Source organism: Archocentrus centrarchus, chromosome 4 (assembly GCF_007364275.1).
Source record: "Archocentrus centrarchus isolate MPI-CPG fArcCen1 chromosome 4, fArcCen1, whole genome shotgun sequence".
In the NCBI taxonomy this organism is placed as follows: Eukaryota; Metazoa; Chordata; class Actinopteri; order Cichliformes; family Cichlidae; genus Archocentrus; species Archocentrus centrarchus.
The window spans coordinates 5,568,155-5,633,066 of NC_044349.1; the positions used below are offsets into that span (position 1 = coordinate 5,568,155).

The 64,912-nt window shown below is 39.6% G+C and overlaps 2 protein-coding genes and 1 pseudogene across 2 annotated transcripts in view; all 3 read left to right on the top strand.

Moving 5' to 3' along the window:
* LOC115778490 (histidine-rich glycoprotein-like) overlaps positions 1-1,907 on the top strand; it is a 5,627-nt gene extending 3,720 nt beyond the window's left edge. The window contains exon 7 of the mRNA XM_030726533.1: positions 1,098-1,907. Within this exon, the coding sequence (XP_030582393.1) occupies positions 1,098-1,793 (696 nt within the window). The 3' untranslated portion in view covers positions 1,794-1,907. The remainder of the gene's footprint in view (positions 1-1,097) is intronic.
* Positions 1,908-12,886: 10,979 nt separating this feature from the next.
* On the top strand, positions 12,887-21,668 carry LOC115778822 (fetuin-B-like; annotated as a pseudogene).
* A 20,353-nt stretch (positions 21,669-42,021) lies between these two features.
* rgs4 (regulator of G protein signaling 4) lies at positions 42,022-48,041 on the top strand. The gene is made up of 5 exons (XM_030727122.1): positions 42,022-42,172; positions 42,510-42,617; positions 44,034-44,098; positions 45,911-46,074; positions 46,455-48,041. The coding sequence occupies exons 1-5, from the start codon at positions 42,129-42,131 to the stop codon at positions 46,698-46,700; spliced, it is 627 nt and encodes a 208-aa protein (XP_030582982.1). The 5' UTR covers positions 42,022-42,128; the 3' UTR covers positions 46,701-48,041.
* The last annotated feature ends 16,871 nt before the right edge of the window (positions 48,042-64,912 follow it).

A 64,912-nucleotide genomic window follows, 5' to 3' on the forward strand; every position in this document is an offset into this window, starting at 1 on the left:
ACTTGGATTAAGCTATTAGTTCACTGTTAAATCTAATGAGACAAGAACATTGTTTGAATCAATGTTTGATTCAATGTTCTCAAAAACTCTCTAAATGATGACATCAGTTGTTCCATTCTGTCTGAAATCTCACACATGCAATTGTTCCTGAAATTATGATACAGGAATTTTTCCACATTTAAATTGCAGGGAAAATGAAGCAGTCGCACAAAGTTACTTGACGTTGAAATGTAGAGTTCAGCTTTCATCAGGGAGTCACGATGGGTTCAAATCATAGAATGCAATCCATCGTCTGCAATATAGACCAGTGTGACGTCATCCACAGTATGTGGGTAATATATGTCATATTTTTCTTTGCAACAACATTAGCATTTGTACTGCTGCCATGTTGTTGGTTGCCAGAAGTGGCCATTTTTTGATCAGTGGGTGGATTGCTCATTCATTAGCTAGCAATAATAATATTTTTTAGCAAGTTGCAGCCATAGACTTCATGGGTGTAACATGCAGGCACAGCTTCTTGCTAATTATGGCTAGGTTTTATGGCCATGTTGTTGATCAGATAATTCCATCAGAAGTACTCCAAGGGGCTTTAACACCATAAACAGAGTTGAGATGGGGAGTTCAGTGACTGGAATTAGCAGAAATAAAGCTTATCAGACAGTAGCCTGTGCTGACAATCAAAGCAGCCACAACTCTAATTTTAAATTCTAACAATATCCAAATGGATTAGTTAGAAAAAAAAATTCACACCCTGTGGGGAAAATTTTTTTTTATTAATTACTGAATTATTTTAAACATGAAATTCTATGGAGACTGACTGACTTATGGAACCATCCTCATGGGGTCATTAGTTGCAGTTTTTGGCACTTCTGTGTTGACCTCATTTTTAAAGCCTGAAGGATGCCACTTGGTTCAAATAGCTTTTGCAGTTTTAAGCATGGTTAAGAAAGCTTCATTTTTTTAGGTAACCATAAAACAAATTTCATCCCATCTGAAGCTGAAGGCAGCACCAGCTCACACTTTGTATGCAGTTATCCACGTGGCCACTAGAGGTTGCTTAACTGTAATATGTTGCACACTCTTTATCTCTTCTCCAGGCTGCTCAAAGAGAGAAAAAGCACCACCTGCTGGGCGGAGAGACTGACCACAGCCACAATGACACGCACTCACTTGGCCATGACCAAGACCACACACACGCTGCAGATCAAACACACACACATGACCATGCACATGACCACACCAAGAGTCACTCTCATCATGGAAACAACCAAAACCACACTGATGAACATGATCATCACCACACACACGACCATGACACAGGCAGTGCCCACAGGCACGCTCACGACCACTCCCACGACCATGGTGTGAACCATGATCACGTGCATGCTCATCACGCCAAGGCTCACAACCACACTGGTGACTCTCCCAACCACCACCACGACTACAAGCATGCTGATGGTGTGCACACCCATGAGCATGACCACGAGCTGGCTCTGGACCACGACCACAAGCACCGTCACCTGCATGAGCACGAGCACCACCACCATCACCACCAGCATAAACATGAGACCACACACCACGATAAGCCACGGGGCATAGTAAAGATGCTGCCCGCCCTGGGCCAGCCCGTGACCCTGCCTGCCTTCCCTGATGTTCCTACTGGTGGCCATGAGGTTGGAGAGGAGGATTCCTTGACAGACTCAGTCTCACCCCAGTGTCCTGCCCCAGAGGCAGGGCATCAGCTGGTGGAGAAACTCTTTGCTGAAGACCCCATGTTCAAGCCAGCTGCATAAGGTGGCCAGTTAAACTGATTTAAAAAATCTATACAATGAAGCAAATGTAACAAAGAATGAAAAACTATATTTAATTTGATACATTTGTAATAAAAACATTTATAGTTTATATAACACACCAGAACTTCACTTCTTTTAGCTATTCTCACTTTTTCCTGTCATTTTTGTGTGTGTACAGTCAAAAGTGTACATTTATTTATTTATATATATATATATATATATATATATATATATATATATATATATATATATATATATATATATATATATATATATATTTTATATATATATATTAGGGGTGGGACTCGATTAAAAAAATTAATCGAATTAATTACAAGCTTTGTAATTAATTAATCGAAATTAATCGCATTTTAATCGCATTTCAATATTTGACATGAGAAATATTAATTTAAGTTTAGTTGATGAATGAATCAATATACATAAGCTTAAACTTCAAAATGTTGTTTATTTTACCACCAGTCTACTACACAGACCAATGAAGGGTGGAAGTGCTCCTGTGATAAGCAAACATCTGAAATTAAAGTTAAGCATCATAACTGGATAGTTTTATTCAACATTAATGTCTCACTTGTTATAGTTGGAAATTAATCATTAGCTCAGCTGTATTCCTTGATGCTGAAATGTGTTATGCTTGTTTTAACAGCTTATTTTGAATTAAAGACTTAAAATTAAACCACAAAAAGGAGAAAAAGTTCGTTCTCCGTTTAACCAGCTGCTTTTACACAGCTGTGCTTCGCACTCACGGTTGGTAGGGGACATGAGCTACGCAGAGGTGACGGCAGCTGATATGAAGGCTAGCCGCTCACTTCCGGCCTTTGTGGTGTTCGTGGGCTGCGAAAGACGTGGGCCGGGTCCTTCGCAGGATGCGGCCCCTAATTTGGACATTGTGCGTCGATATAATCTGTATGCCGGGAACTCGCGCACTGAGAAACGTTCCACGGTGCAAAGTGCGATTAAAATGCGTTAAAATTTTTAACGCGTTAATTTCCCCGTAATTAATTAATCGAAATTAACGCGTTAAAGTCCCACCCCTAATATATATATAATATATTATATATATATAATATATTATATATATTATATATATATATTATATATTTTATATATATATATAATACATGACAACTGCCTCTTGGTCTCAACCTGACTACCCAGGGTTGAGACCAGGAAGCAGAGTTGCAGTCTTACACGCCTCTGCAGCTTCCCTCCTCCTGACGTCCTCCCAAAACCCCATCCCCATAGAGACAGTGCTTGCTCCCACACACTAAGAAATAAAGGGACAAGAATGGAGGTACGAAAAGGTATGAAGGCTTTGTCGCTCCAGCTATACCCTAGTGGAGTACAACATTCTACCTCTGAACCTAGGAACAATTTTGTACCTTATTGTCTGTACCTTTAACCCCTTAACTGGCAGCAAATAAAATCACCTGAAACAACTACATAACACCCTCTGGTTATTATTGGCTCTGAACAACACATTTCATAGCCTATTAATCGGCTGCGTCTGGTCCGCGGGCCGAATGAAGTGCATTTATATGGCAGGCTAGACCCGCCCATTTTGACTGACACCTCATTCGGCCAATCATGTTAAGAAATGGGTTTCCCAGAGCCAATAATACTCAGAGGGCGTCACGTAGCTTTGTCAGGTGATTTGGTGCAGCCAGTTACATGATTGGCCCAATGACGTGTCAATAAAAATGGGAGGGTCTAGCCTGCCATATAAAAGGGACTACAAACGGCCCGTCACCGGGCCCTTGCCAGTTAAGGGGCTACAAGAACATTTCTGTACCTCTAGTGACAAATATATGCCTTTATGTACAGCTACAAAACCACCCATTAAAAAGGTACAAATTATGTACCTGATGAGGTACAGCTGGAGCGACATGGCAAATTGTACCTTTAAGAGACAAAAACAAACTCTTACATTCACAAAAATATTCTTTATTAATCAAAATGTATTCATTTAAAATCAGTTCATTCAGTGTAAAACATCAATACTGAAATGTGAAGTGTATTTTATTAATACAGTGTTCTAAAACATTTGTCTTTAACTTAAAAACTAATCAATATAGAACTGAATAGAAGACAGAAGAATGCACTGCTGAAAACAAAGTGCATACTGAAGGCTGTTATAAAGGCTTCAACAAGACCCATGCAGTGGCACACATCTACTGTTTCTGCTTTCACCACACTGGGCCCGGCACTGGTCATTGCCGTCTTCCACTTGTTATCCATCAGTTGAATGGCTGGATAGGGTGTAGCAGCATCCTTCTATATAAATTACAAAATAAATAAATAACCAAACAGCAAAAGATATTGTACCAATTAATTTATCTAAGAGAATTTAAAGACCTTAGTGTTAAGTTACAAGTTTAAAATATTAAGTAAAACAACTTTAAATATATTAAATGGTGAGCAAAATATCAATATAGTAAAAATAATTCCTTACTCTAGTCATTTTTCCTTTCCTCTTTACTTATTTGAACAAGATAAGATAGTGTTTATTTGTTACATGCGCAGTTATACACAGTACAATGCACAGTGAAATGTATTTTGTACCTGCAACCATATATACACACACATATAAATAAGAAGAATAAAAATAAAAATAAGTAATTCACACTATACACTATATACTATACACTACACTTTTACATGGAACTATAGAATATTATATTATTTACATAGTGCAATAATAGTCCAGTTAGGGCTCAGAGTTGAGCAGACGGATGGCTTGTGGGTAAAAACTCTTCTTCAACCTTTCAGTCTTAGTCCTCAGGCAGCGGTAACACCGGCCTGATGGGAGCAGGGAGAAGAGAAAGTGTCCGGGGTGGCTGGGCTGTTTTAGCATCTTCATGGCCCTCAGCCTGCCCTGCTTGGTGTAAATGTCCTGCAGGATGGGGAGGGTGGTTCTGATGGGCCATGAAGTCCTGCTTGGTGCAGTTTCCCATCCAGGTGGTGATGCTCCCACACATGATGCTCTTGATGGTGCAGATGTAAAAGTTCCTGAGCACCTTGAGTGGGAGCTTGAAGTCTCTCAGCCGCCTGAGGAGGTAGAGACGCTGTCTGGCCTTCTTCACAGTGATGTTTATGTGATGAGTCCAGGACAGGTCCCGTGAGATGGTCACTGCCAGGTATTTGAAAGTGTCCACTCTTTCCACCTCAGCACCACTGATGACAAGTGGATGGTAGTCCCTCTGCTGCTTCCTGCTGAAGTCCACGATCAGTTCCTTTGTTTTGCTGACGTTGAGCAGAATGTGGTTCTCCCGGCACCAGTTCTCCAGGCGGGAGACCTCTCTCCTGTAGGCTGTCTCTTCATTGTGGGAGATTAGTCCCACAACAGCAGTGTTGTCAGCAAACTTGATGATGACATTGGACTGACGTGGCCACGCAGTCATGGGTGTACAGTGAGTACAGCAGAGGGCTGAGCACACAGCCTTGGGGTGATCCAGTGTTGAGGGTGAGGGAGGATGAGGTGAGGTGACCCACTCGTACCACCTGTGGTCTGCTGGTCAGGAAGCTGTGAACCCACCTGCACAGGGATGGGCCCAGGCCCAGGTCCAGCAGCTTAGAGACCAGCCTGGAGGGAACTATGGTGTTGAATGCTGAGCTGTAATCTGCAAACAGCACTCTCACATAGTTCCCCTTACCGGTGTCTATGTGCGAAATGGTCTTATGGAGGAGGAAGGTTATGGCGTCATCTGTGGATCTGTCTGGCTGGTATGCAAACTGTAATGGGTCGAGGGTGGTGGGCACTGAGGAGGTGATGAATGTCTTGATGAGTCTCTCAAAGCATTTCATCACCACAGAGGTGAGCGCTATGGGCCTGAAGTCATTGGGGCTGCTGGGGTGTGGTTTCTTTGGGACTATGATGGACTTTTTAAAGCAGGTGGGAATCACACACAGTTTCAGTGAGAGGTTGAATATCAGTGTAAACACAGGTGCCAGCTGGTCAGCGCAGGTCTTAAGGACACGTCCACTAATACCGTCTGGTCCAGCTGCTTTCCTGGTGTTTACACGTCTAAACGCCCTCCTCACGTCACGCTCCGTCACAGTGAGTGTCTCCGCCCCTTCGGCCGGGAGCGCAGCGGGCTGTCGGCTTCCCGACTCGAAGCGCGCAAAGAAGTTGTTGAGTTCATCAGTCAGAGAAGCATCGGCACTCACCGGGGGTGTGTGTGGTGCTTTGTAGTCCGTGATGGTGCGTAGTCCCTGCCACAGTCCCCTGGAGTCAGACTGTTGTAGTTGCTGTTCCAGTCTGCGGCCGTAGCGATGTTTAGCCTCTTTCACCGCTCTGCGGACGTTGTATGATGCAACCTTGTAGTCCTCCATGCTCCCAGAGGCGAGGCCGGAGTTGTAGGCAGCGGTGCGGGACCTCAGAGCGTCGCGGACAGATTTATCCACCCACGGCTTCTGGTTGGGAAAAGTCCTGATGGTCCTCCTAAGTGAAGTGTCATCAACAACTTTCCCAATAAATCCCACAACAGTTTCCGTAAACTCCTCGATGTCTCCGCCCGCGCTGCTGCGAAACATGTCCCAGTCGGTTGAATCCAACGCACCCTGCAGAGCGGCCTCTGTTTGATCAGACCACCGTGTCACTTCTCTCACAGCAGGGGGTTCCTGCCTGAGCCTTTGTTTGTATTTCGGCATGAGAAGGACAGAGGTGTGATCGGACATCCCAAAAGGCGGAAGAGGCTTTGCTTTGTAGCCCTCTTTGAATGGAGAGTAGCAGTGGTCTAGGGTCCTCTCTCCTCTGGTAGGGCAGTCTATGTGTTGAGTAAACTCCGGTATCACCTTTTTCAAGTTTGCACTGTTAAAGTCCCCGGCTACGATGAGAGCCGCATCACGCTGGTTAGCCTGATAGATGGAAATAGCCTCATGTAGCTCTTATTACAGTTCAGATGCCTACCTCTCCCAAAGTGATGTAGTGCAAAAGGATGAGTCCAGACCTTAAGTTGTACCTCAAATGCAAATAAATAAATCACAGATTACAGAGTGTAACTACAGCAGATCTACTTTCACATTTATTAGCATGATGACTGTGATTACCTGGTTGACCTTCAGCCAGGGCATCCTTTCTTGCATCATTGTACTGTTTTCCAAGCACAGACTTTGTCAGCACACACTGTGCAAGCTCAAGTACATTTGGCAAGACACTGGCAAAGCCTTCTTTGAAATGATGACAGAAAGTGGATGTTGATGGGTGAATTCTGCCAACCTCATCAATACACTGTAGAACACCCAAACACATTATCAATTATTATTGTTAAAGGCAACTAGTAATTCAAAATTTTAACCGAAATAACAAAAGCTTGAAATGGAGCTTCTAGTTCAAGTAAATTTAGCTGAGTTTTTAAAATTTTTTTTTTTTAGGATAGACGGTGTAGCTGAGCTGAAGGGAGTTTTAGGGGAGAGTGCACAGCAAATACGAGCCCCCCAAAAAGTACTTGAACACAAGACAGTGAAAATACTTATCTCTTGTGATAGTACTTCACTAAAATATTAATATTCTGAAATTGCAGAGAAGATGGGTAACGTCCTGTACACATAACATGCTAGGTACTGTTAGCATGTCTTAACATTTTTGTCTTAAAATTTAAATTAATGGAGATTGATTTAGACCATGAACATAAATAGGTCAGATTACTTACCCTTGAATCTTCTTGCCTCTTCTTCATTAATTTTAATTCCAGCTTCAGATATTTTTTGAATAAGTTCTTCAGTGGACAGGCTGTGTAAAACTGGACAGTGCGCCATTTTACATTTCCGGTGCCTTTTCTGTCATCTGGGAGGAGGAAACGCTGCACCCAACACTGACTCCTACTGGTACAATTTTGTACCATTTGCTCTGAGCAGTGATTTTGTACCTCTTAAAGGGGACATATCATGCTTTTAAATCCTTCCTTTTCATATGCAAATCATTCACTTGTGGTCTATATAAAGTAGAACTGCAATGCGGGAGACAGCAGCAGGTGTCAGAAACTCTTGAATGAGGTAAAACAGTCTGTCAGAACGTTGCCATGATCAGAGCCGGCCGGAGTCATAGGCAACATATGTTGCTGTCTAGGCCCCCTGACCACCAGGGGGCCCCCAAGCTCACATACATTTGTAATGAAACTTTTTTTTTTTTTTTTTTTAAACATGCTAGTGCACTGGTAACATTTGTTTATGCACTGGTAGCATTTACCTGTGCACTGGTAACATTTATCTGTGCACTGGTAACAATTATCTGTGCATTGGTAACATTTATCTGTGCACAGGTAAAGTTTGTGTGCACTGGTAACATTTATCTGTGCACTGGTAACTATGCAGTGGTAACAATTATATATACACTGGTAACATTTATCTATGCATTGGTAACATTTATCTGTGCACTGGTAAAAATTATCTGTGCACTGGTAACATTTATCTGTGCACAGGTAACGTTTATTTGTGCACTGGTAACATTTATCTGTGCACTGGTAACATTTGTCTATGCATTGGTAACAATTATCTATGCACTGGTAACATTTACCTGTGCACTGGTAACATTTATCTATGCACTGGTAACATTTATCTATGCACTGGTAACATTTATCTGTGCACTGGTAACAATTATCTGTGCACTGGTAACTATGCACTGGTAACAATTATATATACACTGGTAACATTTATCTATGCATTGGTAACATTTATCTGTGCACTGGTAAGAATTATCTGAGCACTGGTAACATTTATCTGTGCACAGGTAACGTTTATTTGTGCACTGGTAACATTTATCTGTGCACTGGTAACATTTGTCTATGCATTGGTAACAATTATCTATGCACTGGTAACATTTATCTATGCACTGGTAACATTTATCTATGCACTGGTAACAATTATCTATGCACTGGTAACATTTATCTATGCACTGGTAACATTTATCTATGCATTGGTAACATTTATCTGTGCATTGTAACATTTATCTGTGCACTGGTAACATTTATCTGTGCATTGTAACATTTATCTGTGCACAGGTAATGTTTATTTGTGCACTGGTAACATTTATCTGTGCACTGGTAACTATGCATTGGTAACAATTATCTATGCACTGGTAACATTTATCTATGCACTGGTACCATTTGACTATGCATTGGTAACAATTATCTATGCACTGGTAACATTTATCTATGCACTGGTAACATTTATCTATGCACTGGTAACAATTATCTATGCACTGGTAACATTTATCTATGCACTGTTAACATTTATCTATGCACTGGTAACATTTATCTGTGCACTGGTAACATTTATCTGTGCATTGTAACATTTATCTGTGCACAGGTAACGTGTATTTGTGCACTGGTAACATTTATCTGTGCACTGGTAACTATGCACTGGTAACAATTATCTATGCACTGGTAACATTTATCTGTGCATTGTAACATTTATCTGTGCACAGGTAACGTGTATTTGTGCACTGGTAACATTTATCTGTGCACTGGTAACTATGCATTGGTAACAATTATCTATGCACTGGTAACATTTATCTGTGCACTGGTAACATTTATCTGTGCACAGGTAACATTTATCTGTGCATTGGTAACGTTTATGTGTGCACTGGTAACAATTATCTGTGCATTGGTAACTATGCACTGATAACAATTATATATGCATTGGTAACAATTATCTATGCATTGTAACATTTATCTGTGCACAGGTAACGTGTATTTGTGCACTGGTAACATTTATCTGTGCACTGGTAACTATGCATTGGTAACAATTATCTATGCACTGGTAACATTTATCTGTGCACTGGTAACATTTATCTGTGCACAGGTAACATTTATCTGTGCATTGGTAACGTTTATGTGTGCACTGGTAACAATTATCTGTGCATTGGTAACTATGCACTGATAACAATTATATATGCATTGGTAACAATTATCTATGCATTGGTAACTATGCACAGGCAACATTTATATATGCATTGGTAACATTTATCTGTGCTTAAGTCAGTTTGCCCACATCTTATGATTATAAAATATATACATATGTAAATTATACATGCAATAATATAGGTGTACACAACACTATTTTTCCAAGGAACATTTGAAAAAGAAGAAAGTAAAGGATCAAATAGCATATTTTTATTTTTCCGATATGTGTTCCCCCCAATAGTAAAGTCATTCCTACGCCCCTGATTGTGAGTTTGTATCAGTTAAAGATAGGGCTGCAACGATTCATCGATTAACTCGGTTAAATCGATTCAAAAAAATTATCGACACAAATTTTACTGTGTCGATGCTTCGTTTAAACTCTGCAGTGCTCAGCTGTCTCGGTGTAAGTGGCGCTCCTCACTAGCATTAGCAGCATTAGTGCGCCGTCATCTTTTTGTGGGTTTATTGGTGGCTGGTAAACCAACATAGAACTGCATTACTGCCACCTACTGGACTGGAGTGTGAATCACTCACGTACACACACACACACATTCTAAAAAGCTCTCCGTCACTGTGATGGATTTCCTTTAACAGAGTGGATCATCGCTAGAGTTGCCATCTGTCTGTAAAATACAGAACCCTGTATGTTACAGGACTCTGTGGAATACGGCTCCGTAACATGCAGGGTTCCGTACTTTACGGGATGGGTGGCAACTGTCGCTGATGTGCATTTCCACGCCTCCACTGCTCTCTGTGTGTCTGTGTGTGTTGTGCTCGCTGAGAATTTCAGCTGTTATTTTTGTCTTTACTTAAGCTGTAGCTACCAGAACTGGTTTGCTAGCGAGCGCGGGCCATTAGCACTAGCGATGGTTCGGTACCGGAAGGCCCGCCCCCCAGGACCGAGGGGCTCCTTCAAAATATTTTTTATACTTTAATCCCTTATTAGTGACTAAATATAGACCTGCAGTAGAAACGTATTTTCGAGAATGCTTGTGAATACAAAGCATTACAACATTACTCACACATGCGCCATGGCTCCCGCAGCCACTAGTTTTTCAAAATGCTCATAGCAGGCAGCGGTTTTAACTGCGCAAGCGCAAAGAGGCGAAGCTGAGACGGTGAGCTCAAGTAGTGAAAAAGGAAACGTTTTTCCAGCGTCCAAAACAGCAGCTTTTTCTTTTAGTAACCACCATTAAATCTGTGAAACAGCTGGAGGTCCTTCATCAAGCACCTGATCAGCAAGTGTTAAGGTGAAGAAAAGAGAACTTTGTAGCTGCTCCATTCACCGCTGTTTGTTCACATGGCGAGAAACTGCAGTACGGAAGTTAAAATATGCAGATAAACTGGTAATAAAAAAAGTATTTCTTATCCGATTACTCGATTAATCGATGGAATAATGGATAGAATACTCGATTACTAAAATAATGCAGCCCTAGTTAAAGATGACAATACCAAGGTTAGTTGTGCACTCTGTGCTGGCAACAAGGTGCTATCTAGCTTCAAAAACACTACGTCAAATGTGAAGAAACATTTGGAGTCGCAGCACGGCGGAGTCACACTTAGAGAGCAAGTCCCACCAGGTTGTGCGAAGCAGAGCTGCGGCTAATGCAGGAGGCCCCCCACCATCCAAACAACAAAAGCTGAACTTCAGTACAAAACCAGTAAGTGGGGAGAGCTCAAGAAGTTGGTTGGACAGTATGTAGCAGAGGAAATGCTGCCCTTAAACACGGTTTCTATGTGCGTTTATGTGTAATGTCTTTGCTTATACTAGTAAATATAGTGCAGTCAACATGATTTATGAAGGGTTTATATATAAAATGAAATTACTTACCAATCCAGTGCTTTTTGGCCACTTAAAATATCTTTATAGAACTGTGATGTTATATTTGTTGTGATTTCTGCAGCCTTCATAGCCAGAATTCTGTTTAAAAAGACATTTTTTTATGTCAATGACAGTTTTTACCTTGATTAAAAACAAATATATAAAAGTCACTTTGCTAAAAACTGATTGCAGTTTCTACCTTGCGATAGAAATGCTTTCTCGCTCAAAAGGACTTGATATCATTCATGAGAGATATGTTTGATACATGTTTCACAGATTATAGGTTGACAAGTAATTTATAGCCATTTAAATACAGGCAATCATTTTCTGGCAAATGCCTGAAATCACTTTTTGGCAGACCCGCAGCTGCTGAATGTAACTAATATGTAACTTGTAATCTAACTTAGTTACTTCTAAAATTAAGTAATTAGTAAAATAACAGTTACTTTTTAAAGGAGTAATCAGTAATCAGATTACTTCTTCAAGGTAACTATGTAATCACTGTTCCTTTTCAGAGGAGCCACAGTACCCAAAGTCGTACACTGTGAGGATGTAAAACTATTGATGAGATGATCTACCTCACTGGGAGCAGAGTTTAGGTAGTTGCTCTGCACTGTGTTGGCACATGGCACTGAAGAGCATAATGATGAAGGAATTAGATCCTTAAACTTAGTTACAGCACTTTCAGAAAGACTTCTACCGTAATAAAACTTATTCCCCACTGCTGTGTAATCCATTAAAGTAAATGTATTAAAAAAAATGACCAGAAGGGAGGGGGATTTCAGGGAATACTGTTAAGTCTTCAATTTCTATGCCATATGTCAGGACAAGATCCAGAGTATGATTAAAGTGGTGGGTGGGCTCATTTACATTTTGAGAGTAGTGATGGGAAGTTTGGCTCTCTTTCGGCTCCCAAATGGCTCTTAACAAATATTGTCTTATTCTTGATTAACCTCACTGGTAAGAGTGGATCATGTGACTTTCAACCCACGCACCCATTGATCTCAATGAAGAAAAGTGCAGGGCTCATTATTGCTCAACGAATAAGCTCCATTGTGCAAATCTGGACAGTATCTGATTGGTTGGTTGTTAGAGGAGCATTATTTTCTGAAGAGGTTAGGGTCAGTGGTTATATTTACCTTTTAGGGGGTGCTGATTTTAAAAGAGTGTATGTATGTGTGTGTGTGTGTGTGTGTGTGAGGGGGGGGGGGGGGGGGGGGTCCACTTACCGAAAGTCAGTGTGCAAACAGTAAACAGTATATAAATTGTGGCCTCTTTTTGTCTTCACATCTCTTCTAGAAGCCCGTGTGTGAGATGGTGTGTGAGAGAGAGAGTCATCCGAGGCCTTTATCATGGAGGTCTGTGTGCTGTTATCACTGCTGCTGGTGTTAGGGTGTGTGACCATCAATGGTGTGCCATTGGTTAATTATCCATTCCCATGTAAACAAAGACCGTTGAGGCCTCGTCGCTTTGAGCCAGCCTCATGTGAAGATCCATCAACGAAGTTAGCTGCTGATTTGGCTCTTACCAAGATCAATCAGAATCGGAAGGAGGGCTACATCTTCGGCACCGCATTTCCAATGCCCACATAAAGAAAACTGTAAGCCACGCCGCTGAGCGTGAAGGAATATTATTACGTCATAGACCAGTGCTATTTAGGGTGAAATTCCTTTCTAGCAAAGTAACAGGCCAGTTCAGGACATTGCTGTTCTGTTTGATTATTAGAATGCTTTTAGTCTACAGTACAATCTAGAAATCTAAAGTTTGACTGAAATTTGAATTTTGCAGTCTGGAGACAATGCAGCAGCAATTGCTGTGCAATTACATATAAAAAGTGAAATTTAATTGAAAATGATTAGTGTGTGTGTGTGTGTGTGAGAGAGTTCCGCATGAGCCACATGAGCCTTGGGGTCCCTCCACATGAGCTGGAGGAGGTAGCTGGGGAGAGGGAAGCCTGGGCTTCTCTGCTTAGGCTCCGGCCCCGGATAAGCGGAAGAGAATGGATGGATGGATGGATAGTTGTGTGAGCGATCAGGGGATATTATGGATCACTGGAAGTTAAACCAGTGACCACTGATGATAAATTCCATTAGGGTTCTATTGACAGTAAATACTGATTGATAAAATGTATGTGTTTAGGGATGGCACAGTGCATTCTTCTACCTGACTCTGGATGTTGTGGAGACCAACTGTAGTGTTTTCAGCAAGAAGGACTGGAAGAGCTGTGAGATTCATCCCACTGAAAACATCCCGGTCAGAAAACACAAACTGCACGTGCTCACACTCATACTGTTCTGCTCAAGGGTTTCTTAGTCAAAGTACGTAGTACCTTTAATACAATGAGCATTTTATTTTCTTGTTCCACAAACAGTAGTTCATAAGTTAGAAGAAGGGGAAACTGGAGACCTTTGGTATCATAAACAGCTGTCGTGTTATCGAGGTTGGCGGGGATGAAGTTGTCAAATGTCTAGAGAGTTTTCAAAAAATGTCTTATGTGCTTGTACACTATATGAGCAGTACACTAAAATATTCTATTAATGTTTGCAGGTATATGGTCAGTGCAAAGCTGGTATATTGATTGCTAACACCCATGGATTGTTCAAAATGGCAAGACTCCATGACTATAACTGTCTTATCAGACCAGGTGAGAAAAATACTACATTTAATAGCAAAGAGAAGAAGCTGTTCTTTTCATTAAATTTAACTGTCATCTACCATGACACCAAGTTCAACAGTACAGTGTGGTTCAAAAGTCGTGAGCCACCCCACATTTCTTTACACAGTACCAATCAAAAGTTGGACACACGTGTCCAAACTTGCTGATGGGTTAAGAACCTTCTACAAATCTTGTTCAGCTCTCCTAGAATAACTTCTCCTGGAATCTCCACCATGGTCTTGATACTGTGCTGGGAGACACAATAAACCTTCTGGCAATGGCACGTATTGATGTGCCATCCTAGAAGAGCTGGATTACTTGTGCATCCTCTGAAAAGGGTTCCTTTAATTTTTTGAATAGCATATTTTGTTTCCAAGGAGCCAGATTTTCTTTTCTCTCTTTCTTTTAAAATAGTCTTAAGCAATAGTTCTCCAGGCTTTCTGAAGGTACAACAGTGAGTGTCCATCTGTAAAACAGAGTGGAGGCTCTGTCATGGTTTGGGGCTGCATTTCATCCAGTGGTGTTGAAGATCCTGCCTGTCGGTCAGATTTCAATCCACCATGCAACACTATCTGGATAACATCTGCTTGGGCAACCACTTTATTTTTCTCCATATCAATTTTCCCAACCACACTATCAATTCAGAAAAAGTATACAATGAAAAAACACACAATGAAATGGTATCACTCGTGGATTGGCCTCCCCAATCCACAAGTTATACACTGCTTCAACATTATTGAAGCAGTGTGGGATCATCTTGACAGAGTATGGGGAAAAAAAAGGCAGCCAACATCCAAAGAACATTTGCTTAAGAGTAGGGCTGCATAAAACGATTATTTTAGTAATCGAGTATTCTATCGATTATTCCAGCGATTAATCGAGTAATCGGATAAGAAATACTTTTTTTTATTAACAGTTTATCTGCATATTTTAACTTCCGTAATGCAGTTTCTCGCCATGTGAACAAACAGCGGTGACTGGAGCAGCTACAAAGTTCTCTTTTCTTCACCTTAACACTTGCTGATCAGGTGCTTGATGAAGGACCTCCAGCTGTTTCACAGATTTAATGGTGGTTACTAAAAGAAAAAGCTGCTGTTTTGGACGCTGGAAAAACGTTTCCTTTTTCACTACTTGAGCTCACCGTCACAGCTTCGCCTCTTTGCGCTTGCGCAGTTAAAACCGCTGCCTGCTATGAGTGTTTTGAAAAACTAGTGGCTGCGGGAGCCATGGCGCATGTGTGAGTAATGGTGTAATGCTTTGTATTCACAAGTATTCTCGAAAATACGTTTCTACTGCAGGTCTATATTTAGTCACTAATAAGGGATTAAAGTATAAAAAATATTTTGAAGGAGCCCCTCGGTCCTGGGGGGCGGGCCTTCCGGTACCGAAACATCGCTAGTGCTAATGGCCCGCGCTCGCTAGCAAACCAGTTCTGGTAGCTACAGCTGAAGTAAAGACAAAAATAGCAGCTGAAATTCTCAGCGAGCACAACACACACAGACACACAGAGAGCAGTGGAGGCGTGGAAATGCATGTCAGCGACAGTTGCCACCCGTCCCGTAATGTTACGGAGCCGTATTCCACGGAGTCCCGTAACATACGGGGTTCTGTATTTTACGAGACAGGTGGCAACTCTAGTGATGATCCACTCTGTGTTAAATGAAATCCATCGCAGCGACGGAGAGCTTTTTAGAATGTGTGCTTGTGTATACGTGCGTGATTCACACTCCAGTCCAGTAGGTGGCGGTAATGCAGTTCTATGTTGGTTTGCCAGCCCCCAATAAACCCACAAAAAAACGTCAGCACTAATGCTGCTAATGCTAGTGAGGAGCGCCGCTTACACCGAGACAGCTGAGCGCTGCAGAGTTTAAACGAAGCATCGACACAGTAAATTTGTGTCGATAAATTTTTAGAATCGATTTAATCGAGTTAATCGATGAATCGTTGCAGCCCTACTTAAGAGAGTTCAGGCTGTATTGAAGGATAAAGGTGGTCATGCCAAATATTGACTTTCAAAATAGTTAGATTGTACAACCTGTTTTTGATTTATATGCTATATTTCCATGTATGTTTGCAGATATCACTTCACTTGTTTCCCAAAATACAAGGACATGAGGGGTGGCTCACGGCTCTGTACTGTATGTCAGAAAATAAATTTAAACAAAAGGCTGCATCTTCTGAGACAGCACGCTGTTGAAATTAGAGGTTTTGTGGAGTGCAAAACAATCTTCAAGTTTATGAAAATTTAGAACCACTTTTTGTTCTGCTCAGTTCCTGCAGCTAGGGTATTTGAGATGTGCCCCGACTGTCCAGCTTTAATAAACCACGACAGTGATCAAGTTCAGAAGACTGTGTCCCTCTCTCTGGAGAAGTTCAACAAGGAGAGCGGACTTGCCAATCGTTTTGCTCTTCTTAAAATCTCCCGTGCTACTGCAGGGGTAAGCTTACCATACCTCCAAAACGAACATCAAGACATCTGACACACTGTATTCTCTCATCTTATTCTCCATATATATATATACATATTCACATACATACATACATTACCTGACTAAATACTAGCTTTCCATTAACTCTCATGGCCCTGCCTTTCATGCTCACCTGTTTATGTTCTCACCACTCTAGATTGCATAATAGCTACTGCCAAACCCCTCTCCAAATCATTTTCTCAGTTAAAAGGTTTTGTGTGTTTGTGTTCAGATGGCTATCGGTATGTATTACAATGTGGAATACAGCATCCAGGAGACCATCTGCCCCCACAGCGCAAATGCGGCCACTGAGACGTGCCCCCTCATGGACTGCGAGTTCGCTGTGAGTCAGGACAAACAGTTATTTCACAACACTGATTGTTCACTGTAATTAGTAAGATTTACTCTTATTTTTTAAATGAGAAATATTGCCCACACTGGTTGGTCAGATCACTGAGTCCACTATGGCTTTTCCGATCATGGGACTATTTCAGTTTTTAACACTGCAACCAAAGACTTCTGTTTTCCAATCAAAGCTCTGAGCCAGTATGTTCCAGTATGCTTGTGCCATTGGCTAGTTTTTATGACAGCAGATTACTTTGTGTTAAACTATATTAAAACCACGGGCATAGTCATTCCTCTGCTCTCTCCTCTCTTAACTTTTGTTCTTCTTTCATGTCCTCAGCACAAGGGCTTCTGTAAGGGATCCATGTACAGCTCTCCCACTGATGATGAGAATATTGCTGTAGAGTGTGAGATCTATGAGCCTGAGGTAAGCCTCATCAAGATGATGATCTGTGTTTTTTGACTATCTTTCTGTAGCATAAAAAAAGAATCTATGATCGATTCTATAAATTGAATCCAATATAATTAAACCTCTGTATCACTCTTCTGAGCATGACTAAATGAACACAAACTGTTCATTAATGAGGAAAAACTCTTGCTTGTTTCCTTTTTTCTCTTTTATCACGTGTCAAAATCTGTACAGAGATATTTACCTTGTTCTGATCTGGCAGAACTTTGAATGTAAAGGAAATTCACTTAGCATGAAAACAGGGAGCAATTTGTAAAAAAACAAACAAAAAAAAAACAAGAGGAGGAGGGTTTATTTAAATAATTAAGCCTGTTGGTGTATTTATTATTTATTTTTGCTGTCAGTGAATAATTATGAATTTCAACTGAGCAAATTCAGAACTTAAACACATGAACTGGGTTCTAGCCAGTGCTAGTCCGGTGCTGTGCCCGGCTGAAAATTTCAGCGGTTTGCTAACGGAACTGTTCTATCACTGCAACTAGCCAATTCACAACAACTGTCACCTCGAGGTTGCTTTATATTGTAAAGCAACGGCCCCACTAGAAAGAAACAAATACAAGACATCATGCCAACTTGGCTTAAGCTACTGTATTAGGTCACTGTTAAATCTATTGAGACAAGAACATTGTTTGAATCAATGTTTGATTCAATGTTCTCAAAAACTCTCTAAATCAGGGGTAGGGAACTCCAGGCCTCGAGAGCCGGTGTCCTGCAGGTTTTAGATGTGTCCCTGATCCAGCACACCTGAATCAAATGGCTGAATTACCTCCTCAGTATGCAGTCAAGTTCTCCAGAGTCCTGCTAATGACTTCTATATGTGATTCAGGTGTGCTGGATGAGGGACACATCTAAAACCTGCAGGACACCGGCTCTCGAGGCCTGGAGTTCCCTACCCCTGCTCTAAATGATGACATCAGTTGTTCCATTCTATCTGAAATCTCACACATGCAATTGTTCCTGAAATTATGATACAGGAATTTTTCCACATTTAAATTGCAGGGAAAATGAAGCACAAAGTTACTTGACGTTGAAATGTAGAGTTCAGCTTTCATCAGGGAGTCACGATGGGTTGCGTTCAAATCATAGAATGCAATCCATCATGTGCAATATAGACCAGTGTGACGCCATCCACAGTATGTGGGTAATATATGCAGAGGTGGCAAAAGTACTGACATTCTGTACTTAAGTAGAAGTACAAGTACTTGTGTTAAAAAATACTTTGGTAAAAGTCGAAGTACTGGTTCAACTTCTTTACTTAAGTAAAAGTAAAAAAGTACAGGCTCTGAAATTTACTCAAAGTAAGAAAGTAAAAGTAGTTCTTTGGAGGACGTTTCTACCTGCTATTTTTGTGTAAAGCTAACTGAACCTTATTATATATTATTGTAATAATATAAAATAATACATGAGAACACAAACGTTATTCCAATCTAAATTTTAATTCTAATGAATGTACTCAGCTTGAATCACAAACTGTGAAAGGGAATTTAAACACAGCTCTGTTCTCTGTGTCCTCCATAGTAGAGGGTGACTGTGCCTCCACCTAAACACCAACATGAGGATACTCAGGGGTTACAGTGGGATTCAGAAGGTGGAGGAACCCTAAGATCAGCTGTAGTGTCTCTGCATGGGGAGAAGAATCACGGCTTTCTATTGTGAGCTGCAGTAAATGATGTTGGTGTGCAGGCTGTGATCAGCTGACCTGCTGCTGCTGCTCTGAGGTTTACTGCTCTGTGTGGATGAACTGAACTCACAAAGATGTAACCCAGTATTTCACAGCTATCTGAGCTGATCTCCATCCCCTACACTGACAGCATACAGGCTGTAGAAATGCTGGATTCAGTGAATGAATCTCAGCATCAGCAGCTTTGATTCAAACTCATCTCTGCTGCACTGATGTAACCTGTAACTCTGACCATGAACACAAAGTGCACCAACACAGAGCTTTACTGTAAATACAGTACAACAAGCTAACCTATTTATTACACACTAAACTGCAGTATTTTCATACAATCTCTGAATTACACAAAGTCAGCATACTTCAGTTTATTTTCCAGTCCTTTCCTTTAAATCTAACCTCTCTTCCTCTCCTGTCCTCTTTCTCCATCTCTGAGTGAACTTCTCTCTCTTTGCTCTCCCTGAAATACAGCAGCTCTTCTTTTAGCTAGCAGACACACTGTGTGACAAACTGCACACACTTTGTGTGTTTGCTGATATTTGTTGAGCATTTAAAAACGTTGCATTTACCTGCCACACGTTACTCCCTTCATGCTCGCTCCTCTTCAGTAGCGCTAGCTAAGCTGTTTATGTCCCGCGAGCATAGCTTACGGATTCGGTCCGGCCCGCTGTGACCCCTGATTATAGCGCTATAAATGAGACATTAATTATATGGGTTTGTGTATTTAATCCCTTTGTACCCGATAAGCCCTGATGGTGGAGGATACGCAGTACGATTGTCTCTTATATGTTATTATTCCTCCGTTTAGGCTCAGATCGCTTGATGACTGACGGCGCACTGACCGGAAATGCAAACTTCTCCCTGACGTGTTAAAAAGTAACGAGTCTGTTTGAAAATGTAAGAAGTAGAAAGTACCGATACTTGTGTAAAAATGTAGGGAGTAAAAGTAAAAAGTACTCAGAAAAATAAATACTCAAGTAAAGTACAGATACCTAAAAAATCTACTTAAGTACACTAACGAAGTATTTGTACTTCGTTACTTCCCACCTCTGAATATATGTCATATTTTTCTTTGCAACAACATTAGCATTTTTATTGCTGCCATGTTGTTGGTTGCTAGAAGTGGCCATTTTTTGATCAGTGGGTGGATTGCTCATTCATTAGCTAGCAATAATAATATTTTTTAGCAAGTTGCAGCCATAGACTTCATGGGTGTAACATGCAGGCACAGCTTCTTGCTAATTATGGCTAGGTTTTATGGCCATGTTGTTGATGAGATAATTCCATCAGAAGTACTCCAAGGGGCTCTAACACCATAAACAGAGTTGAGATGGGGAGTTTAGTGACTGGAATTAGCAGAAATAAAGCTCAGACAGTAGCCTGTGCTGACAATCAAAGCAGCCACAACTCTAATTTTAAATTCTAACAATATCCAAATGGATTAGTTAAAAAAAAAAAAAAATCACACCCTGTGGGGATTTTTTTATTTTTTATTATTGTGTTAATGACTGAATTAATTTTAAACATGAAATTCTATGGAGACTGACTGACTTATGGAACCATCCTCATGGGGTCATTAGTTGCAGTTTTTGGCACTTCTGTGTTGACCACATTTTAAAGCCTGAAGGATGCCACTTGGTTCAAATAACTTTTGCAGTTTTGAGCATGGTTAAGAAAGCTTCATTTTTTAGGTAACCATAAAACAAATTTCATCCCATCTGAAGCTGAAGGCAGCACCAGCTCACACTTTGTATGCACTTATTTATTTCTTCTCCAGGCTGCTCAGAGAGAGAAGGAGCGCCACTTGCTGGGCGAAGAGACTGACCACACCCACAATGACACGCACTCACTCGGCCACGACCAAGACCACACACATACTGCAAACCAAACACACACACATGACCACGCACATGACCACACCAAGAGTCACTTTCATCATGCAAAGAACTAAAAACACATTGATGAACACGATCATCACCACACACACGATCATGACACAGGCAGTGCCCACAGGCACGCTCACGACCACTCCCACGACCACGGTCATAAACATGATCACGTGCATGCTCATCACGCCAAGGCTCACAACCACACTGGTGACTCTCCCAACCACCACCACGACTACAAGCATGCTGATGGTGTGCACACCCATGAGCGTGACCATGAGCTGGCTCTGGACCACGACCACAAGCACCATCATCTGCATGAGCACGAGCACCACCACCATCACCACGAGCATGTACATGAGACCACACGTCATGATAACCCATTTGGCATGGTACGGATGCTGCCCACCCTGGGCCAGCCCATGACCCCGCCTGCCTTCCTTGATGTTCCCACTGGTGGCCCAAATTCACTCCCACTTAAGCCCGACCTCGAGATTTCTGAAGAGCCGTATTTTTGGACAGCAGGAACCTCGGTCTCACCCCAGTGTCCTGCCCCAGAGGCAGGGCATCAGCTGGTAGAGAAACTCTTCGCTGAGGACCCCTGTTCAAGCCAGCTGCATAAGGTGGCCAATTAAAGTGATCTCAAAAATCTACACAATGAAACAAAGATAGTCAATATAACATCCCAAAACTTCACTTCTTTTAGCTATTCTCAGTTTTTCCTGTCATTCTTGACACACACACACATATATACATATCTACACACACACACACACATTAGGACTGTCAAAGTTAATGTCATAATAATAAGTTTAGGCAAATTCCTTTTGGTCTCATGTTGCTTTCAGTTCGCAGTAAGTCACTTCTTAGGGGTGTATCTTTGAGTATACACCATCTTATTTCAAACACAAGGTGGTGCTATAGCATAGTGCAATATCAGACCAGCAATTGACACACTGAGGTACAAGTCTGAAGCAATGCTACAGTTAAAGATGTAGCACATAAAATATGCACTGAACACTAATCAAAGGACATCAAAAGACATTAAATGAATAGTTTACTACTTGTGTCTTTTACTTGGTGTTATGTACATATACATGGATACATGTACATGTACGTGGGTATGAAAATTGTATCTATACAAAAAAGTAAGGAAAACCTAAAAAAAAGAGAGTTTATACACAGTTATTGCCCATGCCTCCACACAAATGCACTGCGATGCAAAATGAGACATTTGCCTCTAATCATACTTTGGCCCAGTTGATCCTGATAACAGGATGAAATCATCTAACTGACTTTGAAAGGAGGCTCATTTGTTAGGGCACAGATGGCAAGAGCTTTAATCACAGATTGTTCTCCTTGCCAGTGCTTCATCTGGAACACTGACTAAGTGACATCTGCATTCAGAAAAACCTCAATAAATGGGGTGGGAAATTATAATCAACACTGCATATTTGCTGACCATAATCCTTATGGTGAGCAGAACAGCAAGTTTTCCTCAGGTAAGTAAGAATATTTGCAGTGTGTAATCACACTGTGTCATTAATCTCTCGATAATATATATAATATTATATATATAATTTATAATGCATGTACTGGGGATACAGTCCATGAACTCCTCATAAACTAATGCAGATTTGGAGGCTCATTGGTGCAAAAATACCAATCCTGATGTGGTCAAATGAGTCATCCTTCCTTATATTCTCAACAAGCAACTGAGCAAGTGAATGACACGCACAAAGATAACAAAACAGGCCTGAATGCTTGACCCCTATATTGAGCAAATAAAGTGGCTCTGTCATGCTTTGGGGTGCATTTTCCTGTCATGGCGTGGGCCCACTTCGTCTCTTACAGGGAAGAGTCCCTACAAATCGTGCTGTTCTGAGTGCTCACCTTTAGGCCATGAGAAACATTTCTGTCCAGATGGGAGTAGTCTCTGATAACAGCGGTCCATACTGTAGGATGTGAGGGGGGTCACTGAATGGCTTGATGAATATGCAAATGATGTGACTCACATGCTACGGCTTCCACAGTCACCAGTCATCAAATTGAACACCTGTGGGAAATTTTGGTCCAGCCATCATTAAAACAACAAATGAGGGAATATCTTTTGGAAGAATGCATTCCAGCCTTCCAGCAGACTTAGAGAATCAATGCTGAGGAGAATAAAAACTGTTGGGGTGGTATAACAACTTTCTGAGAAACTTGATGCTGCTTTTTCTTTCAGTTTCTGTGCTGTCAGCATTCTGCTACACAGACATCATCAGGCATGTGTGATTTGTTTGCATTTACACAGACCTTGTGTAAGGTCGCCATCTCAGATAGTCAGAAGATCTCCAAGGTCATGGGTGAGTGGATTTATAAACAATGGTTCATATTGTAAGGCTATAGCCAGCACTGGGGAAAAATAAGGAGTTCAGGGAAAATGAGGAAAAAGTCTGGCTTCTGGCCGACAGAGAAAGGTTATCTCATCTTTCACTGGTTACACAGCGAGCATGCAATAACACTTTCAGTGGGCTCAGACCTGGATTGTTTGGAGCCACACTTCATATTGTTTATGACATGATGTATTTGGATTTTACTGATCTGTACTGACCTTTATTCAGTACATTATTTCAAAAACATGTTGTAAAGGTTATAAGTGACTTTTAGTTGTCTGTATAGTCCACACAATCTATATGAAAGATACTTGTAGCCACTTTGATGTCACCCAGTGTTTTTTTTTTGTTGTTTTTTTAAAGATAGAAATATTTAGATTAGAGAGTGGACTGTTAAGCTACAAGCAAAGGCTTGCAATCTTTCTTATCAAGCTGCCCCCATGTATGATTACAACTCTCAGACAAATGCAGTACCAGTCAAAGTACCCAATTGGTATGTGTCCAAACTTTTCACTGGTACTGTATATCTGCTACTTAGTGCTAATAAAAAAGACTTTATAGAATTGAGGAATTAATGTATGAATACAAATAATATACAGAACTCAGACTGTGGTTGTTACTGTGCCCGGAGTTCTGAAACATCCTGCATCTTTTCAGATCATTCTTTTCCTGTTTGCTATGATGTCACAGTGTTTACACTGTTACTGATTGGGAAAGGAAGCTATGCTGATCTGAGGTATTCCAGCTTGGCTCCTTATATAGACCGTCTGGTACAATCCAAAAAGTGCTCTTTGTATTAAAAATGCATACACAGCTGGTACAAAGTCCCAGTGAATGTCAAACTCTATTACATTTATGAACTATGATGCATATTTCATAAATTGGAGGTGATGTAATCTCCCTATTTATCATGCCAGTTATGCACTCTGATTTAACCAGTGACTAAAAAAAAGACATCAGGGCTTTGGGTCTGCTTATGTTATGTGATTTGAATGGACACTTGCCAGACAATCAGACTGAAAGACTTAAATGTTTTAAAACTGCTTATCATCAGTATAATAATAAGACTTTAACTGGCACACACATGTGGGAAAATTCAGAAGACAAGATCAATGAGGGGTTAACCCCACGTCTAACCCGACGTGGGGTTTTAATAAGCTGAGTTGTACGTTACATAAGAGTTGCTGCTTCTCGTTGCTCCTCTGTGCTTCCTGTCTGGGATGAAGTGTTCATTGTGCCGGTGGATCAGTTCTTACTCACAGAGAGACGACACAACCAAGTGCTCTACACACTCTCTACAGACACAAACAAGCATTCGTTTTCTGATTGTTCTCGTATGAGTGTGCAAATTTGTTTTGGTGTGTAAATTTGGTGTTTTATCTTCCATTAGATCCTAATAACAACAAAAAAAATTGTTTGTTTCAGCAGCAAATGTAGTGGGATTTTTTTTCCCCATCTGAGTACAAGCTAATTAAATATAACCAACATATACTCATAGAAATAATTGCATTTCAATAAAAAAGGTGCATCCTTAAGAACCAAAAACTGGCTCAACTCTGCTTTACCCTGTTCTTATTCTTATTGCTTTCCCTTGTTCCTATTTTATATTGTATGGTCTGTGATTGCTCTTTTGCAGGCAACAGATGTGTCAAATGTGTGGCAGTTAAAGTTATTTTGGTTAAGCTAAAACATAAAAGTAGATGCGGAAAAATAAGTAAAATTAAGAAAAACTTTGAAAAAAAAACTTTAAGTTACAAAAAAAACTGAAATAAATTTATTTATAAAATACATCTATTGAAAGTATGAGTGGTCTTTGTGTATTAATTTTAATAGCTTTTCTAAATTTTACAGCTTGCATTAATTAAAAAAAACCCTCCCAAACCTCATGACTAATAACAAACACTAATATCAAAAATAACATGAATTAAACTGAAAAGCATTTGAAAGATAAGAACCTCCTCTAGAAAACTAGCCAAAGCTGAACATAATTGGAGCCAAAATCTTAAGTGAAAATAAAAATTAAAACTAATGGACACATAATAATAAAAATAACTCTGGTGGAAGCTTGAGAACCACACAAACAAGACCAAATTAGAACTTAAAGAACAGTGAGTATTAGGCATACTTTGTGCAGGGCTGGCACAGGATGCACATTATATTATTAAGACTATAATCTAACACTGATTAACATTTTTCACATGTTAATATTCATCTCTGACATGAGCCATATTGTAATCGGACTACATTTTATTACTATTTCGCCTTTACAGTTTTTCTCAGTTGCCAAAACACTAAACCCTGTTGTCTGAACCAAAGGCTCAGTGCCCTGAACCCGTTTATTGAAATGGTCACCTTTTTGGCAGAACCTTAAGCACTTTTCACCTAGTTAGACACAACTTGCAAACATATTTTCACTCACTAAAACACATTTTGCACTGTGATGCACTTGGGATGCATAATGGTAAGCACAGGTAGCAAAAGTGAAACTCAGTGAAAACACAGGTGTCTCAACTCAAACACAGCAACTCAAAATTGATCACACATGTGGCTAATGATATGAAGAAACCAATATAGGCCAGTACAAGGAGCCCTGGTCATTGAGGTTTCACTATACATATATATATATATATATATATATATATATATATATATATATATATATATATATATATATATATATGTATATATATTTGATTTTTTTTAACAAATCTGAAGCTAATTGTTGGCATATCTTTCTGTTTAATCAATATACTGATTTATAAACCCAAGCTCCAGAAATGTATATATCCTCATGTGTGTCTTTTCTTTATTTCCCTATATTTGTTTAGCTCCCTGGTAGGACACATCCAGCTTAGCTGATGAACAGCTTTTAATGTCTATATATGTGTGTGTGTGTGTGCGTGTGTGTGTGTGTACTACAATTGCTAAACAGGAGTTTTGTATTGAAAAAGCAACAGTAAAGATTATCTGTTATGTGATCGTTGTGTTTTCCTTTTTTTCTGTGTTGTGTGTAATGACTGTTCAGTAGTGTTTTTCATTTTGATTGACTCGGGCTCTGATCTGACAACACTGAACTGTTTTGAGGTAATAGTTTGGTTTTGCAGGAAGAGTCAGAGGTTTTGTAAAAGTAGTTTGAAAACTGAGTTTTGTGTTTACAGTTTAGAGACATGGAGGGATGGTTTCAAGAAATGTGTCTTGGCAATTGAGAAAAACTGTAATTTGAAGGAAGCATACTTCATATACATAAACTTGATATGGAGAATTTCACATTATGACAATGGCGCATCTAACGGAGAAGAGGATTAGAGGGCTTTCATCACTGAAGGTGCTGACCCATAAAGAACAGAGCAGCTGGTTTCTGCCGCGTGATTCAGTTGAATTTCCTTTCAAAGATGTAACAGCTACACCCCCCAATCTGCTTTTAATGAGCCTTTTAAAGAGAGAACAGGACATGTTGTTACTGATGGGCGAAGAAGAGCCTAAATAATTTATGCAGATGCAAAATTTGCTTGTTAACCTAAAACAGAAAATGGTTGTTTCAGTCTTAAAACGAATCTAGGATTAGTTTCTATGCATGACTTTCTTTCCCTTATTGTTCAAGTACTGTTAAATTAATGCTGCTATTAAGTTACATAACTAACCATACGTTTCCCATGCTATTTTCAGCTATTTTCAGCTTTTTACTGCAGAGAGAAACACTGAGCTTAAACCCTGAAAAACACTAAATGTAGAGACATTTGACTTTGCTGTGACCATCTTCTGGATGTTTTAATTTTGATCAGAGTCACCTCTTTATCTAAATCAGCTGTGGCTCATGAATGAAAGTCAGAAACCTTTTTTTTTTTTTAATCACACATCGAGCTAAATCTCAAGTTTTGTACCCAAATTAAATCTTGCCTGCGATGCTCTTGTCCTTGTCCTTTGTTGTAATAGTGAAGAACAGCTTAGAGGAAATGGCCTGAAATTGTGTTTTCCATGACAAACAGAGAGAGGCAAAATCACTGACTGCAGTTTAAATCCTAAATTACACACCTCATGACTCGTTAATGGAGGACTTTGTGTGACCATTTAATCGACTATGAAGTGTGAAACACAGGCACAAGGACGTGCTCTGACACATGCTAATTTGCACGCACATACATGCAGAGATAACTTGAATTGCAATTTCGCAGGCCGATATATAGATTAGGCACACGAACACTCACTTGGTGAGTGTCAGTTGAAATACTGTTTCCTGAGCTCCAATCCATTAACAGTCTCTATGTGAATAAAGATGATGTTGGGAAAGCACTCCATTATATGAACAACTGATGATTATAAACCATCAGTATAAATTGCATGGCACACTTTAATTATGAGCAGGCTCCATCCATAAGCTTTTTCTCGTGCAGTCCTTAATTGTTTAAAAAGAATGAATCTGAGCCTAAGTGGCACCCTCAGGGGCTGGATAATGAAGCCAAAATCAAGTGCCAAAACCTGCAGTTCCTGGAGTGACCACTTGAGGTTTTGCTCACCAGAGACTCTTTGGGGAAATGCCAAAGAGACTTCAGCTATGAAATTTACATGTTTGAAGTCGGACCCAAAAAACACTTGGAAGCTAGTGTGAGTATATGTGAGTATATGTTTTCAGGACTCATTCATTTATTGATGACACCTAACTTTAGAGACTTGGCTTCTTTGATTGACAGAAGCTCCAACATAGGCAGCTGTAGTTGATTGGTGTCTGCCAGGCCTCGCCTACTTTAATTCGAGTCACTAAGCACCACCTTTAAATTAAATATGTGATCTTGGTGCCTTTTATACTACTTTAATGGACATTTTTGGGCAGATTATGTGGCCCACTGTGAAGCTGTATTTGTTGAAGTTTACACCTCAGTTTCGTTGAATCAAACTGATCAGCAGGTAACAACAACAGTGGACTAAAGTTCTTATATAGCGCTAGTTCTTATAAAGCGCTTATACAACACCTTTACATTTACCCATTCATACAAGCACTTCAATCAGTAACTAAGCTAAGTGCTTTTAATGTCTAACATTCACACTTCAACGCTTGCATTGAAGAGCAACTTGGGGTTCAGTATCTTGCCCAAAGATACTTTGGCATGCAGCCTGGAGTAGCCAGGAATTGAACCGCCAACCTTCCAATCGGTAGGTGACCTACTCTACCTCCTGATATCCACCTCTAGTTTATGATTATCTTTGTACCAACCTGGTCACTCTTAAAGAGAATCTCTTTGCGCTGACATTATTTCAGTGGAATTGCTAAAATCAGTGTAATGGTTTGCAGAACTGAGGCAAATCATTTTTCTTCCTCCAGGATCTACCAGGACTTTGTCTGCTTCCACCTCTTCAGCTGGTTATGATGGGCCCCAGATACACAAAGGAAACACATGGCAACTGATTTGAAGCTAGATGATTACCGTGCTTCAGGACCTCAAAATAATTTTCTACATTTTTTTTTGAGTATCACAGTAAATATTTCACTGAAAAACAGAAATACAAGGTCCCAGAGGGCGTCTGCTATTATTAAAAACATTTTGCTGCATGCCTGATGTGCCCTATGTGCTCTGGCAATAAGCAGAGGATCCCTTTTCCTTCATGTGATATGAAACTTGACTTTTGCTATTACACATACCATCCCCTCAGGAACAGCTGTGGCCTGTAATTACAATATAGTTTTCTGGTGGGGACATTTTCACACATGAAAACACTTAGAGACTGTCTGCAGGCGTACAGTCTTAAAGCTCCTCTCTGGAGTGGCCTGTGGTCAGTCTGCCTTTGACTGCAGTCGTCAGTGTTTATGTGACATAACCTGCAGATTATATTTTAGTACAAATGATGTGTGTGTTTATATCTGCATCTGCTAGGCTGCAGAGCAGTAACTGTTTCACAGACCCTTGTAATGTTTGGGTTGAAATTTCTTTATAACCCACAGAGAATGAGTTCATTGTTATGTTAGGGTTTAAATCACCAGCACACACACCTACACACACGTGTAAAAATATGCAAAATTTATGAGGATAGTTGTGTTGAGTGCAGAGAGTTGTGTTAAGTGCAGTATCCAAGGACAACAAACATTAGGAGCCAATTCAGTGCTGAAGCTTTGTTGAGCACAGACAAAAGTCTGCATGTCAAACTAACAAGCTGTCATAATAAAAACTGCTTCAAATCATTAGTTTGTGAACTCTGTGAAATGGACATGGGAGCATCACTCTGTCAAGAAGCAAGCAGAACATTTTTAAACTGATTCAACTGATTTTTCTTTTAATTAACCAATATCGGCATTAACAAGAAGGCCAAAAATATCTTATTGACCAACTGTGACCTTGTGCTGATCTATTTGCATTACATCATTTGACACATTTTCAGATGGAAGAGCACCGAGCTCTTAAACATGACACAGATACCGTAGACACACACACACACACACACACACACACACACACACACACACACACACACACACACACACACACACACACACACACACACACACGCACACACACCTCAGTGACTCATCCATCACCGCTGTCTCCATGTTAGATGAAAGCGGTGATTGAGACCACCCAGGAAGAATGATTTTGATTGTGAACCTCCATGTTGTTCCACACGTAGACTTTGCACAGCTCATTATGGCCTGTCATGACTGACTTGTTGACAAAGTTTAAAAACAATCACTACAGTAGCCTTCTGTCTTCCTTTGCACAAGCACCGTGAGTTCTCTGCTATGGGTCATTTAGCAGAATCTGGAAAAGTCTTCCACTTTGTTTGGGTTCGATATGCTCACAGTCAGCTGAGGGTGCATAATCAAAGCTGCTTTTACAATTATTCCTGAGCGAATACTTACTGTCTACTGTCACACCAGAAAAAAGATCCTTGGTTTAAAAAGCTGGGACTTTTCATATAATAACTGTTCCATTAATGGTGACTTATCTGGAGAAGCTAAGGTGTAGGAGCCTGCATTGCATCAGAGTGAATTTTGCTGACTTTAAAAATATTTATAAACATATATATTTTAAGTGTAGCAATATCCTAAAAATTCTACATTTGCTGCAAGCAAACAAAGGAATGGAACAGAAACTTTAGCAGCATTTAGCAAGGCACTGGATCAGTTAGGCTATAAAAGCGGCTTCTGTACTGCAGGAAACAATAACCCTTAGAATTTATGGAGAAAGTCCACTTTACTACACTGCTCAAAAAAAATAAAGGGAACACTCAAATAACACATCCTAGATCTGAATGAATGAAATATTCTCATTGAATACTTTGTTCTGTACAAATCTGAATGTGCTGACAACAAAATCGCACAAAAATCATCAATGGAAATCAAATTTATTAACCAATGGAGGCCTGGATTTGGAGTCACACACAAAATTAAAGTGGAAAAACACACTCCAGGCTGATCCAACTTTGATGTAATGTCCTTAAAACAAGTCAAAATGAGGCTCAGTATTGTGTGTGGCCTCCACGTGCCTGTATGACCTCTCTACAATGCCTGGGCATGCTCCTGTTGAGGGATCTCCTCCCATACCTGGACTAAAGCATCTGCCAACTCCTGGACAGTCTGTGGTGCAATGTGACGTTGGTGGATGGAGCGAGACATGATGTCCCAGATGTGCTCAATCGGATTCAGGTCTGGGGAACGGGCGGGTCAGTCCATAGCTTCAATGCCTTCATCTTGCAGGAACTGCTGACACACTCCAGCCACATGAGGTCTAGCATTGTCCTGCATTAGGAGGAACCCAGGGCCAACCGCACCAGCATATGGTCTCACAAGGGGTCTGAGGATCTCATCTCGGTACCTAATGGCAGTCATGCTACCTCTGGCGAGCACATGGAGGGGTGTGCAGCCCTCCAAAGAAATGCCACACCATTACTGACCCACTGCCAAACCGGTCATGCTGAAGGATGTTGCAGGCAGCAGATCGCTCTCCACAGCGTCTCCAGACTCTGTCACGTCTGTCATATGTGCTCAGTGTGAACCTGCTTTCATCTGTGAAGAGCACAGGGTGCCAGTGGCGAATTTGCCAATCCTGGTGTTCTCCGGAAAATGCCAAGCATCCTGCACGGTGTTGAGCTGTGAGCACAACCCCCATCTGTGGACATCGGGCCCTCATACCATCCTCATGGAGTTGGTTTCTAACTGTTTGTGCAGACACATGCACATTTGTGGCCTGCTGGAGGTCATTTTGCAGGGCTCTGGCAGTGCTCCTCCTGTTCCTCCTTGCACAAAGGCGGAGGTAGCGGTCCTGCTGCTGGGTTGTTGCCCTCCTACGGCCTCCTCCACGTCTCCTGGTGTACTGGCCTGTCTCCTGGTAGCGCCTCCAGCCTCTGGACTCTACACTGACAGACACAGCAAACCTTCTTGCCACAGCTCGCATTGATGTGCCATCCTGGATGAGCTGCACTACCTGAGCCACTTGTGTGGGTCGTAGAGTCCGTCTCATGCTACCACTAGTGTGAAAGCACCACCAACATTGAAAAGTGACCAAAACATCAGCCAGAAAGCATAGGTACTGAGAAGTGGTCTGTGGTCCCCAACTGCAGAACCACTCCTTTATTGAGTGTGTCTTGCTAATTGCCAATAATTTCCACCTGTTGTCTATTCCATTTGCACAACAGCATGTGGAATTGATTGTCAATCAGTGTTGCTTCCTAAGTGGACAGTTTGATTTCACAGAAGTATGATTTACTTGGAGTTATATTGTGTTGTTTAAGTGCTCCCTTTATTTTTTTGAGCAGTGTATTTGGTTAACTTAACTCCGAACAGGAGTTTACATCAACTGAAAGCAGTGAAGGTCCAGGGTTAAGCTGGGTTTTTTGTGCCTCCACCAGTCCTTCTAACTCCTAATCTAGACTTCTTTGGTCTTTGAAATAGTCCGATTTGTGTCTTCAGGAAATCTTAGACCTTGGTCACATGGACCTATAGAACTATTAGCAACCATCACGCAACCACTGGTCACTAGGGAAGAATGTGCATTCCTCAGCCAGTTGACAAGTGGTTGCTGACAGTCTCTAGCATGACGTTGGTTGCAAAGAGGTATATGGGGCTGTACTGATAAGCTACTTGTGATTGCTTTGATCGCTAGCAGATTGCCACAGTTACCAGTAGTCTGTGTGGAAAGCAACTTGTCTGCAAACATGAATGCAAACTATTCAAGAGGTGAAACTAAAAAAGTGTGAAGCAAAGTGGAAACAAAGAATGTTTGTCTTCAAAGAAAGTTTGTGCCTTTTGAAATGTGTTAGTGGGACTACTGTCACTACTTTTACTTTGAAGGTGAAGATTCTCTGTTTCTAGTTTGTGTTGCACATTTTCAAGTTTCACTACATCTGAGAGAATAAATGGAGAGTGTTTACAGACAAGTCAGTGCCAAACTGTGAGCAAGGGTGGCAATCAGCTAGCGAGCAAATCAATCACAAGGCGCCTTTGGAACTAGCACCCTCTTAGCGACTTATTTCACCCAGCAGCCTTCAGCAACCACTTGCCATCTGGTTGGGGAATACACATTTTTCCCTATCAGCCAGAGGGTGCCAGGTGGTCACTCACTAGGCTGTGGGCTTCTAGTTTTACACAAGGTCTACTCGATGTTTGTTTGTTTTTGTGTTACACCATCAGAAATGATTAAGTCAGTCTCAAATCTTGTGCAGTGTTATGCAATACTGCCATTGTGATCACTTTACCTAGAAGAAGAGCTTTAAGCATGCTGTTCTTTGACCATTACAGCTGTGTTCTTACTCACACTTTCTTCTTATGCTCAAACATTGTCCCATTCTCATGGAAAACAGGGTAAATGTGTGGAATGGAAAGATGCATCCCCCGTGTTGCCACAGTAGAGGTGTCATTCACACTTTTTTCCCCCCTCAAAAATAACTGATGTGAAAATATTTCATTACTTTCAGGGTAGGTCACGAACACATGCTTTACACTTTTGTTCATAGGATCGTGCCTCAGTTTTTAACATTTTAAATTTAAGGTAACGTAGGTCCAAATGTGAACAGCAATGCATTTCCAGGTGCTGATTTTTTAATCTAATTTTAGAGCATAGTAAACAACCCAAATCAAACTAGAATAATGATATCAGAGGACTGGTAGCTGTACCCCTTTACTACATTAGATTTACCTGTCACATTTAATGTCCCTCCAAATGACAGATGCATCTCTTTACCACGTGAGATATGCAATTATCCTTCACTAACTGTCCTCTACAGAACCGATGTGGACAAAGTCGGCAGCTTATGAAGGGCTGAGTTGTCCTTCCTCGGAGGGGTGACTAGATCAGAGGGGTTGAGGAGAAGCCGGTGTGGGATAATTTATTGAGATTAAGCCATTTTATCAAGGCTATTCCCTGTCACCTGGTGTGCTTTATGAGGATCTATATCTAGCTGCCTTGTCTGCTCTTGACCTTTGGAGCCATTAATGTGATGGGACCCACACCCCCATGCATTAAACACATCATTTTTTTTTTTACAAAAACTCTGTTGTCTACCTACCACTCTGTTACCTAAAATAACTCACTGTGCAGCAAATATTATTCAGTTCACTTGCTTTGAGCAAACAGTCAGCTGCTACGTTTTGCTATGGAAACACAAGCTGCTAAAAGCCTCCTTAAAAAGTTAAGATTAAGACTAATGTGAATTCATATAAACACCATCAACGCATCAAGCAGCCCTCACATAACCTACAGATTTAACTTCAAGCATCAAATTATTAGGAGTTACTGTTAGGAAAACACACAACTCCAGCCGACATGTTTTGTGTCTTTTGAGCTCAAGTATTTCTTGTGTCAACACAGAGCAGACTCAGAGTTGTCATGTTGTGAAAATACAATTTGGCCAAGAAATGCCACCCTGTTGCTGGATCTCATCTTAGACCAAACAACAGAAAAACATTTATTTTTCCTGCACTTCATATAATCCAGTTCATTAAGTCATCAGATATTTTGTTCCAAATATCGATGGTGCTGAAAGAGCAGTGACATTTCAGGACCAAGGCTGGTTCAGCATATTCTTCTGGCTTTCATTATTATCTAAATTAAAACATTTTTTTTTTTTTTTGGCACAGTGTTGATTCATTTTTGCTCTTCCAGTGGATGAATCCTTTAGATAGTTTGCTACAACCATAGCTAGCACTGGTAAGGCTTTAGAGCCAGAGGTACATGTGTTTTTGTTTTTGTCTTGCATCTCAATATCAGTATGTTCAGCTAGTTTTATAAACAGAATAAACTGGGAATTTAGCAGAATTAAATAGATAAAATATTTCCAAATTGTACCACTGAATTGTGTACCTGGCATTCATGTTCATTATCTTGTCTTTATCTGTGTAATTCAAATTTGCATCTTCTGTGCTTTTGCTAGAAGTGTACATATCTGTGTGAAGCTGTGCCTGTGCCAGGAACACACAGAGCCATCATCGCCTCGCTGCTTTGTGAGCCTGGCCTCTGGTGTGCTGATCATATCCTGCTGTCTGGTTAGCAGCAGGAGATAGCATGGCAAAATTCATTATCAGCTCCATGCTGACAGAAACCAAACAGACCGATTTTACCTGACCCCACTGCATTATTTGGAAAGCCAAGCCGTGAAGGAGAAACAAAATATGTTATATAAAAACCTGCTGATCTGTGTAGTCTGATGTGTGAAGCTCAGTTTTAGTCACTCAGCGCTCTGTGAGCTGCTGCTTTGTTACGTTGTACCCATTCAGCATCTTGGGGGCAGTTGATTTAAAAAAAAAAAAGTTTTGTAAAATGCAAACAAAGAAAAAAATTGTAAATTATTTAAGTCCTGCTTAAAAATACTACATCATGAAAGCTTAAAACGTAATATTTCTGTTGCTGTTGTTTCTAAATATGTGCCCTTTAGGAATTTGCTGCCAGCAAAATGTTAAAAGAAAATAATCTCACAACTAATTAGCCTGATTGTTAATATGACTGGCCCTAATAAAAACCTCCCAGAGAGGCTGAGTCTTAGTGTTACAAATGGAAAGGTGTTTACCACTCAGTGAGCCCATGTCTACAAATAGATCAACAATACAAGAAAAATTATTTTCATTGTAAATCTGCAAAGAATTTGATGGTTTTGTCGTCAGCGGTATATAATATAAATAAAGATTTATAGAACTCAAAGAAATCTCTGAACTCTGGGGGAAGGCTGAAAACTCTTGTTTTGCTGTGATCTTCAGGCCCTCAGACAGAAGATATCAGTGCATGAGCTCAGGGACACCTGTGAAAACCACTGACTTAGTCAGCAGATCCTCGGGGCTGAAGAAGGAAAAGACCACAATTCAAAGGCCAGTAATTATGATATAATAATAATAATGCATTAGACTTATATAGCACTTTTCAAGGTACTCAAAGATGCTTTACAATTTCATGCACACCTCAAATCATACTTGGTGGTGGTAAGCTACTAATGTAGCCACAGCTGCCCTGGGGCAGTCTGACAGAAGCGTGGCTGCCAATTCACGCCTACGGCCCCTCCGACAACCGACCACCAACCACACAACCACATTCACACTTAGGCAATGTGGGTTAAGTCTCTCGCCCAGGGACACAACAGCATGTGCTCAGATGGGGACTTGAGCCAGCGACCCTGTGGTTGCGAGGTGAGCACCTATCCACTGCGCCGCTGTCACCCACATATAGGGGTTTGGGGTACATAGAATGGGTGACTTGCACATATATGAAGGCACCACTGGTGCTTAATCACAAATATAAGCTACATAATATGTAGTCATGAAATCTTTCTCAGCGTAGGCCTTGCTTATTTCCTTATTTCAGTACCAAAATGTCCACCCACGTTCCGACCCACACATATTACTCGTGTCTCTGTGGAAAAAGAAGGTGCCTGCAGTACCGCCCTGAAACTGTCACATTTTTGTTTCTCAGTGAGCCAAAGGTTTTCAGAGGACCCCCTGAACTGTTGAACAGATAAAATTTTGTCTCAGGCAAGAATGTAATTTTGAAACTGCAGCAGTCGGTCTCTTCAGCTATCAAACACTTGTTTGTGAGTGTTGTTCACAGAAGAGGCGACACAGCACGGCGGGAAAGATGCTCCTGTGACACCAGCCACCAACTATGTTGCTGGCATTAAACTCAGAATGTGGGCCTATATATTGAAGAAGTGCTCAAGCCTACTATCTTCATCTTTAAATCGAAAGAAGCTTTAAATGACTGCATTCTGTTTTTATTTACATGTTAGAGGCCCACATTTGTTGGAAATGGGGTTGTTGACTGATCACAATGCCAGTATGACAACATTTTCCACCCTGCTGCTGATATGAAATGGCTGAAATAACCCATTAAAAAAGTGCTTCATCCTCTGCTGAATATGCAGTCAGCGATTCAGCTGGATTTCTTCTGACAGAATATCATTTTAATTGGACTCAGACTGAATCGATGTTTTCCTCTTTTTTTTTTAAACGGTTTTGCTATTGTTTTAACTGCCCACGGATGCATGTGTAAGGACAATTTTGTTCACACACACTCACAAATGCAACATGTGTAACTGTTTTAAATTCAGAAAAGCAAAACACAAATGTTATCCAAAGGAGTGTCACGTTTTTCAATGTTTTCCATGTCCCTAAGATGTAGCAGAAGAAGGCTTCATACTGGATATTCAGAGTTGTTATTTTCTCAAACATTATTCTTAATAAATGTAAAAATACGTGTCAGAAGATGATGGGGAGCTGGGAAAATACCATCCACCAAATGCACAAACAACCCTGACAGTCTCCTCCCTGAGTGCTTCCAATTTTAAGGGAGCTGCTCGCACCATTCTACCTTAAAAGGGAACTGCTGGCAGCCCTCCATCTTTTAAATGCCTCCACATGTTGGCTACAAATCAGAAAGGTACAATCTTAGAACTTTTAGAGACAAGAATTCAAGCTGCTTTTAGGTATCAGATCAAAGGAAAAATGGTGCATAGTTACAGCTTTGACTATGAGGTCATGTGCAAAAGAGTCGCCAGGAGAAAGAGAGAAGGAAAAACGGAAGTGATCCTATTTTCAAGGATGCATTTTTCAGAAGGTTATCCTCCAGACTTTGAACAAACCTCGACTTGCTTATCACTTAATCTTTTTTATATATTACTTGTGAGGGAAGCAGAAGATGATGAATACATCTGTCCCTTTGGGTTGAGATAAATGAGCTGATCAAAGCAACCTGCTCAGCTTGCTCCTTCATATTCAACATTTTACAAAGTGGTGACAAGAAACGGCTCATTGATCTTCCACATATTCGTCTCAAATACCAGATAATTCAAAAGAACTGAAGGATGCTTTTGCTTTGTTTTGCTTCTGTTTTATATTTAATTTAGTCACATTTCCAAAAGAAGCAAACAAAGAAAAAGAGATTTTAAAATCAAGGTCTGCTTCCCTGCTGGCAATGTATTCTCCTGAGAGGGTTGTTGTGCATAAAGCTGCAACAGGTGCAAACTGGGAAGTGAAAACATTATAATGTGATTTATGGTGATGCTTTATAGCACTTCCATTGTGCAGGAGCAAATACATACTAGTTTTCTGACATGGTGCCTCTCGTTGTGTCAGTATTTATTTATTCATTTGTAATACCTTGTTTCATCTTAGAGATTATTATGCTTCAGATATACATTTTTGCCTGTTCTGAGCTGTCAGAAGGTTTCTTAATTTTTTAAATAAAAATACAGCAAATTAAAAGCTTTTTGTCAATTTTATTGCAACATATTTTTCAAAGTTTGCTTTGTTCATTTTAAAAGCTCTGCTGATGAAGACACAGAGTCTTATTAGGGAGCAAACACAGAGCGTGTGGGTTGGATGAAACTGCAACTGGCCAGAAGGAAAGGACAAAACAATCGGGGTGGGAAAATTTCAAATAGGTTCATTCTTTGCTGTATAATTGCTGTTCTGTGGGCTTATTGTTCAAAAGTAATTACAGCTCACAGGATAACGATTTTAACCCCTGATTGATATGCAGTGCTTTGGAACAAATTTTAGACCCTTTTGGTCAATATTCCATTAAAGCTCATGACTTATTCCTTAAATCGTGCCTAGCTGCATTAATATCCTCCATTATTCATGGCTCCTCACCTTTAAATGAAGGATGCAGTCAACACAAAAAAAGAATTACCATAACAATAGCCACTTGACTGCATCTTCAAAAATCACTTTGAGCTGGTTGTCTGGTTTCTGTATTCTTGGATAGATTCATGGATGATTGAATGTCGCTTGAAGTCAGAAAAAGTTCTTAAGGAGATATTTAGAGATGAAAAGCAGGAGGAAACTGTGCCAGAGGACTCATCAGAGTCACAAAGCAAGTCATCTGGGAGTCTGGACATTTGAATTCCATTTAAATGCTTCGGGGCAAGATTCAAACCCTCCGTTCATTAGGTTTAGTTTTATTTTATAAAGCTAAAATATGCTAATTTACAACCACAATAATCCCTAAGTACATTATATTATAATGTAAAGACCATCCATCCATCCATCCATCCATCCATCCATCCATCCATCATCATAGATGAAATCATATCCTGGAATGGCAGAGACTGAAGAGCAGACTGAAATGCTCAGAGTTTCTGCGACCAAGGTCTGAGAGCAATTTGTTCGAATTTGTAGTGACGTCAGTTATCTCATATTGACACTGTGATGCCTGTCAATGACAAGCGGAATGAGTTGAGTTCAATAAAGTCAGTGGGTTTAGTGCTGCACTCTTGCTCTGCTGTTTGACCAAGTTGGCCAGATTATTTCAACACAAATGCACCAGCTACAAATTTGGACACAGAATTGGTTTTCCATATTTTTTTTCTACAGTGTAGAGAAAAACTGATGTCAGTGTTATAACATAATAATGTGAAGCAGAGAGAAAGTGTGTAATATACTGTAGTAAAAAAACAAAACAAAAATGGAAGCAAAATGCAAACAAAGCAAAATATTTTTCACATTATTATATTTTGCACACCTGAATATTTTCATGCATTGATCTCACAGAAATCCATGAGATGACAAGAATCTCTAAATACCCATGCATCCACATTCATAAGCATACACACTGTATGGTAGTGGTGTGGGGTTACAAAAACTACCTACCCCTCCACACACCCGACAGTGAGTGGTTAAATAAACTAACAAACCAGATAAAAACACATCCTTTCTGGTTAAAGAGAGTTTAGATTCTTCTTTTAAAGTGATGCTAAACAATCAAAATATTGTTTGGAGGAGAAATATTTTTCAAACACTTTTATGGTGTCAAGATTTTTTTTATTGACTGACACCAGTGAAGGAAATAGTCAGCATTTTTCCATAAGTAAAAGCAGCATTAGCAGACTAAAAAAATACTCCACTATGAGTAAAAGTCCTGCAGGTATAAGCAATAAAAGCAGGTAAATGATCGCTTTCTCTTGAATTTGCTCTTTCTCTGATTAGCTCTCTTCTTCTGTGTTATTTGATGTTTTAGGATTAAAGTAGGTAAAGTTTAAAGATTAAAGTGAAGGTCATTATAATGACTTTACAAGTTTAACCTACAGCTTTGTATAATCCACAATAAAACCACACTTATTATATCATTTACCTTTGAGCTTAAACACTCAGTTTTTAAATAAAAAGAACAAATTTCTTTCCTTCTCTGTAACCTCAGTGCTGGTCCAGTGCTTAAAGAGTTATGACACTCAAACATCCTCAGGAAAATGAGGAGCAGTCTGTCCACCGGAATGGAAAACTGAAGAGTAATTTACCTGCTACTGCTCGCGACACTTAAGATATGTATAAAAAGAAATGTATAAAATAAATGTGTGTGATATCACAGCTTATCTCAGCCTTGCTGAGGCCAACTGTTGTCAGCAAAGCATGGCCACACCCACTAAAATGAAAGAGACAATGGCTAACTGAAGTTGATGAATGCTTAATGAATGGTGAAGTAATCTTGCATCCTGTCCTATAGGAGTGAGATTGATACTGTAACTAGTTAAACATCGGTTTCCTTGCTTGTTCTGATTACATGCACATGTGCACATGTGCTATATGATCCAAGTGCACTACTGTGTCAGGCCCTGGCTGTAGACTTCCTCAAAGTGAACATAACAGTCAAACCACAATGGAAAACCCAGAAAGTGTAAATCTGCTTAATAATTAATTTGGTGTTTTCATTCATAAATCTAATTCTGGAATGACAAACCCAAACTCTTCAAAAAAACCCAAACCTTTACCAAGATAGCCGTCCATATCACCGCAAGAGTTGCTTAAAGTTGCCTGCTCTGGCAGGCGCTACAGGTGCATCAAAGCCAGAACAAACAGACTCAAGAACAGTTTCTTTGCCAGAGCAATCACCACCCTGAACTCTCACACTCACCCACTCTAACTGTGCAACACCCACATCTCTATGCAATATTAGATTATTCATACTGAACAATATCCAACATTCCTATATTGTGTAATATCCAGTATTCATTCACTAGTGCAATATTCATTCACCAAGTGCAATATTCATCATCTTCATTATTATATGTATACACTTATTTACTTTTCTTACAATGTACAGATGCACCAATGTATGTATATATTTTTATACATTCTATTTTTTGTATATTTTATACATTGTTATTTTCTGTATATTTCTTGATTATACTAGATTATAATATTTTTATTTTTATTTTAGAGAGTTTGATTTTCTGTTGCATGGCACTGAACAGGAGTGGCCCTCCAATCTCATTGTACATCCTGTATAATGACAATAAAGGCTTCTATTTTATTCTATTCTATTAACTAAGTAGAGATAAAATGACTCATTGGCTCACCCAACAAAGAGGAGGCTGAGGGTCACAGCAGCTGCAGAGGATTAGTTCTTTAGAGTCAGAGAATGCCAATAAAAAACACATCAGTTTAAACACATATACATACACAATATAGCTCAACATCTACTGGTAAGAGATCTATTTTCAATAGATCCCTCATGGCAAAATTGCTGCAGTGAGACAACTGCAGTTTCAGTCTCACTGCAGCTGGATTTGTACTTGAGGCGCACAATATTTTTTGGATATGAGTGTTCTGGAGGACCCGTCTGCAAAACACAGAAAACATTTAACTTACAAAAATGTGTTACGCAGGATGAATTGCCTAATATTAACACTTTTATTATTATTATTATTTATACTACTATTACTACTACATCCAATAATAATAACAATATGTAGAAGGAGCAACACTCGTGCTTGAATATAAACATTCAGTCCTGTAAGCTGAGTTAAAATCTGGTCCACCTTTTAAAGACAACTGGCAACGTTTTCCAGCGATGACATCACAGAGTACACTGGAAACGAGAGTCTCATGACAATTTCAGGGTCTGGATTTTAGATTCGTTCAGTTTGAAAAAGCTCTGTTTTTTTCCACACGATGTATGACTTCAGCAGTTCCTCTAATGCCTTAAATCCCTCAGTGGAAAACACCTTTTATTGTAGTTACTTATGATCCCATCTGTTGTAACCCCCCCCCCCCCCCCCCCCCCCCCCCCCCCCCCCCCCCCCCCCCCCCCGTCCCTTTCTAACTCTTTTATCCCACCCTCACCCCCCGCCTGCCCGGTGGGATTGTCAGTCCATTTTGCTGGTATAAAACCACTGCTGGGGGTGGAGACAAGCACAGCTTGCTGTCTGATACTGAAGGACTCTTGCAAAAACACTGCTGCTCACAGCCGCACGGTTGCCTCCCTATTGTCATTTACAACAACAGCACTGACTTTGGATTTTTAACCATCAATCATGTGTAAAGGACTTGCAACACTCCCTGCGACATGCTTGAAAAGGTAAGAGAAATTTACCTTAAAAAACACAGGTGGATACAAGTGTTTAAAAAAATGTAAAAAGAAAAAGAAAAAAGAAAAAGAAACAAACAAAAATGTAGTAAAATATTTATTTGAATGGGATCTTTAGACATGTAAAAAATAAAACAGTTTCTATTTTACAGCAGTAACTTAAAATCTTGTATTAGATATTAGAAAAATGAGGAAGTGGCCAACAATCTGCTAACCACCTGTTTACACAGACGGAGGAAGTCTCGGTGCAGATATCACTAATGCAAACAACACGATGTTTTCTGAAATGCATTTTTGTTCATGGTCCTCTCATTCTGCTTCTCCACAGTGCCAAAGACATCAAGCACAAAATAAGCTTCTTACTCCAGAAGCCCGAATCTCAAGCAGCGGATCAGAAGCAGACGAAAGAAAAATCTACCACAGCTGCTGCAAAAAGGTCAGAGGAGCGAGTCTCACTGTTAAAGCTGCTGTTTAAAGTATTTGTTCTGTGTTAAATCCAGCATGTAGCCTCCTCTGAAAGAGAAAACACAAGCATTCAAACAAATGCATTTCTATTTTGAAGGAGTGGATACTTAAAAATGTGATGAAGGTGGCTGTGTCAGATGAATCTCCTGCTTTGTGATAAATGTGGTCCATTCATGCAGTAGGTATATATTTTGAGTTTGAGGGAAATGATCTCTGACAGTGATGAAGTCCAAACCTCTTATATCTATTGCTTCCGGAGGACACGGGACACATAATCACCAATCAGCAAATAAACAACCTTTATTTTTGACTTTAAACTCATGGAGTTTGAATCCTGACTCTTAATGTGGTACGGATGGAAAAATCCTGCCTCGTGCCTGAGTTCAAACTGCAGACCCTCGATATCGATGTGCCTCTAAATGAATCACTGAAACTCGTGGGATCTCTTTCTGTTATCTGAGGCTCGCTGAGAAAGAGATAGGGAGGTGATTAGAAAATAGATGGATGTGGAAGATAAGCCCACTCTGATACAATAAGCTGAAGAACCATTTCACTTGATGGAAAATAAATGATGTAGTACTTGTTTTATTATCATTTTTTAATATATTGACCCAGCGGTATAGCCTGTGCCTCCAGTATTTGGACATGCATGTGTTGGTTTGTGTGGACAACAGTTATTAAGCCTTTATGACTGATTAAGATGCAATTATTGTTACTGCCAATGGAAACTCTGAAATTGAATTATGTTGCTGAAGGGAGCAGTCTATCTGATTTGTCTGTACACGTCTGCAGCATGTCTTCCCACGGGAAGCCTGCTATTGTTCGTCATGAGAACGTTTGCATTGACCCAAATCACACTGACCTTTGCTTTTTTAGCAGCATCCTCCTCATCCCGAGACAGTTATAGATGATCAATATTCAGTTTTCCTGCTATAATTGTGCAGCAGCGGTATCAATCACTTCATGCACAGCACAAAGACGTGATGTGGAGCTTGTATAGCAATGTGCATAATTCAGGTTATGATAATAAATACTGCTTGTGTTAGTCTTTTTGACTGAATATCACTGATAGATGATGGAATTTGTACTTTGTTGCTGTCAGCTGACGTGTGCTGGCACGATTAGATTTGTTGTCATTTTGATGGGATTTGAATGAGCCGTTCCTTTGAGAGCAATAAGAAAATCTCATACAGATATCTTGTTTGTCATGTTTCACTATATTTTTGGTGGTTACTTCACCTCGATGGAGGAGGTACTACAAAAAGACCATATTCAACTAGAATAGACACAAAATAAAAATTTGTCTCTTAATGTGTAGATTACATAAGAATAAAATAATGTTTCTGTGCAACTTTACTTAATAAAACTTTTATCATCTGCGTTTCAGGGTGTATAATACAGCTGAGGTGGAGAAATGGAAGGAGTCTTTCAGCCAGGTGCTGAACAGTGAAAGTAAGTGTTCACACAGAAAAGATGGGATCTGAACTAAAACAAGTCAAATGAGGCTTGTTTTAGATTTCCAGCCTTTAAGCTGGAAATCTAAGCCAGTTTAAAGGCTTAGATTTCCATGTAGCACAATAAAGTTGCACTCATGGGAATGCTGTCACACAAAGCCCTGACCATTGCATACCACCCTAATAGTTGACAGTAAGCTTTTCCTAATCCCAAAACTGATGCCGAACATCAAGCTGCACAGTCTGAAGGAACTAAACTGGAATCGAAATAAGTGCACTGCAGCAGATGGTTGGGTTTGGCTAATTAAGTATCATCACTGTGCTCATTACTGCTGTGATCAGGATGTTAAATGCAAGTTAAGGGGACTTGGCTGACACACACACACACACACACACACACACACACACACACACACACACACACACACACACACACACACACACACACACGCGCGCACACACACACACACTCTCGAGCACTTTCCAGCACATTCTCATGCTCTAGTTTGCTGCTACGTGTCATGAGGCACTACTGAACGGCCTCTCAGGGCGAACTGACCAGTGCAGAGGTTTTGTGTGTGTGTGTGAGTGTGTGTGTGGATAGGACCTCTGAGAATCATACTGTCTGTGTGTGCATGGACAAAAATGGGGAGCAATGGCCTTGCGGGAACCAGCAGAGTTCTGACCCGCTTCTTTCCATGACCTCCAACATGGTCATGTCTTCAGTCGGTCATCCCCGCTGCATCTGTCAGCTGCCACTGGTCCTTCTTTTGTTTACCATACTGGGACCTTAAAAGGTCACCTCGATCTGTTCTTGTAATCCTCTTGAACATGTAAGACAGGGTGCAATTATTGCCCCTAGAGTTTGCCATAATTAAATTTTCTGATATATCGTAGATCAGTAGAGCTTTCATGTAACGCAGTGCATCTGGAGATGTGCGCAAGGGCACGCTGCCAAAGAAAAAAAAATGGCTGAATGCATCAGTTTTGATGCCAACTTGGTAAAATTATTACTCAGTCTCAAAATTTATGGAGTCATTATTCATTGTTTTCTGGCAACCAATGTGCAGTTGGGAGCTGATTCAAACTCCTATTTGGAGAGTTCAGCAGCATTTTTGGCTAACTCTGGGCAGGTGGTGGGACCTGAAATTGGACTGCTCAAGCTCATTCCGCTGCATTATTCATCAGGCTGGCACCCAAATTAGATAATTTAGGTTTGGTGAGGGAAAAGGTTGCCATGTCATTATATTAGAACATTAATTACTCTCACTCAAAGAGTCCTTTTTCATAATGGCAGTACTTTATAATAACCCTTATGGTTATTTAAACTCTAGTAAATAGCTATTTCCTGTTAACAGCCAACAAAATAACAAACAGTCTTTACTTATCATAAGTAAAAATCTATATTTATGTAAGTAGTTCGTGTTGTGGCAATAATCTGACCCCCGATTTTTACGCAAACCTAACCAAACAGCTTGAGAAAGGTGTAATAAACATGTAACAACTAATCTAAGCAGTTGGAGAAACAGAGCAGAAGCTTCATAGTGAATTACACAATCACCACATCATTGGCCTACTTACATGTGCTTTAATACAAGTAGTACAAAGGTCATCTGTGAGCATGAGCTGGATGGTTACTGGAAAGTTCCAACAGGTCAAAACCAACAATTTACCAGTTAGTAAATATTATTAACTATAATTACATTGTTTATTAAGAGTAAATAATTATTAAAGTTAATTAAATAATTAATGATAAATGTGCCTGTAGAATACATTGGATAAAAATACACATTTTTTCTTTTTGTGTTAGTGGGTCGCTCAGTCTTCACCAGCTTCTTAAAGTCAGAGTTCAGTGAGGAAAACATGGACTTCTGGACGGCTTGTGAGGACTACAAGAAGACTGCTCCTTCCAAGCTGGCGAATAGAGCCAAGCAGATCTACCAGAAATATATTGGGGCAGATGCTCCTAACGAGGTAATGACTCCTTTATCATAACACTACTGAAATGAAATGACAAAAAAATCAGTTTGATTAATATGAGTAAGATCCTTGTCTATAAAAATGCAATAACAGTACGTGAACATTTGCTGGGCTTTTATCTCGACATCCAATAATGTAAAATATGAGTCACCACATGCCAAAAACAACCTTATGTGTTTCTCCTGCCATGCATCAGCAATGATTTCAATCACTGAACAGGGTTTCTATTTGTTAGGAAAAAAAAAGAAGAAGATATAGTTAGTTTTTCCTCTGTGACTTTTCTCATGTGTGGCAGCTTAAAATACTCGGGCTTCTGAAGTGCAAATATATTTAATCAGTACATTTAACTCTTCTTTCATTCTGCGTCCTTTAAGGTAAACTTAGACGCAGCAACCAGAGAAAACACGAGGCAGAACGTCGAGAACGCCTGCCCGTCTTGCTTTGACGAGGCTCAGAAGATGATCTACACGCTGATGGAGAAAGACTCCTACAGGCGCTTTCTCAAATCCAAACTGATCCAGGACCTGTGTCAACAACAGAGCAACACTGCTCAGGAGAAGAAAGAGAAGAGAAGCTGTGACACGGCTGACAGCAGCCAGGTGTTAGCTGGTGGCGCTTAGATAGGAGTAAAGAAGGAAAGGCTTGAAGCAGGTGCCAAAGACTGGAAGTCAGTAAGTGCTGACACTGGGAATGATGCTTTTGTTGGGGGTGTCCAGGGTTTATAGATAAGAGAGAAAAAAAAAAGAATGGATTTGAAAGTGACTGATAAAGGTTCATGTGAGGAGGGTTTTTCTTTTTTGATACTTTCTTGATTGCTGGGCTTATGTGGTCCTCTTGCCAATTAATCATAATAATACAATATTTCCCATTACTGCATTCACCATCAGGTGTGCTAATCTGACTGACTGAATGTTTAATATTTCCATGCACACAAAAACAGAGAATGTAAATATATCATTGCATTGTGAATTTTTGCTTCTGGATTCCTTGCGAAACATAATCTGATCTCCAAGCTGTGACCAGGTTATCCTGAAACTTACAACAGAAAACAGTTGACAGCTACCTCCAGCCACCAGACACACGTTCAACCAAACTGCTGCCACTGGAGCATTTTGTTAATGGAACAGCACAGATTACTTGTTTTAAGTAAAAGCTATGTACAAACCTGTATATTTAAACTGATACGAAAAGCACTTTTTTAAAGAATGCCCTGACTCCCCTGTGCGTGAGAGTAGAAACACCGATTTTAAATGTTGCAAGATTTTATACAATTACAGATATGAAGTAATAATTTACCCCAGCACAGCTGCAACAACGATAAATGAACCACATATATTGTATTCATCTGCTTTGCAGTTATTTTGGGGTGTGGCAGCATGGCCACAGCTCATGTTCGATCATGCTGACTCATGGCCTCACAAATTAGCTTTATAACTCACCCTTAATATCATATGCTAATAACATATGTTTTTGCAGCAGCGCATGGGTGATATTGATGTCTGTTCGATTCAAGTGAGTAAAACCTGGTGTATATCTCAACGCTTCATCATGGTAACAACTGGCTTTGCTAATTAAACATCCCGACATGATCTCTGCACTGTGAAAACGCCGACTCGGAATCTCGTGGGAATTTTGGGCATGCTTTAATATTAGCAGTAGTAGTAGTAGTAGTAATGAGTGTCATTGAGTGATGTCACAGAGTAGGAGAAATAGTGACTTCTTCTGATGATTTTTTAAAAAAAAAGCATTTATAAATTATGCTTTTTTGTTTCAGTGTTTAATAATGCAATTTGTGTAGGGTATTTAACAATGTGTTCACGTTAATTGACACTATTTTACGTGGCCGCGCATTCTGCAATGTCTTATTTAAACGTATATGATGGATAGAAAACTACATAAGTGTTTGTCTTTGCCCTGTTTCAGTGGATTGCTATCCTCAAATAAAATTATGTCTTGAATGATGAGTGTGTTCTGCCTTGTTTTTTTTTTTATTTTTTTTGGAGTTTGATGATGCCACTTGAGGAAAAAAATTTCACCAGTCTTATAAATAAATCACGGCCAGCCGTGATGGTTTTAGAACTGCAGCACCGACATCATTCTCCTCCTCACCGGGTCTCATTGCCGGTGTTGTGGAGCTGCACTTGCCCGCAGGTGCTCCTTTAAAGTCGACCTTCTCCACACTTTTTCTATTTAAAATTTTAGAGTCTTGACTGCAAACTTCACTTGACTGATAACAATATTTGATTTTACGCTGAGATCAGCGCAAGTTTTGACTCTAATTGACTCTTTTTGAAGTGATGTCTAAAAGATGACCTCACCGCATGTGTCCCCTCGGAATCAGACGGCAATCATCTATAATCAGCAGGGAAAAGCTGGTCTCCTCTATATCCAGCACTGATTGCATAATGTCAGCAGATTATAGATGATTACCAGAATCTCACGTTATTATCTAATAATTACCAGAGAACATAGTAGTTTCACATCAAGAGCACACCATTTTGTTATGAAGGCACAGTTTATGCACCCCCGTTTAATACTTCAGAATTTAATTACTGCTTTTCTATTATGAAACAGTTACATTTTTAATTTCAAAACCTACAAGAAACTACAGGTAACTTTCAGAGCTCAAGCTTCCCTTTTCACACACCGGACCCATGACTTGTTTGGATGTACCTCAGTGAAGCTGATGCCGTTTACAGCAGCCGCATTCATACTCATGGCCCTAAACTTTATGCCTATTTAAGGGGAACGCATTTGAGAGGACAAGCAGCTGCGCGGTAAATAACAAATCTAATCTAATCTGCGAATCTGACTCGTACAGACAAGGAGACGGCAAACATGCATAAATATTTGCTGTTGGTTAATTCTGTCTGCCTGCTTTGCTGCTTAGTAAGAGCACAAAAATAGAATATGAAATGCTTTGCTACTTTAATAGAGGCAGAATGTGAAAAAACGCTTGGATTAATAATTTACCAGCACCTTTACAGAGGAGCCTCAAAGTGGGATTAGTGCAAACATGAAAACATGCTGGGCATCTTGATCTGATGCTGTTTAATTCTGTTGCTGATTCCACTGTTTTTTTTTTTTTTTAATAAATGCTAAATAATGTTAATTATTGATACTTATGTATCAATATTTAAAAATTCCTCCTGTGGAAGACGTCTGTATGCACAGAAGGAAAGGATCCATACATACTGTGTCTGCAGAGATTCCCATTCGTGTTTCTCTCTGATATATTGCTGCATGTCAGCTTCAATCTGCAGGAATTCTGTAGCTTGAGTAAATCTCAGGAAAGTGATAAATCCACTGGGATGGTCTGCTAGTGTGAATACTTCTCTGTCATTTAAAATGAATGGGAGTGTAACAGTAGTTTGGAGAGCATATGAGGACCAGGGATGAGGAATCTGCTCAAATACACCCTGGACTGAGGCTACTGCTGGCTAAAATTTCTCTGATTGCATTCAGCATCAGTTCTGGAGCACAAAAATGTCAAAAAATTAGACTAATTTGTTGTTTAATTCAATATTTTATCTGATGAATCTTTTGAGATGCCCTAGAAAAACTGCAGTGTCATAAATTCCAGTCATATTAGTAATTAATTTCTTAATTCTAATTTATTTCCATTGTCATTATTTTTGTCCTTCCTTTATCAAGTAAAGATGATGTGATTTCAGTTGTTAAACTGGGTGGAATCAGCTGTGTGTTTTGGCTTGTCAGGATGCTTTGGGAATGTTGTATCACTCCTAATGTGGGAAGAAGATGATCTCAAGAATGATCATAATAAATACAGCTGATAAAACTGTTCATGTTTAGTGGCCTATGATGCACTGGTTAGCTGCCCAGGAGGTACTCCACCTTTTGCTCTATTCCCACGTTTCCACTAGTACCTACTAGCTTCCACTAGTACCTACTAAGCAGAAGACAACTCGACTCGACTTTTGTTTTGTTTCCACTACAATTGCGTACCACCTCAATGTGGGCGGAGTCATTAGTATTACACAAAAACCAATGGGGGCAAGAAGCACAAATGCAAAACTAGAGTGATGAGCAGACAGTGAGCAAATAGAAGGTCTGGAAGATGAATCAGTCTTTATTTGTATCAGAGTAGTTAGTTTGGGGCAGTGGAGTTAAGTGAGATTGACTTCACTGATTGGAGGCTGGTTTCACTGCAGGACTGCATATTCAGTTTTTAAAATGTAAAACTGTGGTTCAATTTCAACTGTAAAACGATTTGAACAACTCCACGCAGCACCGGAGTGCTGCGTGGAGTTGCCACATCCAATATGGCGACAATGTCGACATACGATTCAGTGCTCAATGCGGCGTCCATGTATGTATGTCTATGTCGGAGACCTCCTGATACACTTTCTCATTTCTCGTCTGCCGCCGAGCACAAAAACGTCCTCGCTCCTTGTCGTTGAATCACGGTGTTGGTTTGTGTGTCTCCATTTTCTTGCTGTCAGGTTTTAAAAATGACGCGTTTTATTCTGGTGAAGGAGTCGCTCTCATGACTCAGCTAGTGACGACACTTCCTGGCCAATCAGTGGCATGCTGCTCTGCGACATCACAATTTCAGATCACCTTGGATTGCTTAGAACCCTGACTGAGTGGGTACTAAAAAAGTACCTGGTATCAGGACCTAATGGAAACCTCGACAAACCATGCCGAGCCAAATTGAGTCGCGCTGAGTAGGTGCTAGTGGAAACGCTGCATATGAGAGCTGGGATAGGATCCAGAACCTGTGTGACCCTGAATTGGAAAGGTTAGGAAAATGGATGGAAGGGTGAATGATGATTACTGCACTGTGACGACTAATAATGACAATTAAGACTGGGGTAATCTGTCCCCTCTTCACATTTTAGGAATCAGAATATTGTGAGACTGACTAAGGAAAACACAGATTTTGGACAACACGGGCCTATTCAAGTCAGACTTTAGGAAGTACGTTTCATGTGTCTGTGTGGAACTAACAAGTGGTCCTTCATTAGCTTGTGGACCTATTGCAACTGTAAACTGTAATAGTAAACGGGCTGGTTCTTATATAGCACTTTTCTTCTCTACACGAGCACTTACATTCATACCAGTACTTTATATCTAAAACCCTCACAGTCACACTCCAATAAATACATGGGTAGAAACTCGAGGTTCAGCCCAGAGATACTTTGGCACCTGGACTGGAACGGCCAGGGATTGAACCTCCAACCTTCCAATTAGTAGATGATCTGTTCTACCTTCCTGTTTGTTTGTCCTTGAATTTGTTGTGCAGCCTGTACAGCTGTGCCACACTATAACTCATAAGTTATGTAGGATTGTCTCTTGCAGTTCTCTTTATGATGTACAGTTAGGGGCAGCCCTGCACATGATGGTATGATTGTACTCCATGTTTCTTTCTTTTATTATTTATTATTATCAAAGAAAGAGAAACTGTAAACCTTCACAGTGACTTCTGAGGATAAATCTTACCAGAAATTACAAAGGAAATGCTGCAGTGCAGTGACAGCTCAGCCAGAGAGCTGAAAATGTTTGATTTTTGGTAATCACCATTTTTTGCTTCTTTAGGCCTCATTTTCTAGAATTAAATTAACTTCCATAAGCAGTGAAGCATCTCCGCTTCTCATCCATTCAATCACCAAGCACAGTTTGAAGCCTGCCATCTAAACGCACCTTTTATTACTGTCCTGACTTTCAATGATTAAAGGACTTGTTTGATTACTAAACTCCACAATAGTTGCATGACAATCAAAGCAAATCTGCACATATAACTGATCATGTTTCAGGCCATGCTTACTAAGCAGACTATGAGAAAGCTATTGCTCACTAGTATGTCTTAAAATTGTTTCTGTCGCCTTTCACCTCCCAGAAAATTCAGCGACTTCACATCATATACTCCAACTGCTACCTTATGTTGAGACTTGTGAGAAATGCTAAATCTCAATCTAAATATTCAAGACATATGCACTTAAATCTGCATTATTTGATGGGCAGAAGTTGGAACTAACAAGCATAAATACTGACTGAGTGAGAAGTGCCACTTATGCCTTAATATTTTTGTTTTGAAAAGCAGGTTTGAAAAAGTGGGTGCAGTGCCAGCAGTGGGCATAAACCCCATCAGTGGTCTGTTTTTGCTTGTTCTTCATGCTCGACTAGTGTGGCAATAAATCTCCATGTTCCGAGTTATGTGGATAATTTTGTCCTGGCAAAGTGGCTCCAAAGTGAGAAATGTTTAACATTTAGAAGCAGATTCTGGGAACAGCAGAACATGCTTGTTTACTGCTCATTGAGAAGGACTGTAAGCAGTGAATAACCTCTTGGTGTAGGACTAGCTTTGCTTTTGGCTTTCTACCAATATTTTCTTCATGTGTTAGTGTAAAGGGATAAACTGAGACCAGCAATGATACGTCTAACCTGGCAATGTGGCTGTCAAGCAAGCTTGATGTTGTGCTCTTCACTTGCCAACTACCATGAGTAGAATTGCAAAGATCATTTTTAACAAGTTACCAGATTTTTCTTGCAACAATAAATTTGCATTTTCATTTTATCAGTTTAACCCATAAAATAGCAGGTGCACTAATAGATCCAAATGCTGTAGTTACAGGCTGTCTGCTTAGCATGTTCTTTGTGGGGAACACTGGACTTCCTGTTTTATTTTGAAATCTCTCTTATACTCCAACTTGTCGTACTTTCAGCCTTTGTTCTGTCCTTTTTGAGCCGTACCCATTTCCAATTAGTCATTAGTCTTTTTAATATCCACTCTTGCCACATTGTTTCTACAGCTCTGTACCGTCAGCTCATCCAGGCCTTCCAACATGTGCTGAAGGAACATCACGTATGACTTCAAGGGTTTATAATACCTCCTTTTACATCACAGCAGCCGCAGAGGTCATAACAGTAACAGCTGACCACCAAAACAGCTGTGGTCACATTGTCTCTATTTATGTGCAGATGTCTTGGTTTTACAGTTCTTTTAATTATTTGCTTACTTCTCTTATTAGTGTATGGAGGCCTTTATAATGAATTCTGTTGCAACAGAGTTCAACACATCTGATTACTAACGTTGGTCTGTTGACACCGTAAGTGTTACATTGTACTTATACTGCAAATGCAAAAGGTGCAGTGCTGCATGCTGACCTGCTGCCACATTTGAAAAAGCCCATTCTCCACCGTGTAGCTGAACTATATTATAGTTGTGGGTTGCTGGAGGTCTGCACATTCAGGGATAAAACAGGTTAACTTGCCTCTTCTTAGCCGTATCATCCATCTTTTCAGGTAACAGATCAGCAGAGAAAAGAAGAACAGAGATAATGGATTTTCAGAAAAATAAAGTGGATGTGCAGCTCTGGTGGAAAGGCATACAGACATGATTTGCTTTTCTTAAAGCTACAGTGTACTCTGAAGAGCATTCCCATTGGCGCAAGAAAAATAAATAAAGCAGAATATAGGCTGAAGGAACTGGAAAGGGTTAACTGGGGGCAAAAGTAAGTTGCATACAATACTGACATGCAACTCAAAGGGACGTATCAGAAGAATCACAAGAATAAAACTAGAGCAACTTTTTAAAGATTAAAAAAAAAGCAGCACCAACAAAACCTTCCAAAAGCACTAAAGCAAACACAAGTTATTAAAGCCAGTGAGTGACTCTCTCTTCTGTTGTTGGATTTTTCTTGTTTATCCTTGTTTTTTTTTTTTTTTGGCCTAATGTCCTGTGCCGGGATGTGCAGGGCTGATGGAAAGAAACAGTGAAATGAGAGACTGACAACATCCTTTGAAGTTAAACCGTATTCCCACTCGTTTGAGGACAATAAGAAAATCACCTAATCACCAAAAAAAAGATTAATATTATTGAATTTTCCTTCTATTGCTGATGTTCTAGCTGCTGTTTAAATTAGATGTATGTCTTTGTCAAACAGTGTGGAACTGTCATGGCTCCTGCCAAGCTGTTCAGTTTTTAGAGGGTTTCTTTGTTGTGTTTTTTTTTTTTTTGCTTTTTGTGCACTTCTGTCTGTCTCTCTTTATCTTCTTGTGTCTTTTCTGTTCACCACCATGTTGGATTTTATTATTTGAGGTGTATTTTTAAGTCCTTTCAGGGTTTGTGCTCAGATGTCCTTTTGTAATTGTTGCCTGTGTCATTTCCTCAACACATTTACTGGATCTCAGTGGAAACATCATGACAGAAGGTAAAGAAGGTAAAGGAAAGTTCATAATGATGGTGATCTGAATATTTGTAACTTAAGTTACTTAATGATCCAGAAATTAAAGTCACTGTTAAACTGCAGTGCTGCCATGATTAAAAAAAATGCAGTATTGGCCACAAATCACAAAAGTGTTTTGGTAAGAATAAATCAAATAAAATCTTTGACATTTACAAAAATTAAAAAAAAACTTCTCTCCAAAAGCCAAATGGCTAATTCTGCTTTTGACTCTTATTTAGTGTTGTTTATTGGATTGGCTGATTGAAGTCTGGTGCTACTGGTTGTAGAAACTCATCTTGAAATCTCTCTGCATCATTATCGGCACCTGTGGTACCAGAAGCTCAACACAAGAGTCAACAGCAGAATCAGCTGTTTGGCTTTGGCAGAGAAGATTTGGCGAGTTTTTCATGGGTGCAACCCACATACTCACCTCTGCTGCTCACCCACAAATGCATTTTTCTTACAAATGTAACATTCAAGGGGAAATTAAAAGGCTTTCCAACAGTATAAGATTTATTGCCAAGAAGCATTGTTAAAAAAAACCCAACCAAATTTCCTTGCTTTTTGTGCCAAGTTTAGCTCATGATTATTCCCTAGTAAAGGATGCCAGAAAGTTGAGGGTCTAAAGGAGGCTGAAGGCCCTCTTTATACCTGCCAATCTGACGACACCTAATTGCCCTGACAGCTTGTGTTGTGAAAAATCTGCGGTCTTCCATTTGGCTTCTTAATGGAGGAGAGCAATATGCGTGATGAGATTAGGATTATGGATATGAGCATTTTTTTTTTTTTTGTCACACATAGAGTCTGCAAGTACTTTGATGTACTTTGATCAAAGGTTTGAAAAACCAAAAAACCAGAAGACAAAAGATGGACCTAAATGCAGGCTACAGAAAAGGCAGCTGCCATCTTTTGCACCTTCAAACCTAAAGAGATGCACACATTAATGAGTCAATGAAGACAATCTACTAATATTATATGCATTAGTCTGAAATATGCTATTCTGTTTTTTTCATCAAATGCATTTTGATGCTTTTCTTCTTGAGTAAAAATGTAAACGACTGACTTGTTACACAGTATTTCTAGTACAAAATCTGATGATTTGTCCACCTCTGTGCACACCACTTGTGTTTGTGTGTGTTTCTCTGCCTGCAGCTGTAATAACAGGCAGAGTCTGCTCAGGCTCAGACTCTCTGGCCTGAGCAGAGCTTCATTCAGCGTTAATTTGCTTATCTCTGGATGTTCTCTCCTGCCTTGCTAACGGTAAGCAGCTGTGAGGCCTGCTAATTGGAACCTGAAACAAAGGTCTGGTCCTCTAATGTGATCATACATGCAAGGAAGCACGTACCCGCTGACACATGTATGCGCAAAGCCACTCATCTCTATTGTTTGAACACATGCACACATTGGGTACATATTACTATGTACATTGCTTGGCCTGCAAGTCTGGATCTCTGCTGTATTGTATAGAGAAGTCTGGATAAATAAACACTGCAGGGCTAAAATTGATTTTCAGATTAAAAGTTGAAAATGTTGAAACGATCCACTTATATTCCTGAAGTAGGTTTAACAGTGCAGTCCTCTTGCTGTTGGCAATAACGGAACAACTCATAAAGTTATCACTTCTTACCAGAATATCCAGTTAAAATGCAGAATTAAACTATTTTTAAAAAATAGCCTGTTGTGCATTATCTTTCAAACATCTGAAACTTCTGCAAGACCAGACTTACCTGTGGGAGCAGGTATGACCTTCAGAAACTCTCCCTTACCTGGTGCCTGCATCAGCCTGCAATGTGAGGTTTAAATTTGTGTAGATGTAAGTGACAGTGAATACACGTGGAGGCGAAATGCCATTTGTTGATGCTTTTTCAAATTTTGTTTGTAATTTTTGACAGAAATTTGACACATTTATCATATTTGCAAAATGTTGTCTTGTGACACAAAAGAATCAGCCATGCAAGATGCAGTCTCAAACTCTACAGGTGTGCAGGCTTACTGCTGACACAGGTACTTCTACGGATCTGTTGAACTGCTGTGTTGTTGATCTAACCAACAGCACAATAAGAAGAGATTTTTATGTTTTCAGTGAAAACAGCGGGCTAGATTTCTGCCTATAGGCCTCCTTTTTCTCTTCTTACTCAGAACATCATTTTTGAAATCACATTATCCAATATATTGTGTAATGCAGAGAGACTTGGGGAACATAAAGTGCAGCCCTAGCAACAAATCAATTTATGGGCTCTCGCTGTTTGAGATAAAGGGAGGACTTCCGGTCTTATCTAACCAGCTTTGTTGAGGTAAGGCAGAAAATGCCTTTTTTTCCCCTCTTCTAACTAATGAAAACAGACCTTTCCCTCCAGTTATGCTACCATACACTTTAAAAGAGTCACACTCATTTGTCATTTGTTAGCTAATCAAATTATGTCACTGGATGGACTCCTCTGTCTTTTAATTTGTTGAATTAGTCATATAATTAGTTCAATAGCAGCCTGGCAGTTGTTGCAAAACACAAAGGGGCTGAGGGGAGTTGTGAAACATAAAGAGCTATTTATTTTACACATATTTTATAATGGAGAGAGTCACATTTAAAAGATTTGTGGAAAAAAAAAAATTACTGAAACAAAAGAAGGAAGGCAGGTGAGTCAGCTCTGATTTACACAATAAAGCAATTTTAAGGATCTAACCTGGGCTACCCTCCATACCACAGTTTCATTTTAAGAGGGTGTTTTAAAATTGAAATAATCTCTGTCCAGATGAGTGTTTAACAACTTTTTTAAAAATCATCTTCAGCCAGACAAACATAAAATGACTACTCATATACACTGCACATGTATGTGCCAGTGTAAACAGGAAGCAGGGGCTTGGTTGCATGTTTGTCATAAATAATCCAAGGACATATAGTGACTGATTCAATCAGGAAGTGATTGTGATATTGTTTTGAAAAGTCTGCGGTTGCTGCGCAATAATCAGTTTTGCTCAGGAACGTTCTCAGCTGGGTGAAGCGACCCAAAGAGATATGGCTGGCAGCCATAAGAGCTGGTAAAATTCTCCAAATACTCAGGAAATGTGGTTCAGTGCTTCTTTTATTGCACCCTTTAATAGTGGAGCATCCTTTATGAAAGGACAATTCAAAGCATCACACTATTAAGACCACTCATGAAAACAAAAGAGCAAAGGAGATCATCACTGCTGCATTTTCCATCTTATGCTGGAAGGTACTAATGTGCAGATATGTTTTTGAACTTTCAGCAGTTTGTTAAACCCACTGGCAAGAGTGTTATGTTAGAACCTTCTTGCATTAAGTTGTTGCCTTATGTGGAGCTCTTTGTATCATAGGTTTAGAGAAGTCCACTATATGTAAAGATAATCAGCTACCCTAAAAACACCATAATGAAGGTTAATTGCTTACATCATCATTCTGAGCACTACTACACTTTCAGGGTGTTTCAAGATTGTCATGAATTAATTTTTCTTCTTCTAAAAGCTTTAATAAAGGAGAGAGAAGCTGGGCTCTTCAGCAGGAAAAATAAATACGAATGGATCACAGGTTGAGCATCAATATAATTAATATAATTCATTCTCTCTCTGGAGAGCATTAATTTTTTAAAAATTCCATCCTACTAAGTAAACACTGTTAACCAGTTTGCCCAAGTTTATATAGTCTATATAAAACAATAACACAGGAGGTATTTTGTCAAAATAGGTCCACACATTTTTTAAAAAATTCATTAAAACATTTTAAATGGAAACATTTTACACACCACAACAATGTCTGAAATGTCTGCAATTTTATGTCATTGTCATTGTATTTGTTTCATGTTTATTTAGCATAAACAGCATGCTGATAAAACACTTCAATGCAGCCAGTGTCAAAATGACAAGTTAAAACTTCAACAGTAAAAGACGCTTAATTTCTCTGACTTACTTATCTGAGTCCATCCATCCATCCATCCATCCATCCATCCATCTTCCACTTATCCTTCTGAGTCCAACTAACTAATCGTAATAATTAAGAATTACCCAAAGAAGATGATTATAAAGCTGTTAATGTCTCACTAAAGTTAGCTGCTGGTCCTTGAATTTGGCTTTCAGGCTGTCAAATGTGGTATGCGCTTCAGCTTTCGGATGTATTTTGTGTCTCTTCAGATTAGATGTGCTGTCATGGACAGCTTTGCATTTTGCACAACAGATGTTGCAGAGAGTGTTGTCAGCATTGAGTTTTTAAAAGTGTAACCGAATGTGAGAATGCTTTCTTGCCACCATTGCCATATGTGTTGGTTTTGTCACATGGTCTCACTCTCTTTTTCCTCTAACCCAGATGTGCACTGATACTGAAATTTGGCACCGACTGGTTTGATGTGAGTGGGTACTTGATAGTATTAACATAATTCTGGCGGTACCTTAAAGAGCACTGCTTTGGTACCCAGTCCTTATGAATTCTCATTCCTTCAGTGACTTTTCCATCAGAGTCCAAGAGTAATTAAGTGCCTTGAGGCCATTGTCTGTTGTGATTTGACACTATAAATAAAATTGAATTGAATAGTATCTAGGAAAAAATACGAGGTTATTTTTTGGGACTTTTCATATCTTCGTCTTATAAGATATTTTCTAAAAATCAGTTGGAAGCAAGCTAAATGTCTGAAATTTAAAGGTAAATTTAAAAATATATCCATGTGCACAGTATGTGGATACAATTGCCATCTTTTGAGTGAATGTTATACATCCTGCGAGCTTGATCTGACAATGACATGCAGCTGGGCAGGCAGGCAGCAGGTCAGGAGTTGATTAGCTGATAAGGAGCAGGTGTGAAGGCTAAAGTGACAAGAAGAGGGTAGCTGCTGGGCAGCTGTAACGTGACTGGGACTGGCAAATAAAAGACTTCCCCTCTTAACTACAGAGTGTCAATCCACATGTAGTCACAGCTGTGAAGGCCACTCTGCACTGAACAGATAGGTAGAAATGAAAAGGTATATTGTAAGCCGTGCTCTCCACTAGGCAAGAAACGTCCGTCACCATGGATACTGACAGACTCTTTGCCCTCTTGATATTGAGTGTTCTCATGTGTCACGGAAACAGCATGATTTTAAATGGTTTTCAAGTTTTGATGACAGCTAAATTAATACTTGTGAAGCAGAAACACGAATGTCTAATTAAATATATATATATATATATATATATATCATTGAAACAAGTGTAGGTCAGTAAACTGAGACTGTCCAATCAGCCTCCATTCCATTCTATTTCCATGTTTTCCGTGTTTTCTGCATCATTCCAAACCAGATGGCATGGAGTGTAAATGAACTCGAAACCCAGTGACACAGACTCCCTGTTACTGGGTTTTGAGTTCATCTATGGTCCATGCCATCTGGATTGGAATGATTGGAAACTGAAACTGTCCATTCAGTTAGTTGAAAAGGTTAAAACAATAAAATGTGCACTGTAAAACCCTTTCTTCTCCTTCAGCTTCCATGACATCACAAATAAAGCAGACTGTTTGATATACATTTTTAAAACCTTGTTGTTGTTTTTATTGTTTTTTTATATTGTGTTAATATCATCTTGTTCTACCAACATATGACTGTAAATGTGCTTATGAATTTACTTGACAAAGTATCACATTATTGTATTTCTACAGTACAAATGAGACTGAAAGGAGCACTTGTGGATGCTGTCACGGGTACAGAGATCATCTGGCCTTTAGACCGGTGAAGTGCTGCGGTGCTACACTACTACACGTGACCACTGTCACCTATTATACTACCTCTCCAGTTTTCATGGAGATGTATTATAGCTGTACCTTGGAGTTCATACAGTGAGTAGCTATGCAGACAGTTTATTATGGCTGTTTACTGCGCTGTGGTAAATCCACCCCGCTGAAGGCCACGGGTTTTAGTCTCCTGTTGTGAGTTTCTGATGTGTGATGAATTAGATACATTTTAATTTGACACAGCATGCAAGAATGTCACAAACTGTTCTCAAAGATTTCAATCATTTGAGTTTTCTTTTTTATATGCAAAGAACAACAGTTGGCAGCTGACTTAATAACAGAAGAGTTCCAGTTACTATCATGGAGGAAAATTGGTTTCTTTATACGCCTATATGCAACTTTCTGGTGAAATACATGTTTGCCCATGTCATGCTTTTATTGTCTCCCCAGCAGTTAGGGCTCCACCTCCAACACCTATATGGAAGAGCTATATAAATATAGTATAAAAATAAAGTGTACAAAATAATTATTTTAATTAATGGCATATTTTCCAGATAAAGTAGAAAAAATAAATTCCTCATTTTTAAAAAAAATACATGACAGCATGACTACAATCCCAATTCAGAAAAAAGTTGTGCTGCTGGGTAAAATATAAATATAAACAGAATATAATAATTTGCAAATCTCATAAACTCATTTTATTTATGAGAATGCAGAAAACATAAAATGTTTGAACTGTGAAAATTTACCATTTTTAGAAAAATATTAGCTCATTTTGGACAACAGAGTCGTTCCATCTGAAATCAGCAAATCTTTAAAATATTTTCTGCTCAGCCATTACTGGGATGGGCTCCAGACCCCCCGCGACCCTGAAAATGATAAGCAGAAGAAAATGGATGGATATCAAATACTTTTCAGGATTTAATTAAAAAAAAAAAATGGTCTATTGACCTACTTTCTTGCCTTTTTTTTTCTCCCACATTGAAGTCTGCAACAATGTTTGAACATAAATATCTCAAGAACTATCAAAGATGCAAGTCTGAGCTTTTCATTGCTCTTACCATCAAAATAAATCAAGATCTGTAATTTGGGACAGACACGCTTTATTTTGCATTTTTGTGAATTACTATATACTGCACTAATCCATATATCATTCAGACATTGTGTCAGTAACTGTCTTTTGCAATGTGATGGTTTTTATTAGTGCATGCTCAAATACGTGAATTTTTTCACTTTAATGAGCCAATATTCAGACATGTTCCAAATTACAGATCCTGATTCATTTTCATACTAACAAAGATTTCAACGTGTAGAAAAAAGGACTTGAAAATGGGTGGATTGAACATTTTAAAAACTATAGAAACGTTGAAAAGTACTTAATATATGAAACACCTATACATGCAGACTGCTTCTGCAAACATTTGTGAAAGAATGGGTCACTCCCAGGAGCGCAGTAAATTTCAGCAAAATTCCACAAAAAAAAAAAAGAAAAAAAATTCCACAAAAACTGGCTTTTTTATTAGAAACCATATGCAAATGTGATCCACATGCATCTATCCTATCTGCGACAGGGCGAGAGGCGGGTTACACTTGATTGTCTTTCACAGGGCTAACACAGAGAGCTTTCACAATTATGGGCAATTTAGAATCACCAGTTAACCAAACTCCTCCAATTGCATGTCTTTGGACTGCTGGAGGAAGCCAGAATCCAGAGAGAACCCACATGGGAAGACCCCTGCCAGATGGTGGATTTGAACCCAGGACCTTTTTGCTGTAACCGCCACGCTGCCGTGCTGCCGTGCTGCCCGATTTGGGTTTGTGACATCTGCAGACATCTGTTTTGTTTTTTTCTTTTTTTTTTTTTTACATTTTACACAGCATAAAATAGAAATAAACCCAATTCCCATTTTTTTTTTTCCAAAAATGGGTTAGTAAATACGCAACCTAATATGAGTTAAAAGAGTGTATTCACAGACCTTAACAAGCTGGTGCCCCTCGCTGATTGATGAGAAACATCAGCCCAGCAACAGAGCTGTCAGTTCAAACAGTGAAGAAAGATTGCATAATAAATACAACACGGAGTGTTGCAAATGATGTTGGTTAGTATGTCCAAACTACAAACAAACTGGGATGTTATAAAATGAAAGCATACAAGCAAACCGTGGACAACTTCAGAGCGTCAGGACAGAAAACTTCAAGCTTATGTCTTGAAAACAGAAAATCCACAACAACAAAAATTAAAAGCAAATGAGCAGAAACAGGAGTCGATGTTTGTGACAGAACGGTAAGAAATGGGCTGAATGAAAGGGATTTATACACAGAGAAGCCAAATCAAAACTAGTACTAACACCTAAAAAAACAAAGTTACAGCGCACTAAAGAGAGGCAATCACGGACTGTGGATGACTGGATGAAAGTGATGATCATGAATCTTTACTGGCAGAAGAGGTGATGCTGCTATGTTTGTCTGGTGCCTTTCCAATGAAATATATAGAGATGACTTTATAGACCAGTCATTTATGATATTGGAATAAGCGTAAGAGAATGGATGGATGGACCAGAGAAGATGGTAGTCATTATCTGAACAGGAAATGCACAAGGACACATTCAAATTTTGTACTTTCCTTATTCCATTTACAGAAAGTAGGTTTGATGATGACATAGTCATTTTTCAGGATGATAATGCATCTTGCCACAGAGCAAAGAGTCTTAAAACTTTTCTTCAGGAGAGGCTGATCAACACAATGACAGTTTATGGTGGAAACTGGAAAAAAAGGTTCATGATGAGGCTCGATCCTGCAAAGCTCATCTGGTCTGTTAAGTGCTATCTGCGAAGTTTGGAACCAGCTTGGTTGAGAATGTAGTTTTTCATTAGTGAAGCCTATGCCTCGAACAGTTCAGGGCATTATAAAAGACTAAAGAGATGAAACAAAGTATTCTTTGTGGTATTTTTGTTGATGATTCCATCTTTTTTGCCAACAGTTGTACACTGGTTATGCATGTGTTGTCATATGATTGTGGTACCTAAAAGAGCCAACCATCCATCCATCTTCTTCCACTTATCCTTTTCAGGGTCCTGGGGAGGGGGGGCTAGAACCTATCCCAGCTGTAACAGGGTGCGAGGCAGGTTGCACCAGGAAGGTCACCAGGACCTTCTTGATGTGAGGCCACCGTGCTGCCCTCATTCATTTCATATATGTTATGATGCACTGCATTTGACCACGAGTGTGCTATGAACTCCAGTCCTGCCAGCACCACCACACTTTAGCATAATGCCTACTTAACACTTCTTTAACAAGAAAGCCTTAGATCGTTTGATAGCAAGCATACGCAATCTAGACAAACATTATCCAACAGCAGCTATACAATGACTGTTAGGAAAGCTAATTGTACAAAATATCTTGACAAACAGCAAGAGTGTTTACCACACTGTAACCTAAATAAATTATTAGAAGGCAGAATATAATCAACAATCAATCAGTTATTTATTGATTTATTTTAATTTTGTAATTTATGACATGTAGATCCCATACTATACATCAGGGTGTGCTGCAGCACCCTCAGCACCTCTAGAGTCTCAAGACACTACTGTGGGAAATTATTCATGATGGCGCTCAAGAGTGAGGAAGCATAAAAAAATCCCATTCATGTTCTCCTCAGGGACTTTGATTATGAGCCGTAATGTTCTAACCATCCAAAGCAGACTTCCTATGAGCTACAGCACTGTGTAATGGGGGTATGTGCTCCTGTAGAAACCAGAAGTCTGTATGATATCAACCTCATTAAAAAAAAAAAAGCCTTTTATTTGAGATGTCATGGAAACTGTTGTCATGGAAAATACAAAATATACGTGTTAGTACACAACACTGTTTTTAACCATGTAAACACTACAATAATGAATTAAATTTTAGAAGAAGGTTGGAAGTGTGCTCTGTGGAATCTGGGATTTGAGGTGGGCTATGGGATTAGTAGTTCCTTCACTGTAAAAATAATTATGTACAGTTTTTGCCCTTTTTGTAATTTTATTTTTTCAGATTGATGATTTCTCGTGTAGCTTTAAACTCTTTACTTAAGTATTTCATCCCTTTAGAATTATAAGGTTCTATCTGACATTTCTGACGAAATTGACTTATTGTCATATTCTTATTCATTGACTGTTAATCAACAATATGTAAGAGATTTTTTTCATTTATATACAACTTTGGCCATTTTATTCACAAACCAAAAAGGTTCTATCTGCAAAATCAAGCTTTAACTTGGTGTTATAAGGTTCTATTATTTAATATCTCAAAACTGGTCAGAATGCAGATAGAACCTTATAATTGTAAGGGGATGATTTCCTGAAATGTCAACAGAAAGAATGAATGGGAAATTTGTCTGGGCATATACTTTCATGAGAGATGAACAAGTGACCTTAAACTGGATCATGCAGACAGGTCTACTCACAGATTCCCCCCTCACTTCCAATTGTTTGTCTCAAACGGACAGTTTGAGACAAACAATTTAGCATAATTTGCCAGCCTGTGGGGTTAATGTCATGAGGAATATTATTTTAAGGGATTAGGTTTTCACAATCCTAACCAATCAGTTTCAGTAACCTAACCAAACCAGTGCAAACAACACTCTCACATTTAAGTGCAGCTGTGTTTCGATGTAATGAAATCTTGCTCCAGTTGGGCTGGATACCAACATAACCCTCTTCTTTCAGTGGATACCTTTTTTTTTTTGCTCCCCTTACTTATTTTCTGAGTTTTTTATTATAATTCCCTGTGTACCTCTGTGTTGTACCTAAGCATTACCCCGCATACATATTTATCACTTTAAAAAACAGGAAGAAGCCAAAGTCCATTTTTGTTGGCAGTCACCAGCCACTATGTTTTCACAAATTAATCTGCCAAGAATAGTGCGTGCTCGTTGTGTCAGGAAAGCAATATCAGTTT

Coding starts and splice junctions, on each gene's coding strand:
- rgs4 (XM_030727122.1), top strand. CDS start 42,129: ATGTGTAAAGGACTTGCAACACTCCCTGCGACATGCTTGAAAAG. Junction 42,618..44,033: donor ACCACAGCTGCTGCAAAAAG/GTCAGAGGAGCG, acceptor TCTGCGTTTCAG/GGTGTATAATACAGCTGAGG. Junction 46,075..46,454: donor GGGCAGATGCTCCTAACGAG/GTAATGACTCCT, acceptor GCGTCCTTTAAG/GTAAACTTAGACGCAGCAAC.